The 72,089-nt window shown below is 41.0% G+C and overlaps 1 long non-coding RNA gene across 1 annotated transcript; it reads right to left on the bottom strand.

The window, feature by feature from the left end:
- Nucleotides 1-34,778: 34,778 nt before the first annotated feature.
- Nucleotides 34,779-41,247, bottom strand: LOC131274731 (uncharacterized). The gene is made up of 2 exons (XR_009182007.1): nt 41,038-41,247; nt 34,779-35,167 (listed from the first exon to the last, which is right to left on the bottom strand). It is a non-coding gene; the product is annotated as an uncharacterized lncRNA (long non-coding RNA).
- Between the last annotated feature and the right edge of the window lie 30,842 nt (nt 41,248-72,089).

Genomic DNA, 72,089 nt, shown 5'->3' with positions numbered 1-72,089 from the left:
GAGACATTTTGAGGTCAAAATGACAAGGCTGAGTTAGAAGCACGATCATTCTTCAAAACATGGGGGACGTGAGCCAGGAACTGGGGATTTAGGGAGAAGAGCAATGACTTGGGACAGCCTCTGGAGAAGAGGACAGGAAGCCCACAAGGAATTGGTGAAAGGATTGCTGAAGAAGAGTGAGGGCCTCATCAAGGATGAAATTTATTTATCCAGGACTCAGTGGGCTTAATGTCATGATTTCTCCAGTACGCTTTGGTAGCCTGGGAGGCACACGGGCATGAAGAAATCAGTGGTGGGTCCCTAAGGATTGTCTCTGAAGCCTGTGTTGAGTCAAGGAGTGAGGAGCTCTGGGAACAGAACTTGAGAGTGCTGACATGGTTGGTTGGGAAGGGGGACAAGTGCAGCCCAAAGGCTGCTGATGGATCATAGAAAAAGCAGACAGGACCAGTTAAAGGGAATAAAGACCAGGTAGAGCAGACATGAGATGGAGGAAGGGGAGCAGGAGAAGAAGGTTTTGATTCAGAGCAGGGAGCTTTGAGATTAGTACCTTGAAAATGGGAAGGTCTCAGCTGATAAAGGGTTCCAGGCTGTGGCTATGTTGGTGGGTGATTGAAATGAAAGGCTTGGGGCTCTTGAGGTTGAGGCGCTGTAAGTCTTTGGTGTCATTTTTTCTTGGTGACATCCAAGCAGATAATGGCAGGAAGAGAAGGAACTGATAATTTGCTGAACTGATTGGTAGATGTCAAGGCAAAGGACATGCCTTACTCTTTGGTTACCAGAATTGGAAAAAACATGAGCTATGTTTGTTGAAGTTTGGAAATATTCCAGCCTTGAAACTTGGAATATACTGTTTTTAGGGTTAGAAGAGCTTAACTCATAAACACGAGGTATTCGAGTTGGAATCTATCCCGTTCTCTATGTGGCATGCAGGCTGGCACTGCCAACCTCTCTGTCTTCACCTCCTGTTCTGTTCCAGCAATACTGGCCTTCTGTTTGTTCCTTGCATATGTTAAGCTCGTTCCTGCCACCAAGCCTTTGAATTTTCCATTCCTACTTTCTGGAATAGTCTTCATTTGGGTCCTCCTATGACTCTGTTCATATGGCTCATTCTTCCCCATTATACAGGTCTTTGCTTAAATCCTCAGCTAAAGCCATTTCCCTCCACTCTATCTAAAGTGCTTGTCCTTTGGTCTGGCCACTTTGGATTACATCACCCGGTTTGTTTTTCTTCCTGGACTGTATAACCCTCTTTAGTTTTTAGTATCACTATTTACTTAGATGTTTCTCCACTTGCAAGCCCCATGAGGGTAGGGAACTTGACTGCGTTCTTCTCTTCTCTTCAGTGTCTAGAACAGTGACTGACATACGGTAGGGGTTCAAAAATTATTGTATTTGAATGAAGGTACAAAGAAGATGAAGAAATGGAAGACAAGGGTCCTCACTGAATGACATTAATAGGGGGTAAAAGGATGCAGTTTGTGCTTTGGATGTTTAGAATTTTGAAGAAGGTATGGGGTGATGAGTGGAAGATATCAGTAAGGAGAGAAGTGGAGGGTGGGGTGGGAACTCTTCCCGCAAGTGACAATTTTCTCTTTGAAGATATTGACAAGATCTTGGGTAAAGATGGAGAAGAAGGGATGTGGATAAGGAGGACATTAAGGTCTGCAGCAGAAGGAGTCATCTTGGGTTGTAGGCGTAGGATTCATCACAGAGGCTATTTAGCAAGGAGAATGGCAGAATTAAAGGGAGAAATTCATTGAGGTTTAGTAATTATAGTACAAACAGGGCAAGATAAGTATCTTCTCCATATATTACATCATTGTTAAATCTCAATAATTTAACATATAATTAACATTTAATAATGCCTTGGATTTAATAATACAGTTATTGCATGGGAATTGTCTACCAACCATTATAAATCTATTTGTTTAGGTTTACTAACCAGATAATAAAATGCGTGTGTGTGTAGCTCCAATGAGAAGCTTCAGAGTCTCTAGTATGCACATTAAAATTCTCACTCAATGTAATTAATTGTAAAATCCACTGCAAATCACACCAAATAAAGAACATTTTATGACAAATTAATATGTGCCTCTCTCTTTCTGTTATTTCCTAATCTTTCTCTCCTTTTTCCCTTTAAAATGCCTACCCCAGAGGGGTAGGTCTGTTTTCTTACATACCACTACTTCAGGAATTATAAAATGGGATCTGTTTTAGGAATCTCGTCTTGTCTCTGGGACCTAGGATACTTATCAAAGGAGAGAAAAGTCGTTCACCTTAAGGGAAAGGCTCGTGTTCCTTGCATCTACCTTCTTTCGAAGGCCGAGTGGGGGGGAGGAGTCCTCAAATATCAATACAGCTCCCTCTCCAAAGTATATTTTTTTATCTATCTACCTGCAAACTCTAAAGTATACTTAGGTACCCAAACAAATAGGTCTAAACTCCTGTTCTCTGTTGCCAATTGTTTTATCTACATTAAAAAATCACTTTGCCCCCTTTATAACATAGCAAACATAGCAAACATTTTTCTATACTCACTGCATAAATAAAATGCCCAAGCAGGGAGAAATTTAGAGATTGAAAAAGGATGAAAAGTCCACTTTAACTGGTGATGTGCTGACTAATTACTCTTCAGAAGACTTTGATCTTATTGCAAACGTTAAACTTAAAAACTGGAGAATAAAATCTGCTATCCAGGCCTAAAATGGAATGGCAAGACCTGTGAACCCCATGGCATTCTTAATCCAACGAGATGTAAAGGGCCTTAGTTCTGTGAAGGATAATAAAATTCACGTCAATGCCCAGTTTTTTTGCTTTTTGAAAGCTAGAAGAGTTAGCAATTGCTTAAATTTCAATTTCAGGGGTGGCACAGGGAATAGGTTTTCTAGAAAACACATTCTAAATGTACAAATAAGTGCTATCCTTGGAATTTTGCGTTATTATCAGATATAGCGTTAAGTTTCTAGTAGTGGAAATGGGAGATAGGTAGTCAGTGTGAGGACATTGTTTTGGTGCCTTTCCTAAATTATTGTTAAACCGAGGAAATTTTGGGTGACTCTAGACCTTAGCATTTGCAGTCTGACTATGAGCTCAACCAAGATATTTATTCTTCTGATCTCAGAGTCTAGTGTGATATGTACATATCGTGGACATTCTGTAACTATTAAATAAAGAGATGAATAAATAACAGTAGTCTTATGACGTGCTTTGTTACCCACGAAAGCAAGGTTTAATAAACCAGTTGAGAAATATTCCATGTCACTGACAAATACATAGCAAACAACAAATAAAAAGTACTCACTGATCTCTCCCTCTTAATAAGATGTACAGTATAAAACCCCAAAGTAAACCAATCACAACCACCACCACCACAACAGAAACTACAAAACCCAATAACAAAACAATGACTCTTTCTTTTTTTTCAGGAGGTACTGGGGATTGAATCCAGGACCTCATACATGGGAAGCAGGCGCCCAACCTCTGAGCTTCATCTGCTCTTTAGCAATGACTCTTAATGCTTATGGTAGCCTGTGGTCCAGTCATCTCCCGCTCTCTTGGACGACCACAGCGCATAGTCTTTTCTCTCCCAAATCCCCATCAGTTCCTCCTCTTCACTTTATGCTCGTGACTATATTCTCTCCACTGAAAACAACTGGAGCATCAGAAGAGTACGTCCACAGACTCTCCCCACTCACCCCTTACCAGCATCCTAAGTCTTAGGTCCTACTTTCTTGTCTGTTACTCAGCAGTTCTCAAAGTGTGGTCTGGGTTCCTTGGATTCCTTGGGAATCTGCAGGGCCAAAACTTTTTGCATAATAATACAAAGACTTTTTCACCATTTTTCCACTCTCTTTCTCTCGCAAATGTAGCGTGGACTTCTCCAGAGGCTACACGATGTATGATGCCATCATCACTCTGGTGACTAATACAATGTGTGCTTGTGTCTTCTCGTGCCTTAAAGATTTCCTGCTTATAATTCCTAATCTGGTAAGTGTCAATAAATATAATCACCGTAAGCAAAAGCATGTCAGGGTCCTCAGTAGCTTTTGAGAGTGTGGAGGGATCCCGAGGCCAAGAAGGTGGAGAACTGCGGCTGCGGATAAATTACCCCTGCTCTTGTTCATAGCCAGTCCCTCGTTGGTGCCTATTTCCTTGCCCCTACCATTCCCCCAAAACTGAGTGTGTCACGTGACCTGTGGCCTCCATGTTGCTAAAACCAATACTGAGTTTTTGGCTTTCATCATTCCTGACCTCTGGGCCCTCGGTCCTGTTTGACACACTTCGTACTTTTCCCTCAGGATTCAGAGGATCACACCCACTGGGTTTTCTCTGGCTTCCCTGACCTCTTCTTCTTGGTCTCCTTGAGAGCTTTGAACATTGTATGCCCATGGTTTGTTCCTTAGTCCTTTTCTTTTCTGCTTATGCTTTTCATTTGAGCAGTTTCCTGCCTTCTCATGCTTTGAACTATCATTTAAATGCTGACAACTCCCAAATTTTTACCTCCCACCCAGACCTCCCTTCTTTACTCCGGGTTCCAGAATTCAACTGCCAACTTGATGTCTGCATTTGGATATGTGTGAAGACATCTCGATCTCGACCCCTAGTCAATTCTCTAAACTCCACCAAAACTGCTTCCAATTTTGCTTCCTCTGGAGTCTATTCTCAACACAGTAGCTTAGTGATCCTTTTGGCTTAAGCCAAAAATGTGAATTCATCCTTGACTCTTCTCTTTCTTCACCCCGGAGATACGTCAGGAAATCTTGCTGTTTCACCTTTAAAACATATGCACAACTTACCCACTGCTCACACTCTATAATGAACACTCTGGTGGAAGACACCATGATGTCTTGCCTAGATGATTGTAATAGTCTCCTAATTGTTCTTACTTCCATTTTTGCTCCTTTATAGTCATTGTCAACACAGCAGTCCAGCAGTCCTTTCAAAATACAGGTCAGGGCATGGCACTTCTCTGGTCAACAGGTGCCATTTCACTGAGAGTGAAAAATGAAAAATCCCTACAATGGTCTACCCAGCTGGATGAGATCTGTCCCATCCCTCCTAACCTCCCTCATCTCGTCTCCTCCTACACTGTCTCACACACTCTGCTCACACCACTTGGGCATTCCTGCCGCTCCCCAAACATGCCAGGCGTGCTTCTGCCTCACGGCCTTTGCACTGGCTGTTTCGTCTGTTGGAACAGTGATGCTCTGTCCCCATATACTCATGCAGTAAACTCCAGCTCCTTCATCAAATGGTACCTTCTCAATGAGGTCTACCCTAATTCGCTGCTTAAAATTACAACCCCGTGCCCCTTTACCCCCATTTCCTGGAGGTCTCAACCCCTCTAGCCCCATAGCACTCGTCATCTTCTAAAACACTATGAGTTTATTTATTCATTAGGTTTATCTTATCATTTATTACTCAAACGTATGGTCCTTGAGGACAAATATTTTTGACTCTATCCCATTTGTCTTAGAATAGTGCCTGGTACATAGTAAGCACTCAATAAATGGCTACTGGGAAACGAACTTGGCCCAGTGGTTAGGGCGTCCGTCTACCACATGGTAGGTCCGCGGTTCAAACCCCGGCCTCCTTGACGCTTGTGGGGCTGGCCCAGGAGCAGTGCTGATGCGCACAAGGAGTGCTCTGCCACATATGGGTGTCCCCGCATCGGGAAGCCCCATGTGCAAGGACAGCGCCCCGTAAGGAGAGCCGCCCAGCATGAAAGAAAGTGCAGCCTGCCCAGGAATGGCGCTGCATGCATGGAGAGCTGACACAACAAGATGACGCAACAAAAAGAAACACAGATTCCCATGCCACTGACAACAAGAGAAGCAGACAAAGAAGAACACGCAGCAAAATGGACACAGAGAACAGACAACTGGGGTGTGGGGGAGGGAAGAGAAAAAAAATAAATTAATAAAAAAATAAAAAAATAGTTACTGAATAAGCAAGTGGCAACCAACTTTTTTTTTAGGTTTATTTTTATTTATTTCTCTCCCCTTCTACCTCCTCCACCCCCCCGTTGTCTGTCCATTTGCTGTGTGTTCTTCTGTGTCTGCTTGCATTCTTGTCAGGTAGCACCGGGAATCTGTATCTCTTTTTGTTGCATCATCTTGCTTCGTCAGTTCTCCGTGTGTGCAGTACTACTTCTGGGCAGCCTCTGCTTTTCGTGTGGGGTGGCTCTCCTTCCAGGGCTCACTCCTTGTGCTTGGGGCACCCCTTCTCAGGGGGCACCCCTGTGTGGCACGGCACTCCTTGTGCATGGTAGCACTGTGCATGGGCCAGCTCGCCACATGGGCCAGGAGGCCCTGGGTATCGAACCTTGGACCTCCTATGTGGTAGGCAGATGCTCTATCAGTTGAGCCACATCCGATTCCCATAACCAACTTCTTGGGAACAAATAAAGACGTTTGTTCATGAGACTGTATAAATGTTGAGAATAGGTAATTTCTTCTGGAACTATGCATCAGTGAGAAAAATATCTAACGGGGGAAGTGGACTTGGCCCAATGGATAGGGCGTCCGCCTGCCACATGGGAGGTCTGCGGTTCAAAGCCCTAGCCTGCTTGACCCGTGTGGAGCTGGCCCATGTGCAGTGCTGATGCGCCCAAGGAGTGCCCTGCCACGCAGGGGTGTCCCCTGTGTAGGGGAACCCCATGCTCAAGGAGTGCGCCCCATAAGGAGAGCCACCCAGCATGAAAGAAAGGGCAGCCTGCCCAGGAATGGTGCCGCACACACAGAGACACCACAAGATGATGCAACAAAAAGAAACACAGATTCCTGGTGCCGCTGATAAAGATAGAAGCGATCACAGAAGAATACCCAGCGAATGGACACAGAGAGCAGACAACTGGGGGGAGGGAAGGGGAGAAAAATAAAAAACAAACCAACAAACAAAAAAACAATGACCATGAATAGGCAATTTATATCAGTAATTTTTACTGTGATTTAACATTTCATGGTGAACCATCACCAAATCTTCACTGCTATCTGCTCGTGATAGGTGGAGATTTGGAAACTTACAGATGAACCATTTTAAATGTAATGTTTCTTGTCCACCAGGTAAATTGTTTCCCTGTTGAACTGCCTGATGTGGCTTTATGCCAGAAAACCACTGACTTCCTTATTCACACATATCCATTGGCTTTTTAACCGGTGAAAATTTTACCTCAAGTTTTCTGCAAAGTTCCCTACCTGAGGTTTTTTGCTGGTGAGTTTATGCAAAATAAACAAATATAACTCTTGAACCAAATAGGAATGGAAAACCATAGGAAAAGTTGTTACAGATGTTCGTCATCTGTTTGCCAAGCCATCTCAAGAAAGAAAATTAGTTATTACTTTTAAATAAACTGAACTTGCATGAAACCGTCGAGCTTATTGTCTGCTTTACGATATGCATCCCTTTTCAGGCAAAAGGATTCAACTAATTGTGTTAATGTGGCCAATTCTGGGTTCCTCTCATCACAGATTTGCCACAGGAAAATCTATTTTAAAAACCTTGTTGATGTTATCACCTACCGAGTCTGAATTTCCACCATCTCCGTTGACTCTTTTCACTGTGTGGAGCCTCCAACTCCAGCAGGAACCGAAAAAGGAAAGTATTTTAAGTCAAAACAAACAATTACCATCCTGGTCCCTAGGGAAGAAATGAGTCCAAAAAGGCCTAAGTAGCAATTTTTTAAAAAAATTCCGGTAAAAGAACCAAGCTACACAGCGTGGCACAATGGAAAAGCCTCTGGGGCTCGAAGTTGGCACCTCCGTCCAAACAGCTGTGAGGTACTGGGCAAGTTGCTTCCCTTTCCAGGCCTCGTTTTCCTGGTCTGAGAATTCACCCCTGCAGCTGTGTGATTCTCTTGGTACCTGTCTCCCAGATGTCACCCTCATGCCTCTGGAAACGGTTGTCTCTCGGCACCCCCACCTGTCCCAGGGTTGGAGCCTGAACCTCTAATGACCTGGCTGTACGGTTTCTTCCGACTGCCCCCTCTGTTCCTCTTCCTGGAAGGACAGGGAATTGAATGTTTGTTTTGGGCTATTTCCCAGCTTCCTTAAGCTATTCCCTTCCCTGTTCAGAGAGAAGGGAAAGCCGACTCTGTGAGAATGAATTTTGCCACTGCTGATTGCTTTCTTGGTTAGTGTTAGAAGGTACAGAATCAAAGCTGGACCTTCAACCCTCACCTGCTCCCTGACTCTTCTCTGTTCTCGCTGGCTCTCAGGCTTTGACCACCAGTATGTGAATGTCCGTCCCACTTTCCTCGTTGAACTCCTCCGCCCCTGTATTACTCAGCTGAGGTGGCCTTTAGCAATTCCCACCCTCACCCTGTTACTTCAAGCTGTGTTTCCCTAATGCCTTGTCTTGGTCTCTAATAACTCAGCTTGCCACTCTGAATTATGAGTGAATGTCCACCTGTATCTAATTCATCTTTCTATGACCAATGCTTGGAAAAGCACTTAGCACTTGACTTGTTTTATTCAATACAATTGATTGTTCAGTCTGTGAATACCACCAGTGACATGGACTCTTCTCAGGAACCTCATTCCGCTCACGAGCATAAACCTGGTCTTTATGATGAATGGCAACAAAGCACATACACATACTGCGAGGTCACCCTGAAGTCTTCTCGTCTTGAGGACAAACATCCTCATTTCCTTTTAACTTACTTGGTCAAGGTTTAGTCTCTTGGTAATGCTTAAGTACCTCTTAGTATCTCTAAGCAAATTAGTCTATGATTCCAGAGCAATTTAGCATAGAGATGGAAGGGCAATTACTATATTGCTGGATATTAACAAGTTCCTTTGGAGTTCCTCTGCTCCTGTTGGCTTCTAGAATACTAGTTGTATTGCAAGGATTAAATGAGGTTATGCATGTGTATAGTACAGTACCTGGCACAAAGTAGAGGCACCGTTATTGCTATTCACGATTGTACTGTGTTTCCTCTTCTTCTTGCTCTGTATTTTTTCATGAGAGCTGACACAAGACATCATCACCTTTCAAGTCAGTGAGTAATTGTTGATTGTTATTACTTACTATCTTCCCAGCTTTTGAATCAATGGAGCTTTGGATCAATTAATTCAAGATATCATGCTCCGAGGTAATTTATTTTCTGAAATAATTGTAAATCGTTAACTCCCATTTATGAAAGTTAGAACATAAAGAAGGACCTGTGTAATGAAGTGGCCTTCTTTTCCCCCCAGGAGTGGTGATGAATTGCAAGACAGCAGATGATCTTTGATTCACCCTCTACTTGCTTGCTGGGTTCACTGATTCAGTTTGTGGGTGCAGAACAAAACATTTCTCCATGAAGAGGTAACCGTTCTCAGATTTTAGCCTCATCAGTTCTATGATATCACCTTTGAGCCAACTGGTTTAGTCAGAAACTCTTGTGGACTTGGATTAACTTTTGCCCCATGGGATTTAATTCTGTATTTAATTTTAAAATATTCTATGTTGTTTTTATCCAACAATGGCTATAAGAAAACGTTTAGAAGGTGAAAGAGCCTAGAAGGGGCCCTCAGACGAAAAGTTGATGCCTTAAAGATGATAACTGAGCGAGCTTGTTAGCGATGAAATACAAGGGAGCACCTAAGCCTGGGTCAAAGTAAAGCGAAGCCTCGAGGAAAGAATAGCCACCTCTTTTAAAAGGAAACAATGAAGGCCCAGGATGAAATTTGAGGAGAGACCAAGACTTCGTGGATTAAAGAAAATACACATGAACGACCAAACTAGAAAGGAAGACCAAATGAGCCAATGGCTGACATTATTTGATAGCAGGAGGGAAGTAGAGTGACTCTTGACATTTGTCCTTTTGAAGACCCACGTCAAGGTCACTGTGGACTGCCTTGACTTGCGAGTGAAACACAGAGGATACAGTGGAGGGACCAAAATGGTTTAAAAAGTTGAAGTGAAGGAGCAAAAATTAAGAGAAAGATTGAACTTCAGCTAAGTTGCTTGGAGTGAAAATTCATTTATAAGTTTCAAAAAAAAATCGTCCTTATGGGGAAGCTGTCAGAACTGCCCTCAATTTTCTGCAAGGATTTGTGGCGTTGCTGTAGGTAAGTGTGTAGAAATGTTTACTGAAATGTTCAAAGTGGTAAAAGTTTGAATCTTGCATAATTCAATTAAAATGTGTATTTTAGTGATAACTGAATCAGAAACAAATGCAAAGAAAATATGAGAAAGCGTGTGGGGGAATTAAGAACACCAGACTCACTCTGAATTTGTTAGGAAATAAATGGGATGCTGATGCAGGTATTCTCTTTCTGGCAGGTTTCTTCTGAGTGGCCCACCGGTCATCTAACCCCTTTGCCACTATGAAGAGCCAATGATCTACAGAAGGTCAAACATGGCATTATCTTATCACTTGTTTCAGAAGAAAGAGTTTAAGCTGGGGATGCTTTTGTTCTAATAGTGACTGTTTTGCCAGGAATGAATTTTGATGGCTAACTCCAGGCAGCTCCCACAGTGTGCTTTCTGAGGATTAGAAATTTATCTCTCTAGTTTGTTGTTTTCTCTTGATCGTTCCCATTTTCCTGGTGTTGGGCTCCTTTGTGGCGACTTTAACTTGAAAGCTTTTCTGCTTGTTTCTAGTAACAAAACTGTTACTCTACTGGGAAATGTTGAGCATCTGGGATCTAAAGAATCAGACTGGATAATCAGGGTTTCCTGACATCTAGATCATCCCCCCGCCCCCCGCCCCCCAGCAGTGATGGATTGCATGGTAAAGTAGCGTGAAGAGAGCTCTTGCCTTCATTTGGGCACCTAAAAGACCAGGCAAAAGCTAACCATGGGAACAAAGGTGAATTCTATTGGCCTACTGCAATGGGCAACTTTTGTGATCAAGTCCAATCAAATTGACCTCTATACCTCTTCTTATCCATCTTTAAATTGGAATTGTAATGATATGAGTCTTATGAAGTGTTGTGAATATTTGAAAAGCTTTTGAAGATAAGAGAATTCTTTTAATTAAAATGACGATAGTATCATCTTCAATTACATTTCTTTGATCTCCATGGACCCCTGCATGCTGGCACTTGTAGTTCCTAGCATTTGCATCCCCTCATTCTTATGAGAACCCCTCTGGCTTCTGGAAAATATCAAAACAAGTGGCAATCTGCTCCAGTATGTAATGGCCAACGATCGAACCATTTGGCAGATTTTTAAAAAGTCTCCTTTACTCATCACTTACCTTTTATATATCTTGAGTGCCTAGATGGTGAAGGAACGTGAAAATTTAGACTGCTGTTAAAGAAATTACTTACGTTAGCATAAACAACCATCAGCTCATCAGCCTATCTTCTCATTCTCTCCCTCTGCCCAAGTGTGGCTGGACCAAAGACAATTATGTTCACGGGAATGTGTGAAGCAGTTGTCTCTTAAAGTATAGAACAATGAAAAGAGCATTTTGTATGGAAAACAAAACATTGAAATAAAAAAGATCAATGATTTAATCTGTCTGTGGTTGTTGAGAAAAATGATGGAAAAACCAGATTGGATGCAATAGAATATCCACCAAGTAGACAAAATGTCCAGGATCAACATTCCGCTCCCCCAAACTCTCCATCTTGATTATTTAAGATGGTATTTACAGTTCCCATTGTGGTTCTTATTTAAATGCCAAAAAAAAAAAATTCCATAAAAGGACAACAAGCCATTTACTTAGCAATATTTTACTGCTTATTATGTAGTAAAAGATTCACCTGGGGATTCTGAGGTACGTGAGTGGAGGACACAACCGCACACAGGGGAGGGAACGGCCTTGCCAGTGATGGAGACATGAGAGCACGTAGTACCAAACAGAAGAAAGAATGGGCATTTCCCCCCCCCCCCCCCCCATTTTCTGTGCTTGATCTTGTTGCCTGAACTGAATCTTGTCATAGAAGTCAGATTCTCAAGGGACTTTAGGACCATCTAGATCAGGACTTTTAACCAGGGGTCTGTGAGCTTGAATCGAAAATCAAAAACACACTATTCTTATGGGAACGTGTTGGTGTGGGTGTGATGTATTTATTAAATACTACACGGTATAGTGTGGACTTAATAAGGGGTCTGTGGTTTTCACCTGACTGGCAGAGGGGTTTATGAAATAAAACAGGTCAAGAACCCCCGCTCTAGACTAACGCCTCCATTTTAGAGAGAAGAAAATGGCATGCTCAAGATCAAAAATACTATTGGCCGAGCCTCAGTTAGGGATGCAGGTATGCTCCCTGCCTCTCAGCCCTGCCCCATGTTTGGTGACACCTCACTTCTGCTGTTGTGGCCTCTCCTGGTGTCGCTGTGAGTGAGGCAGGGCGGTTGTGCCCATTGCTCAGATGTGACTGCTGAGGTACACGCTTTTCAGGAGACACCGGAAGTGTGGAGCAGGGGTCTTACTTGGCCACCAGTCTTACCGGTTTTCTTTCTCCGCTGTGTGTCTCGCTCTACTGCTTGGTAGCCAGAGAACACGGCTGAGGTAGTAGTGTTTAATTTCATGGTTTCAGCACCGAAGTAAAGGAAGAGGCGTTTGCAAAGGTGTGTAGCAAGAAAGCACAGTCCCTCAAAGCTCTCTGGAAATATCAGCTATCACGTCGAATGTATACTGGTAGACGGGGTAGTTGTGAGAAAATTCCAAAAATGGATTGTCTCCTGGTTTTTAAATTTACTTTTGCAATGTATCATATAACGCCTTTGAAGTTGATTCTGTAATTTGCCTGAGTGAAAAACTAGCTACAAGTTTTCAGTACCCATGTAGATAATTAAGATATGCGTGTCCTCAGTCTTATTTATTTAAATTACAAATTCCTATAAGACCACCACCAGGAATTTTAAGATTACACATAGGAGTCAGAATGAAAGTAGGAGGGTTCGGGGTGGGACAAGTCATTAGGAAGATGCTCCTCTAGCAAAGAAAAACATAGAATTCTCTACCAAAACGGACCGGTGTTTTGACAGAGAACAGGCTTGCACATCAGCACCCAAAGGAATTAGAGTCATTTTTTTTTCACTCTCGCTTTTCCTTTTGAGTAGCAATATTAAACACAAAACCTGATATGTTTTGGGTTTCGGTGCCGAGTCTTACCTGTAGAATTATCTCCTTTAATCCTCACGGTGACAATGCAAGCTTTGTACGATTACAATTTCCTATTTTACCAAAGATGAAGCAGGCTTAGAACACTTGAGTGGCCCAGAGCACACGGCTAGCAGGCAGTCATGAGTGGGCTTACCCTCAGCCTGCTTAGAGCGTAAGTCAAAGAAGAAATTTTTTCCTAGGGAAGTTGCTTAAACCTTCTAATGGATGACCATCCGGCCCTGTCCGATAGAATTCTCGACGAGGATTCTATATCTGTGCCGCCAGTGTGTGAGCCACCGGCCACCGTGTCTACTGAACACAAGACTGGAAATGTGGTTGGTACAACTGAGGAAGAGAAGTTTTAATTTTATGCCATTTTGATTAATTTAAATGTAAAAAGCCATGTGTGAGCAGACAGTGGGAATTTCATGTTGGTCCTGGATATCTAGATTTTTATCTCTGATTATTTACCTACATGAGCTAATCAGCTCAAAGACAACAAAAGAAAAGAAAAGAAAAGAAAAGAAAAGAAATCCTTACCTCCCACAAGACAACCTGAGCATTTAAAGTTGAGCTCTATGGGGTTGCTGACCTGAAGATTCTGCATTTGGAGCTCTTCAAATTTTCCTTGCAAAGTGGTATGTAAAATTCATTGATATTATATTGTAAATATCCGTGTGTACATAAAAACTCCCAAACCCAATGCCTTAGCCTAGTTCAGATTTTGTGAAGAAGCGTATTATCCCCAGTTTATGATCTGAAGACTTTGACTTAAAATGATTTTAAAATGGTTTGATGTTGCAGCTCAAACTTTTATAATTGCCTTGAGGAAACTAAAATCTCTCTGAAATGAATTACCCATTTCTCATTCATAAGTCCCTTGTTTGAAACAAACATTATTCATATAGCTCAGACTATGTTGGAGCTGGAAAAGATCCTCATGATCATCCATTTGAGTACTTTTATTCAATAAAGGAGGAAACTGAAGCCCGGGGGAACTGAGTCCCTTCCCCAAGGGATTTCAGCTGTGTGGTGGGGCAGCCAGACTCTGTCTCCAGCCCTCTAGTCCAGCCTTTGTCAGGCTTCTTGGGGCAATCTTTGACTCTGGCTCTCGATTGGCCCACATTCAGGGGTTGCCTAAATATCCATGCTATATGATGCTCAAGTGAAGCTTACAGAGAAATCTTCCCATCAGTGATCTTTCCAAATAGCTGAAGCTCATTTCCCCCATCACTGTGCACCATTATTCACCTGAGCTGCGATATGCCGAAGACATAAAGAAGGTAGGAGAGATTTCCTGATACAATCTCTCAGCTGAAACCGTATATTTCTCAAATGCGTGTGTGTAGATTTGAAGATGGCTCTTTGCAGTCTTCAATTCAGGATTGAAAAACAACAAAAATGGAAGTTTTTGGAGAACAGATGTGGCAGCTTGTCACCAACTTTGGTTGTGTCTGAAATCCCATGGGGATATGGAGGAGATTCTTTAGGAACTTGCTTTTAGCTGGGAAAAGTCCTCCCCCACCCACTCCAGTGCAAGCCTTGTAAGAGCTTAAATTAGAGAATGCTATTGCTATTTAGGTGATTTAGGAAACTTGGTGTTATACAGAATTAGAGTCATTTAAGGAGATTTAAAAAATATCACTGGGGAGCGTATAATTTAAGGATTTTAAATTGTTTGAACAAGGGAAGCGGAGTTGGCCCAGTGGTTAGGGCGTCCGTCTACTATATGGGAGGTCCATGGTTCAAACCCCAGGCCTCCTTGACCCGTGTGGAGCTGGCCCATGCACAGTGCTGATGTGCGCAAGGAGTGCCGCACCACGCAGGGGTGTCCCCCGCATAGGGGAACCCCACGCGCAAGGAGTGCACCCCGTAAGGAGAGCCGCCCAGCGCGAAAGAAAGTGCAGCCTACCCAGGAATGGCACTGCCCACACAGAGAGCTGACACAAGATGACGCAACAAAAAGAGACATGGATTCCCAGTGCCGCTGACAACAACAGAAGTGGACAAAGAAGAACACACAGCCAATAGACACAGAGAACAGACAACTGGGGGGGGGGAGGGGAGAAATAAATAACTAAATAAATCTTTAAAAAAGAAAATTGTTTGAACAATGTTAGCTCATCAGTCTGCAAACTTCTCCGTGAGCAAGGAGTTTCTCTAAATTGAATGTGTACTGAGATGAGGATGGCTTTAGGTTGCAAATGTATCAGTGGAGGGTGAATGGAGCAGAAAGTATCTGAAGCAATTGGAGAGTATCATTTATGACTGATGGGGGCAGAAGTGGGTGAGGGCTGGGGGCCGAGTTAGGGCAAAAGGGGGATGTTAGATTGCAGAGTATTTCTTGGATGTTTGATGTTAAGTATGTGTAAAGTAGGGTTAAGTTGAAGGGAGCAAAGGGAGAGAATTAGAACATAAATGTGGCCATCAAGGGACAAGGAGATTCAGGTGTTTTATTCTCCTAAAATTCCAGAGTGAGTTTTTGTATTTTATTTTCTTAACTAAATTCCTTAAGAACCCTTGCCCTGCCTTCCATGCCTTTTTTATCTCCCATAGCACTACCTTTAGGGTTAAGCAACAAGCTTTTGTTGGGCAATTGATTTGTAGACTCTGGAATTTTAAGGCTTTTAGATATTGACTTATGAGGGAAAATGACTTTTGAGACGAGGGAACAAGCTTCAAGGAAGAGAGAAGGAAAAAGGGAGGAAGGGAGATGGTTGATTATCTGGGTGACAGCAAATATTGTCTGGACATAAGAGCTTTCAAACTTCAGGGGCTAAGAGCACTTAAAATTTCAAAATGGAGGACGTCTAGGCACTTTACCCATGAAATAAGACAACTATCAATTCAGAGACAGAACCTGAAGCTGTGGCTCGAGGGATCTGGGCAGATATGGTAGCATCTGATCTGGAGAATGACTCAGGGAGAGATGATAGATCCTGATGGCAGATCCAGCTGGAAGAAGCCTTGAGAAGATCAGAGTAAGCAAATTTAAAGGCAGCCTGGAGGGAAGTGGAATTGGCTCAACTGATAGAGCATCCATCCGCCACATGGGAGGTCCACAGTTCAAACTCTGGGCCTCCTTGACCCGTGTGGAGCTGGCCCATGTGTAGTGCTGATGTGCGCAAGGAGTGCCGTGCCATGCAGGGGTGTCCCCCGCGTAGGGGAGCCCCATGTGCAAGTAGTGCGCCCTGTAAGGAGAGCCATCAGTGTGAAAGAAAGTGCAGCCTGCCCAGGAGTGGTGCTGCACACATGGAGAACTGATGCAGCAAGATGATGCAACAAAAAGAGACACAGATTCCCAGGACTGCTGACAAGAATGCAAGTGGACACAGAAGAACACACAGTGAATGGACACAGAGAGCAGACAGCGGGAGGGGGGGGTGGATTAAAAAAATAAATAAATAAAGGCAGCCTGTGGAAGACGAGGAAGGAGGCTGTGGCCTTCCACCCACTGTGGTAGCATCAGGACTTCCTCATGCCTTGAGGTATTAGAGAAAGGGCTGCCAGGGACACCACCCCACCTCAACCCTTGCCCCCACCCAATTCTTGTCTCTACTTCTGTTTGGGGGCAGAGCTCAGAGCTACGGTCCTTCCCTCCATCTTTCCCCTGAATTCACTTCCTTCTCTTTTGGTGGATTAAAATCGAACTCAGCCTTCCACACTTCCACCATGGCTTTTTCCTGCTCATCCTGCATACAGAAGTTGCCATATTTCTTGGGGTCATTTTTCTCCAGAAAATGAGAAGATGGGTGATTTTTAAAAATCTATCCCCCAAACTAAATTGCATGCATGAGTTATATTTTAAAATAAATGCTTGTCTGCTCAGTGAGTTAAGAGATTGGGTGTTGAACTAAGGCAGCCTGGGTTCGAGTCCTGACTCCCACACTTCCTGGCCTCAGCAAAGGAGTCCAATAACCGCATCCCCCTGCCTGTGGTTGTTGTGACTTAGCACAGTGCTCGCTTCCCCATTATTATTATTGTGTGATGTCAGAGCCTTGGGGAGAGAATGAGAGTAGGGCTTTCTAGTCCCAGCTCTATGCATGGCTAAATCTCTTCATGTCTTTGAATCTAACTTTTCTCTCTAAAATAGGAATGATAAATGCCCATTTGTTCCCCACTGGGCAGGGATGTTAGAATAGCTGACCTCACCTGTTAGGATTCTGCATCTTTGGAAGGTATGATGCATTCAAGTTTGGAATCAAATATCCTTGCTATTTTAGGGTTTAAACTGCTTAGATGTGAACGAGAGTCCCTCTTACAAACATCACGGGGTAAAAATGGAACCCTTGAAGTAACATGACCAAAGGGATTTTCCTGCGAGCGACCGAGCCTCAGGCTCTTGTTCATGAGTCCCTCCACCGGGCTTTGTCTGGAGATGAATTAGGACTTTGGGAATAAATTTAGGGAGAGCAGGAAAGAGTGTTTTCAGCTCACAAAAGTAACATTCCTAAAAATTTAGATTAATGGACAGTAAAACAAGTGAAAGGTTATGTCTGTTTTTTGTTTATTATTACTGAAATAATGAAAATGCCCTAATAACAATCGAAGTGATGAATGCACAACTACCTGAGTATACCAGATACCATTGATTGTGCACTTTGAATGAACCGTATGCTTTATTATTATGTATAAATAAAATTAATTTGCTTTAAAGAAAGTTTAGTAGGGAAGAACAATGCTATCATGAATTGTTACATTTCAGTTACCACCAAATCTGAAGAGCAGATGGAGTTTCTGTTCTTGAGATTCCCACTTGTATCTTCAAGCGCTATGTATTAATGGCACTTGTATCTTCAAGCGCTATGTATTAATGGCACTTTCTGCAACCCAATGGCAAGACGGCCACCGCTGCTCTTGGAGAAAGCATCAGCTTTAATGGACGCCGTGGGATAATGGTGTGCTAAGATACAGATGGAGAAAAATGCTGCAGAGACCCATGGAAGGCTGATTGGTTTCTGCCTCTGAACCTGTTCTCATATCTACTCCATAGCTCCTGCTCTTGACTGCTAAGACCAAGTGGGCTCCTTCCAATCCCACCCCCAAAATAGGTACCTTGAGTGCTTTTTTTTTGCAAAGAATACTACTTTCTTCCTTCATTCCCCAAAGAAATGGAGATAGTTTGAAAAGACTCATTCTTATGACCACCCTCTTACTGGTCTCTGGTGTCTCATCATCACAACAGTCTCCATGAGCTGTACTAGACTTTAGCAGGGGAAATGCCTACATATCATCGTGAAAGCTGGTTTAAAGAATCAGAAATTCAGCGGGCATCCGGGCCATGTCTATTCCCTGCTCGCTTTGACCTGTCCTGGGATCCCAAGTCATTCTTTGCTTAACAACCCAACCTCCCCCTATCTTCCCCGGCCCCCAGCCCCTCCCCAACCATACGTCGGATGGAAATAGTCACCTGAGTAGAGAATTAGGGGTTGCATCATCCTCAGGATTCTTGCCCAAACCTCTTGATCCAATCTTTCCTCTGCAGACTCTTTTTGTTATTTGGAAAATTTGCCCCCAAGGTGCTGTTTCCTCTTTCCTTACTGACTTGGGTTTAGCCACTTTGGCGTTCCTTTTGGTTTCTCTTGCAAGACTACAATCTCTGTGAAATCATATTGTCCCCTCTTGCTGTTTCAGCACTCTTCCTACTGGGTGCTTTTCCTTCTCTGCGCTTGTGGGAATTTTTGATCACTTTGTACCCCAAATGCAAATGAGGGGATGGCTTGCCTCAGGATCTGCCTGGGTTCTCCAGCCTGGCAGAGGGCCTGCCCAACGTAAAGGCACAATTAGTAATTTTTGAGTGGAAGAACATTTCTTCATTTGATCCTTCCTGGACCATGCTTACCTTTTTATGTTTGAGAGAAGCATTTTTGTCCTGCTCTCCCGTCTATCCTAAGACCTGAATCATGGTAGACGCTCAATAAATATTTGTCAAATGAATGAATGAATGAATTCTGGTCCCTGTAACCAAGCTTCCAGACCTCAGAAATGGCCCCTGGAGGTCGACCTTTCTTGGCTCTTGGTCATTGCAGCAGGAATAGTCATATTTACATTTCAGCCTTTCAATCGATTGTAAGACAGGCCACTAAGCTCTCTGCCCACCGGTGGGGTGTAGGCTCGTTCTTCCTAGCGCACAGGGCTGTCATCCCAGGTAAGGCTGACGCTAGTCAGCTAAGTGTCCCCCGCGAGGATGGAGCTCGTTCCCATTGATGGATGGCCCGTCAGAGCCGGCCAGTGCTGATTTGCTGTGATGAATTTGCTCTAGTTGTTGGAAGGCAAGTAATCAGAGCCCTGCTGTGGTATCATGGGATCACCCTTCTCTGTCCCTGAAAAGGGGGTTCAGTGTTCCCATGTACATCCTTTATGTAGCTTGCTGTACTTCTCTCTCTGATTAGTAGCTACTGGCAGGGGGAAAAAGCATCTTCCAGGAATCCCCAGACCAACTGCATTCTGTTGGCTGAATTGCTTTCACTGTTCGGGTAGTGTAGGACACTTCTGAAATCTTTTCTTAAATGCTACATCATTGAACTAGCATTCTTTGCCTCCAACAGGGTGCTAGAGTGGTGGGGTGACTTGTTTCTGACCTATAATTAGTAACGGGGTGTGGGAAATTTGTAATAGCACTTTGGTATCCCTTAGGATGAAAGCTGCTCCGTGTGTGTAAACCATTATTACTTGACAGCTAAATATAAAATTTCCACCAGCTACTGCCTAGCCATTGCTGCTCTAAGAATATTAATTGGGCCTTTTAACCATACAATGCAATTACAAGTCTAATTGAAAATAATTGGTCATCTCAGACGAGGAAAAACACCTTAAACAACTGGTAAGGAAAACATTAGGAAAGTTAAGACTCCACTAAGTTGAAAGTTTACTTTACTTGAAAAAGCCAATCTGTCTCCTCTGTCTTGGTGGGTAAACATTCTGGTGAAGTGTGAGATTCAAACAAACCTATAATTAATCCTGAATACAATGGTTGATAAGGGCAAGACACTTTGTGAGTTAGCTTACACATCCCTACCGGAGCTTTCCATCAAAAATCTTTTCTCTGGCTATGCAAATGCTATTTTGACTTTATTTCCACGGAATAAATCAAATGCGTCAGCTACCCGGCCCCCCTGTTGTGGGGGAGAAGAGGTTTCAGCTTTAGAAAACACTTTTTGTTGGTGTTTGTTGTCGTCATTGTAAGCTCTCTGACTAACAAAGCTCAGTAATTTTTTTAGAAGAAAGAAGGAGAAAAGGGGGAAAAGCATGAGCCGGAGATTGTGGCAAGCTTTACAAATTGGCACAGCCTTATCAACAGCATTTCATGATTTTCTGGAGTCCTTTTAAGGGAGTCTTTCCTTTGTAAGAGAAGGTTTACGCTTTATATTATTTAAAGCCGTGTTTTAGAGTTTATGAAAATTGCTTTTTAGTTTCCCTGACTCTTAATGCATCGATGCAGTTGCTTACTTCTTGGGAATTTATCTCCTTGCTAATGTGACTTGTTGTGGATTTTAGCTTAATGGTTTACTTTTCCCCTTCCTTCTACTTTCCTTTCTTCTAGAGGACCCTTTGGTGGGTCACACAGGGCTACCAATTGTCCCTCTCCATTTAAACAAGAACTAATTTCTATGATGTGGTGTTTCCTGCATTCACCACTGAAAGAAAAAGAATTGCAATTCCTGCAGTCAGGGGCAGATTTCTGTTCCATAATGGACTGTCCGTTTCACCCACCGGAGGCAGAGGGTTAAATATCCTTTGAAATATATATATATATGTATATGAATTATTAATATTTTTATTGGAGAAGTTGTAGGCTTATACAAAAATCATGTAGCAGGTACAGAGTTCTCATATACATGCTCCCTTGCCTATTGTAATCACCTTGCATTAGTGTGGTCCTTTTGCTACAAATGATAATAATATTATTATAATTGCACTATTAACTATAGTCCATAGTTTATATTGGGGTTCACAGTTTGTGTTGTACAGTCCTGTGGGTTTTTTCTTAAATTTCTATTCTAGTAACATATATACATCCTAAAATTTCCCCCTTTAACAACGTTCAAACAGATAGTGCAGTGTTATTAATGATGTTGACACTGTCATGCTACCTTCACCACCATCCATTACCAGATGTTACACAAAGCCCCAATAGCTCAGCTCTTTTTTTTAAACAAGTCAATTTTATTGATACATATTATTAAAGCATACTATTCATTCAAAGTGTATAATCAATGGTATTTGGTATAATAACAAAGTTGTGTGTTCATCATTTCAATCATTATTAGAGCATTTTCATTATTTCAATAATAATAATAAAAAACAGACAAACAAACAAGTATATTCCTCACCTATCGAGATCTCTCTGTTTCCTCTGTTGTACATGGCTGCTGTTTCTGGCTATTCTTAGGCATCTTTATTGAGATATATTCACATACCATATGATCTATCCAAAGGGTGTATAAGCAATGGCTTTTAGTATAATCACAATGGTGTACCTTCATCATCTCAAAAATTTTAGAACAATTTCATTATTCCAATAAGAAAGACTCCACACCCCTTAGTATTCCTTGCTCAGACTATATAACCACTAATCTAATTTCATCTTTATACATTGATTTATGTTTACATTTTACATAAATGGAATCATACAATAAGTAGTACTATGTGTCTGGTCTCCTTCACTTAGTATTATGGGTTTTTTTTGGTCTGATACTAACATTCGTAGTATTAATTTCATTTGTTCAGCTTCAAAGTAAATGGTCTTATATATGCAATTCTGCCCATTTTCATATGTCACATAATAAATTTATATTTCACATAATATATTTAGCTCATAATAGGGCAATCGTACAGTATTTGTCCTTTTGTGTAAGTTCAGCTCTTTTTTAAAAATTAACGAAGTTGTAGGTTTATAGAAAAATCATGCAGAAAGTAGAGCTCCCATCGACCCCTTCGCATAGGCAGTTTTCCCTTTTAATGACATTTTGTGTTAATGTGGTACCTTTGTTACTACTGGAATACAAAGTTCTATTTTGCATACCAATACATGTATATGTGTATATGTATGTGTATATATATATAAATAAAACCAAATGTATATATTGGTTGTAATTGTATTATTAACAATAATAATTTATATTATTAGTTTATATTATATTAATTATATTATTATTAGTTTATATTAGTCCATACTTTATATTAGGCTTCACTATTTGCATTGTGCAGGTCTGCAGCTTATTTTTTTATTCTAGTAGCATCTATACAACTGGAAATTTCACCTTTTAATCCCATTCAATTATGTAATTCTAATTTCTATGACCAGAGCCAGATTTCTGTTCCAGAATGGGAATGTCCGTTTCTCCCACCAGAGGCAGAGGGTGAGAAACCCTTTCTGATGTCCAGGATACTATACAAATCTTAACAGTTCTGCTCTTTCTTATAAAACTTTTAAGGACAACGGCCACATCCCTCACCTGTCATTTTCAGCCCATATCACATTAGAAAGATGTACTATTATTCTAACAACCACATGTCCCACCCTGTTAAAGAATATAATGAAAATGAACACTCTGTTCCTAATTAAAAAAAAAAAATCAAGCCCCAGCCAATGACTTCTAATTTAAAACAAAATCGGATAACACAAAATTCTATAACCAAGGCATTTAGAAACGTTGGAAGTTCTTAGTATGGGATTTTCCTTCTAGAGTCATGGATTATATACTTTTCTCCCTAAAGATGCAATGCGGTTATCGAGAATGCTGAAGTTTAAAACGTTGGTTGGTGAGGCTGACAATGATGTTAAATGGGCTCTAAAGGGAGCATGATGATTGTCTTACTGAAGTCTTTGAAAGAACAGGATATGAATAGAAAATGTGCTGTATTAGGCATCAGGATGTTGGATCTTGGATGGTTTCTGTTAATAAGATCTTGGGTAAATCATTAATCTTGATAAAATATAACTCTCCCTAATCTGTAAAATATCATCCCTGAAGAACTCATGATTTATATACATATATATGTTTTTTATCAAGAGGACATGTTTTAGGGACTAGAGCAACAGTATTGTAGCTACAAAAGAATGAACGAAAGGGGAATTGTCTTAAAATTGATGGAAAAGCAGTAACTCAAAGAGATAATGGAAGCGTGAGCTAAGATCCAAAAGGGAGGTACGTGTGCCATAAATTACAGCAATGCCTTTCATGATAGGAGAGAGGCTGGTGCATTAGAAATGATATTTTAAAAAATGGAAGTATTTGCTAAATATGGCATTAGGATGGATGTGTGTGCCAATGAACAAACTTTTTTTAATTATGAGAGAAATTAGTTACTGTTTTAATTACTTAGAAAGTGATTATATTGAAGCGTTGCCCGACCCCCCTTCCCCCTTGGGTTGCTCGAGCAATTTACTGTGATCAAGAACATATTCACACAGAACCGTTTCTTTAAAAACAAAACTCAGTTTCAGGAAAAGTAAATTCTTGCTCCTCTCTTGCGTGACAAATACCCATTCCCCCTCAAAAAGAGTCTCGCCTGAAACTCATCGCAAATGTTGTGATATGAAATGAATTTCAATATTTGTGTAAAGCTCTGTGGAATACCAGGAAAATGATCAATAAGAAATATGAGTTGTCTCCACTATTGTTTGAATTTCTAACCAGGGATATTTGAGACATCTACTGACTTAATTGAAACCCGAGAGAGCATGCTAGAAAAGCTTGTTGGAGATCATAGAAATACTGAATATGTTCTATGAAGCTTTGTTCCTGTGACTTTCAGACAAGGGCTGAACACTCAGTCCTGTAGATCTATGTGAGCGCCCTATGGACAAGTATTCCAAATGCAGGGTCATTCCACTGCTCTAACTTCCATGGCCATGAATTGGTGTTCGCATCTGGTGGCTTACCTATTTTTCCTCCCCCTCGACTTCTTCCCATAAAACCCTCTTGGGTATGATCTTTCCAAATCACCCTTAAAATTCAGACCCCCCCATTGCTCCAATGTTGCCTTGGGGACTTTATTGTTAGATAATGAGGTTATAAAAAAAGCCAAGGCAATTCCTTCAAAATTCCAAGGCAAATTCCTTTGGATCAAGCAGGAGTGTGTAAGGGCACAGTAAGTAAATCAGAATTCACTCAATTAGCCTGTTAAATATTTTGGGACTGAGACTTGACTCTTCAAGAGGCACCAGCCACAATGGGAAGTATTTTGGCCATTTGATATTCATGAGTCTGGGAAGGTTTAGGGTGAGCTAAGGACCAAATACAAGGGGTTTGGCTTTCTAATGTAAACACCATTATCACTTGGAAATCAATTAGCTCCTTGCATGGAGCGAAAGAGCAGAGCAGGACTTTGTGAATTACTATTGTGAGTTGGGGCTATTTGCTTTAATTAAGAGGAGACAGAGTGGATTATTGTCTCAAACTAAAGAGTTGGGAAGAGTCAGAAAATTACACTTTACCCTAGCAAACAACAAAGGCCAAGCAGGAGACAGGCTTTGTGTCGTCCGGCTGGTCTAAAGCAAATGACCTTTTAATCTGGATACTTTCTGAATGAGGAAGGACCCAACAAACAGAAAAAAATTCAAGAGTAGTAGCCCTTCTAAAGCCTCATGCCCTCTTTAAGAACCTGCCCAGTTTCCATGCAGACCTCTGCGATCAGTGTTTCCTCTTCTTTTGCCATCTACTCTCTCAGAGATTTGGGATTCATGGTATATATTAATCTTAAATTGGACCCTTACTGCAGAAATGTTAGCAGCATTAATGTGAGGTTATAGCACCACAACTTGAATGAAAAATGTAATACATTCCTGGATTAGTTGAAAACACATTTGATCAACTAGCAATCTATAATGGCATCTAACTGGAGTGCACAATTCTTTCTCTTATTGAGACTCTCCTATGCCAAATAGACTCATTGACAATAGATATAATTATCTTTCCCATCTGTATCAGTCAGCCAAACAGATGCTTATGCAAAATACCAGAAATCAGGTGGTTTTATAAAGGGTATTTATTTGGGGTAGGAGCTTACAGATACCAGGCCATAAAGCATAAGTTACTTCCCTTACTATTTCCACATGTTGGAGCAAGAAGGCTGCTGACATCTGACAGGGTTCAGGCTTCCTGGGTTCTCTCTTCCCAGGGCTTCCTCTCTCTGGACTTAGGGTTCCTGCCTTCCCACGGCTTGCTTCTTTCCAGGCTCAGGGTTCCTTTCTTCCCAGGGCTGCAGCTTCAGCACTGAACTCCAACATCAAAATTCCAACATTAAGAACCCCAGCTCTGTCCTTTGCCATGTCTTTTTATCTGTGAGTCCCCACCCACCAAGGGATGGGGATTCAATGCCCTACTGGCACAAGAGGTTTACCTGATTGCTTAATCAAGTAAACCTCTGAATCCAATATAATCTAATATGCCCAGAGGAGAAGATCAGTTTACAAATATAATCCAATATTTCTTTTTGGAATTCATCAATAATATCAAACTACTACACTCCACCCTCTGAATTTTAAAAAGGCATTACAATATTAAAAAAAAAAAGAAACCTTAAGTCAGTTTCAATGCAAGTACTAAATCATATCACAATCAACTTAAAGAAATACAGTTTGTCCTGGGGCAAAGTCCTGTCTGCTATAGACCTCTGAAACTTACAAAACAATTCATCTACTTCCAATACACAAATGGGCAAAGAATAAACATTTTTCATTACAACAAGGAGAAATTGGGAGGGAAAAATGAGTTACAGTTTCTCTACAGTTCAGTAGACTTGTAGGGAATCCTTTGTTTGATTTCACAGTCTGGGAGTCATTCTTAAGAAGATGGTTTCTCCTCCTTGGGGCCATATGGGGACCCACCCTTTCCACTGGCTTGCCCAATGGTCTTTTTCTTGGTTCCACCCTCATCAAGCATCTCAGTGTCGACCAAGCCTCAGACCTCAACCTCTGAGAGCATTGGGGTGATTGCCACACCTTATCCAATCTTTGGGTTAGAGTCTTAACCCCCCTAGTACAGTAATGTGAAGACAACATTCCCCTAACCGGTGGCGTACAGGTTCAACCCTCTCAGAGTAAAGAGTTGACCATCTGGCCTTCCCTAAACTTTGGGGGATAGGTCCACCTCTCTCAGACCTGTGGGGTGCTGACCTTAACTGCCCTAATCCTTGGGGAATGTGCTCCACTCTGTACCTTGGGGCAGCAAAATTCTCCCAGAACATCAGGCGGGAGCATCCACCCTCTTCAACTGCTGGGGCAAATTCACCCTCTCTGTACACATGGGTGGGTTCCCCTCAGCTCAAGGTGATGTCTTAATTTCATATCTTAGCTTCCATGGGTTTCCTCTTAAAGTTGTTTCTCCTTCAATCTCTTTTCCATGTCCCTTTTATTCCAGGCTGACAGTGGTTTTATTCACACAGCTCTCTCAAAAAGTCTGTTGGTTTAGCATGCAGGAAGCAGAAGTCCAAGCCATTAGACAGTAAGATTTTCCACAAGTCTTTCTGACGTAACTGCATCTTCAATTCTGATTTACAAGTTCCAAGTTTAGTTAAGTCCTCCATTGCGGCACTTTTGTCTGGGAGCCTGATTTCCAAAGACTTGATATTTCCAGAATCAGCTTCTGTTTCCTTTGTGCCCAACAGTTCAGTTCTCAGTTTATCTTGCTTGTCTAGCATTTTGCTACAAGCTGCAAGGAGAAGCCAAGCAGTACTCTCTGAGTTTCCTTTGGAAAGTTCTTCAGCTAAATGCCCAGGCTTGCCATTTTTAAATTCTGCCTTACATAAAACACCAGGAGTTAATTTCGATAAGTTCTCTGCAACTTTAAAACATGGAACGCCTTTCTCAATAATATCAAACTGCTACACCATCCATCCATCCATCCATCCATCCATCCATCCATCCATCCATCCATGCATTCATCCATTCAATAAATATTAGGGGCCTGAGTTTCAGAGCGGGGAACTACATAAATGGAGTTATCTACTGTTCCCTGAGAAATAGCAGTGGAGAGGAGAGCAGATATGCTTGACTGAAGTCAAACGCTCAGCAGAATGCATTTTTAGTACATGGGAGGTTGTGTGTATGTGCGTGGTTTAAATTTACAAGTGGATCGATTCAGAGCAACTTCAAGGGAATAGAAGAAACTAAATTATTCTCTCAATGTTACTATGACTCAGACAATCCTTTTTTTTTTTTGGAGTATTGGGGATTTTACTAGTATATATTACCATTTGATATTATTTGAATGAATGAGGGTAGATCTGAAAGACTTCCTATCATTCAGAAAGCATGCTTAGATATTTTTCACTGAGCATAAACAAAAGTCAGTCAATAGTGGCTCATTTACTTTAAAAAGAATTGATTTTCCTTTAAGTATTTTCACATATTGACATATTGATTGGATTTTAATGCCTTCCTTTTTAGCATCTGCTTTTCCTTTTATTATTTTAAACTTTCATCCACAAAACAATGGCCAATATTTACTGAACACTATTTAAATGTTGTATGTATATTAGTTCTTTTAATTCACCCAACAGCTATATGAAGTAATACTATTATGATCCTCATTTGTCTATTACCATTTATCTATCAAGGGTATTGAGGTGCTGAAATTTAGGAACCATACCCGCCGTTAAACAGCTGTTGAATGAAGGAACTGGGTGGTGGTCAAACTCAGGCAGTCTGGCTTCAGAGCACATAGTCTCATCCAGTGCAGTATCTCAGCCTTCACATTATGCCAACGGTAACGGAAACTAACAAAGGAGCCTTCACCCCCGTTCCTGCCGTCCCAGCATCAAAGTGTTTTACGCTACCATGATCCCTTCCAGTCTTTGGTTGGTCTCACTTTAAAAAAAAATTTCAGCATTGATGTATGTACTCCATTAGGTTGTATGTCTTCAGCAACAGATGTTTAGATTTGTTTCCTTAATACGTTTTAAAATTTGTTTCTTACACGTTTAGTTCTTCCAATAGCTTCTGCTCTGCTCCATGCCAATATATGCAGTTTACTATTTATAATTATTTTACTCCCCATCTAGGTTATAGAACTTCAAAAGGAGAAATTAGGTCCCCCAATTTCCTAGTAATTCCCCATTCTTTCAGTAAACATGACAAAATCCTGGTAGAGAAAGTCAACCATTGCTGGATGAGAAGAGTAACAAGGTTGAATCTAAGGTGGAAATGAGCAGGTATTAAAACAATTAATGTTTATTGAGCATGAATTGTAGATCAGACAATGTGCCATTTCCTACCATTCCTACAATTGGAGTTATAGATATTACAGATGAGGAAACTGAGGCATAGAGAAATTAAGTAGTTGTTCATCCAGCTAGTAAATGATATAGCTGGAATTTAAACCTGGATTGGACTGACCCAATCCAGGGCTGTGCTTTCTAACCATTATGCTAGTTCTATTATGCCAAATGTAAGATGCCATCAACTCCAGTTTAGAAGAGCTTGGTGGGTTGGTCTCCTCCTGGGTTCTGAAAATATTTTTTTTCACATCCTACCATTACAACTGAGTTGCCATTTTCCCATCCAGTGTAGATTTAAAAAATCATTTTTTTTCCAAAGATGTGAGCCCATAGATGTTCATAGTGGAATTATTCACAATTGCCAAAAGATGGAAGCAGCACCAGTGTCTATCAATTGATGAATTGATAACAAAAAGTGGTGTATGCATACAATACAATATTATTCAGCCATAAAAAGGAATGAAGTTCTGCTACATGCAACATGGATGAATCTTGAAGACATCATATTGTGTGAAATAAGTTAGTCACAAAGGACAAATAACGCATGATCTCATTGATAAGAAGTAATTAGAATAAGCAAACTCAGAGTCAGAATCTAGAATGTAGATTACTAGGGGATGGTGTAGGAGTAGGGAATAAGGATTTAAGTCTTAAAATATACAGTGTTCCTGTTTGGAACAGTAGAAATACTTTGGTAATGGATGGTGGTGATGGTAGCACAATACTGCAAATGTAATTAATAGCACTGAAATATATATCTTAAATTGGTTAAAAGGGGTAAATACTAGGTTGTATATCTGGTAATAGAATGAGAATTAGGAAAAAAATCCACCGAACTGTACCACACAAAACAGTGAACCCTAAGTTAAACCATGGACTCTAGTTAATAGTACAATTATAAAAATGTGCTTTTATCAGTTGTAACTAAGGTATCACCCCAGTGCAGGGAGGTAAGAATAGGGAGGTATAAGGAACTCCTATATTTTATGCAAGATTTCTCTGCAAACTCACAACTTCTCCGATAAAAAAAAGAGCAAGCAGCAAGGTTTTATAACTCATGTGTATTCACAATTTAAAAAATCATTAGAGCATCACTTGGAGAGTATTTTTCTGCTCTTTGCTATTAACTGGCTGTTGTAACCTCATCTTGATATTCTTGACCAAAATAAAATGGCTCACTTTAAAAATCTCTTATGAATGCAAAGCTGTGTCTATGGTCTTAGGGAGACAGAGAGCTGGTCGTGTACTACAGTCCATATTTCTCATTTCTGAACAATTAAATTTTGGCAAGCTTTGGTACCCTGTCACAAAAAGATGAAACTTATTTGACATTTAACTCATTTTACTAAACAACTGATAGGATTAAAGAGAGATTTTCTGCTTCCCCCACTGCCTTATATCATCCAATTCTTCAACACACATTAAGCAGTGAAAAGCCTAACTCTTTCTAAATGGTGAAGGCAAATCATTCAATATTTATATTTATGATAGTCCTGGAATACAAAATAATCTGAGAGAGAGCACTTTGCTTTCTGTAAAATATTGATTACTGTAAGTTGTTGGGTTAGCAATTGCTGCTGCTTGTTACCTTTCTACGCTTTAAAATTCCTGACATCTATAAAATAAATCCAGTCACTGGCTGTAGGCAAAATCAAGATCCTTGACCAATTCTGAGTTTTGGTAGGTGCTAACAATACTTCCCACGCTGTCCTTGGTGAAGGAGTAGTTTTGTTTTTGTTTGTTTGTTTTTTAAGCTTAATCCATTATATACAAGGGTTACTGCAGTGTCAAATAGCTATCAAATTTTGTTCAGCGCTTGCTTTCAGTGTTTGTACATATCTTGCTGCCCAGTGGTTATGAACAGTTCTCAAAGGGGCCGTACTTTTGGTGACTGTGACCCCTCAGCCTTTGTGAGGGTTATACACATGGCCCTTGGCCATTGCTTTTGAAATTGTTTTATAATGATTCAGTGAAAGACCTCTCTATGACACACTTTTTTTTTTTTTTTTCAGTTTTGGGTATTCCAGTGAAGAATGGGAAATTTATAGCTCTTCTAAAATTTGCTTCAGGCACTCTGTTGTTTCCAAGAAGCAAGAATGAGGTTCCATTTTCCTTTAAGAAAAAACTGAACTAAAAATTATTCTAGTCATATCCAAGAGAAGTCAGCCATCCTTTGCAAAGTTAATCACAGACTTCCTCCAGGATCTCATGGCTCTCAAGAAAGATTTTGCTATGCTGTCGCTGCAACATCAAAATATAGATTTTATTAAAGGCTGGAATTTCTGTTTTGTTTTTATGAATGTGGACTCGAGTCCTTACATGTCTGTACCTCTTTCCCTTGATTTTATTTTGTTAGTAGGAAGGGGTATAAAAGAGGAACAGTATCGGAAATTCAGTTTAAAAGCAGATGCCCCAAATATGTATCATCTGATGTAAAATGTTGATTTTCTTTAATCTGATTATGATCATTTCCAGGATTTTATTCTATGAATATTATCTGAAAGGAAGATAAAAGCAAAACCACGAAGATGTCCATTGAATTTTCACCTGAAAATAATAATAATAATAAATGGAAACATCTAATTATACAACTCCATGGAAAAGATTGTCATATAAGATCCAATTGCACAATGGGATGCTGCATAGCAATTTAAAATAAGGATTTTAAAGATGGTGTAGAACATGGAAAATGCTTAAACAAATACTACTAAGTGGAAAAACAATTCAGCATAATATTTTTAGCCTGAAGCAGGCAATGCCTGGTCTGTTGGCACCTGCCGTTACCTGCCCTGCCCTGGGGACCCCCAGGGGCTACCCTATCGGCTAATTACCAATGAGATTCCAGCTGTGGTGGGCTCGCAGCAAACCAGAGGGGAGGAAGGGAGATGCCAGGGCATTCCGCTTCCCCTCTCTCTCTCTCTGGCTTTGGCGGCCTTAGCACCTCTACAGGGTTCCTGGTCCCAAAGCACACCTGCTTTGATTCCAGCTTCTGCTGGGTGACCGCGGTCACACTTTCTGGGGACCCCTTGTTTTTCCAACCTAAGGGTGGGTGAAATTGCCTTTCCTCCTTCTGTTTAGCTTCTCAGGTTTTTCCATCTTGATGCTACTAATTCCTGTATTGTTTTCACTATATTTTAAATACATATGAGTGGTGTCTCTCTCTCTCTCTCCCTCTTTCCTTTCTTCCTTCCCTTTCTCTCTTTTGTTTGGACCTGCAGTTTAGAGTCTGGTTGGGCCGTTTCAGAAGGTCCCCAAGATGACAAAGCTGCGCATTGGTGGACCATCCTTAGACCAGGAACAAGGGGTGGGTGTGGGTGGTGGGGTGCGAAGAGCACTGTGGGCGCTGGAACCTGGGAGGAATGAGATGTATTCAGTGAAGCATGTTCCCTGTTCCTGGCCTGGAGATCTGGAGCAGAGATTATGTGGGAATGTGGTGAGAGATGAGAGCAAGTGAGGGATCTCAGAGCTTGCGAGATGGGAGATGAGAATTGTGGGTTACACCTGGGCAGTAGCCTCCAAGATGGCCCCCAAGGGCGCCTGCCTGTCCCTTCCTTAGGTAGCTCCTCCCATGTGAAATGGGGCTGACCGTGTACCTAGGAAGAGATGATGGAAAAGTCAGTGGATGAGAGCTGAGGCCACACGTTAGATACTGTCGCCGCTGGCTTGCCCTCTTTTGAGCCCCTCATAATGGGGAAAGCCAGGTGCCTTAGAACATCTGAGCAGCCCTACACAGAGAGCCATGTGGCAAGAAACAGACTCCTGCTAAGGACCAGCTCGGACCTGGCCAGGGAGGGAGCCGTGCTGGAAGCAGCATCTCCAGTCTCAGTCACGTTTTCCAACACCTGCAGCCTTGACCGACAGCTCAACTGCAATTCCTTGCGGGATCCTGAGCCAGAACCCCCCAACCAAGCCTCTCCAGGATTCCTGAACCTCAAAAACTGTACGAGAAGAAATGCCCATGATTGTGTTACACCACTAAGTTTTGGGACGCTTTGCTAAGCAGGAATAGCTAACTAATCTGCATTACACGTATTTGGATTGCAATTACTCATTAATTCAACTGTCGCAACTCAGGTGTCATGTAAAAGCAAGCTTTCTGCTCATTTCCCCATATAACTTAAGACGTCTTCTTTTTCATTTGTACCGTTTGATGTCTGATTGAAATCTACAATTTCGTAGAATAACTCCTTCCCACACCAAAACGTCTTCCTATAAAGCAAGTCATGGGAGTAGCAACAATCCAAGATTATTTGTGCTTTGGTGAACGCGCTGTCTAAAACTTCTGGCATTTAAAATTTTTAACCTTTCCCAAGGTGGAGTTTACATGAAAAATACGTATTTCTGCTCCCCTTCTGCAGCTGGACACTTTCAGTTCAGTCTGAGCATCGTGAAGACTCCACCGAAGCAGCACGGCTTTTAAACCAAAAAGCAGCTCTCAGCTCTCACAAAAACCATCCCAAGGTGTGGGAAAGACTGCTCAGGGCTGACGGGCAAGCGTCTTCTCCCGCGGCATCAATGCAGAGTTCCTTTGATTAACTACTTGCCTATTTTCTTTTCATCCCAATCGCCGCCTCGCCTGCCCACCTCTGCTGTTGTCCCCATAGGAAAATCCATAACCACAACATTTCCCAGCCTTTAATCTGCCTCTGGAGAGTCAGGGAAGCCAGCGAGAGCATTGTTTGCTTGGCAGCCGTGCTGCCCTTGAGTGTGCAGAGGCTTGGGGGGGCATGTCGGTGAACTTCAGGACGCTGGGAAAGCGGGAAGCCACATATGGATTGTGCCCCCCTGCCAAAGGGTCGTGGCTGCCCCTCTCTGGGGAAGCTTGGCTTGGGATTGCTTCTGTTTGCAGTGCTACGTGTAACCTTGGCATGCAATCAGCAGAGAGAATATTCATTATTGCCTGACTGTCTGCCGAAGACAATTTCAATTATTCTGGCATTTCAATGGATGAAGAAGCCCTTTAGGCTGGCCCGGGAGATTAGACTTAAAGGCTGTGTAAATTAGGAAAGTTACAATCAGTATATTATCTGGCAGGCAGCTGTGGAATACACCATAGCAGGCAAAGAGAGACAAATTGCTGTATTCCGTTTGTGGTTTTGATATATCAATTTACAAGTTTAACACACACATTTGTGAAAGAATGATTTTGCGTTTCTTAAATCACTTTTAACTGCCTGCCCTCGAAGTTTCTGAACCTGTAACCTGAAGAGTCTGCTTGCTCGGCTGACGTTTTGTTTTAAAGCTCAATTTCAGCCGGGAAGAAATATTACCAAGGACAGAGCCTGGGAATTAATCTTTCCTAAAGTTATTCAAATAATATAATATATGGCAGTTAATCAGAAAATTCCATTTGCAGAAATGTGAATAATGTCCCATACAAAGGTTTTTTTCTTTAATGGGATGTTTTTCATGTCCTTTTTTTCTAGATTCACTCTGATGTGATAATTATGCCAATGTATTTAATATGTTTATTTTACCACACCTGTCTGATGCGATAGGTATGGAAAAAAATTATTAGAATAACATATCCTAATACTTTACAAACAATTGCATAAATGAGGTCTACTGGTAAAGAAGCATTTCATGATTCTTCCAGTTCTTTCTGAACATTTGGAATTATTTCAGTCTTAGATATTCTTTGGTATCATTTCAGATTCTCAGATATTTAAATAACAGATTTGAACTTTTGTCAAAAAGAGGAGTCATAGGTTTACGAAAGCCTTGTATAAAAGAGAGTTTCCACAAACCACCCTATTATTAACAACTTGCATTAGTGTGCTACAATTATTACAATTCATGAAAGAATGTTTTTGTAATTGTACTAGTAACTGTAGTTCATCATTTACAATCAGGTTCCTGTTGTGTCCTACAATCCAATGTTTGTTTTCTTTTAAAATTTTTGTTCTGGTACCATATATTCCACCTAAAATTTCCCCTTTTAACCATATTAAAAGACATAATGCAGCATTGCTAATTATAATCACAATTAGAACTCATATATCATTTGAACAACAGATTTTCACTTTTTAAAAAATGCCTTTTTAAAAGCGCCCTTTCGACAGTGATTAATACTTGTAGGTATGCCTGAAATAAAGTTAACATTTCCTGGGTGAGTTTAAGCTATTTTTCTTTCTCAGATTTTAAGAAAAATGGTGTAGCTCTTTGTTATATGAGAAAAATTGTTTTTGAGCTAGCCGATTAAAGTGAGAAAAGTTTTAATTCTGTAATTTGCTCAAGTCCTTTATGGAATAAGGCAAGAGACATTTATAAATAAGTATGAAAATAGACATTTTTAAGAAAGCTCTGTAAACAGCACGTGGCTTTGTGGATCCCCTGAATACCCAAGATGACTTTCTATTGCTTGTCTATGAAATTCAAAGCAAGTACATAAAACTTCAGAGGAAGCTCTATTCTTCGGAAATATTTACATTTATTGGGGGAAGCAGATGGACTGGTTTGGATATAGCCTCATTCTCATTTTATTTAAAAAGACTTTTAGAAACTCAAGTTAAAAACGTTATTGGGTATTTATTTGTAGGTCAAGGATTACATTCAAGTAACATGTGTCCAAAGAGCATTTGACCAGAGCCCTTGCTGTTACGGATTGCTCAGTGTTGAATTTTGCCGTCCTTCTTCTATCAAGCTCCCTGGAGACCTTGTCAGAAAGGTGTTTATCAATCAATAACATGGAATTCATTTTTTTCTTTCTTGTTTACAGAACAGGATTACCCTCCAGGGACAGTTCTTGCGTTTACAATACCCAGGAAGCGCCCTTCGTCACAAACACTGAAGTTTGACTGCAGCCTTGCACAGTAGATTGTGCTGACATATTTTCTCATGGGAACTGCAGGGCTAGTTCAGGCAAGCATCCACAGTTCTTAAACAGACAGTTTCAGGCTGGAGAATTTAAGAGACAACAAATAGAGTTTTAAGGCCCTGTAAGATAATAATGAAAGACGTTTATGAAAAAAAAAAATCACAGTTCGTTTGAAAGCTGGGACTCACGCTCTGTATTTTGACAGCAGACGGATGGCTAGTTTGACTAATCTTGGTTTACTTTCTGACTCGGATTTGTCTCACTGGTCCAGTGAGATTGTGAGGGTTTCCTCCAATCTGGTTAATGTTCAGAACCAATGTTTGAGTTTTAGACTAATTATGGGCCAACAACTGACATTTTTTTCCTATAATGTGAAGACTGGTGCCAGCAGTAACTCAGTGAGATTTAACATAAAAGCAAGATAAAACAATTAAAGGGGAAGAATATTTGATTAAGTGGATTGCTGATTTATAGTAGGGTAAATTGAAATTGAAAGGAGAGTGAACTTTTTATGGCAATCATATATTATGTTCATAATCAGAGACTCTGGACCCTTTGTGCTTTTGTGATTTAAAAAGAAATAAGCCAGTTTGAAAAGAATAAGCCTGGTGGCAAGGGTCATTTTTGTCTTCTCTTGAATTATGGTTTCTTTTCATTGCAAAGGTTAAATAAATCATATTTGAGTAAACTCATTGCAAAACATGCAATCAACATTTGAATAGACTGAGTTGTGTAGTAACAAGGCTGCACATGGCAAAACACACACAAACATTTTTGTTTTGGTGATAGAGTTAAGGATACATTTCAATCATCATTTATTTGGTATTTGCAAAAATTGTAGCTGTGGCAACATCCCTTAAGGGGTCTTGGGCCGGGTATCTAGAGGAACAGAACTCTAGGAGATCTGGTATCAGACCTGGGAAAATTATGAAACAGCTCATGTTCCACGTGTCGCTTCTTGTTCCCTGCCTGGATGCATGGCAAGACTCTCCCTAACTTGGAGTGAAAGTGTTTCTGGAGTTCGCCTTAGCAGGTGTTGCCATGTGCTCCTGACATCCCATCCCCAGAATGCCTGGCACTTGCTTCATGTAAACCCAAATTGCTTGTGCAGTGGTGATGTTAGCTGCTTCAGAAAAGAGTCATGGTCTGCCAGCAAACAGAGAGGGCCAGGGGCAGCATAGGTGAGGTGAAAGCAAGAGCAGAGATGGGCGAGTTGGGAATTCATAGAGCTTTTTTTTTCTCCCTTAAACTTTTTATTTTGAAATAATTTCAGACTTACAGAACAATTGCAAAAAATAAAACAAAACTCATACAAGAATTCCAACACCCCCATACACAGATCCACTCATTTAAAAATTTGCCATTCCTATCGAGCTAGTTTGCTATCTACCTTCTAAACATTTGTGAGTAGGTTATATACATCCTGCTCTTTGAGCACATACTTCTGTGTACATTTCCTAAGAACAAGGACATTAACTTATGGAACCACCTTAAGTACAGTTATCAAGTTCAAGAGCTTTAACATTGATATAAAGCTGACAATCTATATTCCAATTTTTTCATATCTTCCAATAATGTCTTTGGACATTTTCTCCCCCATTATTAGAGCCAGCCCAGGATCATGAATTGCATTTTTCATTTCCTCTTTAGTTGCTCTCTTTTTGTGTGTGGAAATATGTACAGCATATTTGTTCCCATGGCCAAGAGTATTTTTATTTAGAGACTAAAACAAACAACTGATCATTTGTTGTCATTGTTGTTGTTTCATTTTGTTTTCCTGTGGGGTGTTATGGAGGGAAGACTGGGGAGATACCCAAAGGAGAGGAGGCCCTCAGATTTGTAAATCGTGTCTTTGAAATTGTTATGTGATACACTCCACTTTCCTATTGGCACCTTGTTTAGAGCTCAAAGGGACAGAGGACATCAGAAGGGAAAATGCTGGAGGCATCAAGAGAACATGCAGCTTACCAAATGGTTTAATCATCGTAGCTTTGATTCTTTGATGGCACATCTGAATTGAAGTCATTAAATTTTATGAAATGATTATGAGTTTATGGCTATTTAAAAATGTGTGTGTGTGTGTGTAGGAAGGCGCCATTAAAGCAACTGATGACTCAGAGAAAGAATTCCAAGCCAGTTCTGGTCCTGACAGGGCGCCCCTCCAGGTGTGTGACTCTAGGCCAGTCTTGCATCTGGGTCCTTGGTTTCCACGGTGTCAAAGGAGGTGATGGTACCAGGAGATGGTATCAGATCCTTTCAGGCTCGGATAGATTTTTGATTCAGTGACTGATATTTAAAGTAGGGGAAAGCTGGCTCCTACTGTCAGCTACAAGGAGGATTTAAATTTTAGCTTCTTCTCCCCAAAGTTAGATGAGTAAAAATGCTTAGTGCCGATGGCAATGAGACTGAGTTTGGGAAGACGGTTTCCACTTTCAAAGAAGCCGTTGCTGAAATTCCTGGAAGCAAGGCATAAACAAACATACAACAGGGACCTTGTTTTTGTTGTTGTTGTCAAAGGAGCGGGCAATGAAATTGACTCCCACTTTGCCAGCGTACTTTTTGTTGCCAAGAGTCTCTACCATGGAGTAAAGGGACACTTGGTGCCATCTGTTCGTCCTTTCAGAGACAGGCTTTCATGTGGTGAATCTGACATTTCTTCCCTTGTTACCTTTGCTCAGGACATCTGCTTCAGAGTTATTCTAAACCAAAGCATTGATTCAGAGATGAAGAATCAAACGGGGACAGAAGTGAGGGGGCTCTGACGGGGTGGGGCCTGGAGGGACAGAGCGCTGGCATAGACTATGTAAATCACTGATAACTTCCAACTTTGCTCACAAAATGTAAAATGGCCTTTTCTGAAACATTTTGCTCTAATACTGTTAAATCATGAACATTTTTAAGCTCGTAAAATCCATACACCTCAGATTGCTGAGGGTCCTATAAAGAAATACGTACTGTATTTATTAGCAAGTGTCAGCTTAATTAACATATCAAACTTATTCACCCATTCAGCACAGGTAGCTAAGTCTCTCACATATGTGGGACTAACCCCAAGTCCCTTGAGGAACTGTGCACCTTGGGAGAGCCTCGTCACCTTTCTCGTAGGTAGAACTGGGATGGGACATTTTTATGGAGGTATAGTGAAGACAAAAAGAAGTGATGAATGAGAAGGGACTTTCTAAATTGTAAACTGTAATATACAAGTGTTATAAAGACATATTTCAGGGAAGTGGACTTGGCTCACCTGATAGAGTGTCTGCCTATGACCTGGGAGGTCCAGGGTTCAAACCCCAGGCCTCCTGACCCGTGTGGTGAGCTGGCTCATGCGCAGTGCTGATGTGTGCAAGGAGTGCCATGCCACACAGGGGGGTCCCCCGCACAGGGGAGCCCCATGCGCAAGGAGTGAACACTGTAAGGAGAGCCACCCCAAGCGAAAAAAGCACAGCCTACTCAGGAGTGGCGCTGCACACACGGAGAGCTAACACAGCAAGATGATGCAACAAAGAAGAGACACAGTTTCCCAGTGCCACTGACAAGAATACAAGTGGACACAGAAGAACACACAGTGAATGGACACAGAGAGCAGACAACAAGCAGGAGTGGGAGAAAGGGGGAGAAATAAGTAAAAAACAAATTAAAAAAAAAAAAAAGACCTATTTCAGACAAGAGAGTTCTCAGAATGGTTGCTCCCATCAGGTTATGGGAAGAGTTGCTCCATCAAGTGAAGTGAGGAAACCAGGAGAGAGGAAGACCTGGGAACCTGGAATTAGGGGACTGCACAGAGGAAAGAGCGGATGGAAGGAAACTCCCAGAGTGATGGCAAGAGAGATCTCAGATGCCAGGTGTGTGGAGTGGCCAAGAGAACAATCACCAGATTGAATAAGGCAGACAGAGGGTCCAAAGAGGGACGTCCTCAAGAAAATGACGCTGATAGATTTTCTGGCATGTGTGCAAATGATGGGAGAAATTTCAGGATTCTCTGGGACAGTTTAGGTATAGAGTAGTCATAGTTTCCCGGAAAGCTAAGCAATCGAAAATCTTTTCGATTGTTAACTCTAGAAAAAAGGAAAACTTGAATAAGAAAGAAAATGCAAGTGTAAGGCATTATATGGCTCAGCATTGAAAAGATTTTGCAAAAGTAAGAATAAGACAAAGAGTGAATTCTGAGTCAACCAGTATTATAAAAAGATGTCATTGGCAGGAGTGGGAGGGGGAGTAGGAGGAATGCTGGAATTGAAAACTTTTCAGAATAAGAGGTGAACAGTGGATGATTATAAAGGGAAATCAAGAAATAGTGCATCATTTATAAACAGGAAGGGAAAAACAGACCTAACAGCAAAAGAGTTTTGAAATTGAAAGTTTGACTCAGGGGAATGGAACTTGGCTATTGGAGGACTGGGGCAGGGAATCTTGTTTATTTTTCTAGGTTTTATAGTAATATGTATCTTACTTTTTGAAATAATGTATGTATACTGTTTTGAACAAATTATAAATTTTTGAAATTAAGAATTTTTAGAAATTTTAATTCTTTTCTTTTTTCCAAATACTCTCCCTTTCCCACTTCCCCAATTCCTTGATAATCTCTATTCTCCTTCTTACCACTGCAAATTTGCTGTTTCTACTCATCTCTTGTAAGTGATATAAGACAGTGTTTGTCCTTAAATGCCTCGGTTATTTCACTGAGCATAATGTTTTCCAAGTTCTTCAAAGGTTGCAGCATGTCTCATAATTTCATTCTTTCTCAGGGCTGAATAATGTTCTATTGTATGGATATACCACATTTTGTTTATCCATTCATCTGTTGAGGGACACTTGAGTTGTTTCTCCCTTTTGCCTATTGTGAATATTGCTGTTATAAAAATTGGTGTGCAAGATCTGTTTGAGACCCTGTTTTTATTTGCTTTGGGTATATACCTGGAAGTGGAATTTCTGGGTAATATGATAATTCTATTATATATTTAGCCTTTTGAGGAACCATCATATTGCTGTCTACAGTGGCTACACCATTTTACACTCCCATCAACAATACACTAGAGTTCCATTTTCTCTGCATCCTCTCCAACATTTATTATTTTCCTTCTCTTCTCTTCTCTTCTCTTCTCTTCTCTTCTCTTCTCTTCTCTTCTCTTCTCTTCTCTTCTCTTCTCTTCTCTTCTCTTCTCTTCTCTTCTCTTCTCTTCTCTTCTCTTCCTTTTCTTTTCTTTTCTTTTCTTTTCTTTTCTTTTCTTTCCTAATAGCTATCCCTGTGAGTATGAAGTGGCATCTCATTTTGGTTTTGATTTGCATTTCCCAAATGGCTAATAATGTTAACGATCTTTAATTTTTTGAAATCTATTGGGTAAAAGGTTAATAACCCAGAAGGATGATTATTCAGTTTTGGCAAATGTGAACATGTAAGAACAGTGGTCCAAGCCTTCTGCATAATGCCTCAGAGAATCCAGAAGTTTGAGAACATTTGCTCTCAGTTTCACTTGCTGAGTTTCATCAGCACATCAGTGGCATACTTAGGATACACCCCTGGAATTTTATTTCCACTTTCCCTCTTTAATTCACATAAAAGCTCTTGATTCTTAAGAGGATGAACTTCATAGAGGGATTTTGGACCTGGAAAACCTAGCCAACTCTTTCTTTTTTTGCCCTAATCATTTTGTATATATGTACAATTGGAGTAAATGGAACATTCTTTAAAATTAAACTCTGTTAGGTTGAGATTGTTTTGTGCATAGACTTACTACAATATCTATCACATAGTAAGTGCTCAATAAAAATACATAGAGTGAATAAATAAATCAAGGACATTGAGGCAGCAAAGAAGTCCAAGAGCCTCCTTATTTGTCCCTACACTCTCCTCCTTCTCTTTTTCTATAGTGGAACCAGAATAAACTTCTCTAAACAAAACTCTGCTTAATGCTTTCAATGGTTTCCCACTGCTCTTTTATAAAGGACTAACCTCTTATTGTGACCTTTGGACCCTGTATGGTCTGGATCTGCCTCTCCAATTTCACCTAATTCCACCTTCCCCTTTTCCTTTGTCCTTTGTTCTCATCATCTCATTCCAAGTCCAGGGCCGTTGCTGTGGTCTCTGTGCTTCCAATCACCTTTCATTCTCCCACACTTTCTTAGCTCTTACTTATCCTTCAGGTATCAGTATAAGCACCAATTCCTCAGGAGAACCCTCGCTGACCTTTCTCAGTCAAAGCCTTCTGTTTACGTTTCCATGGCAACATCTTTCTCCGCTTTGTTTTGTCACAATTGCAATGCTATGTTTATTGTTGTGATAATTGGGTGAATATCTATCTCCCTCAGTAGACTATAAGCTCTCTGAAGCTAGGGAACATGTCTGAAGAAGCATCTCCATCCCGAGCATAGCACCTGACATAAGGTGCTCGCTCAATTCAAATAAGTAAATAAAAAGGACAATAAAAAGCCGATTCTCATTATTTGGGGGTAGTTATGTTCTATAAAGTCCTCTGACACTGAATTAGTGAATAATGGATCATTGCTTCTTTGGAAAATACAGGGTTAGGTTCCTGTGAGCCTCTGGTCACAACATTTTTATCAGCCAATTAATACGCAGCCTTGTTCTATGTGAGTTTCTGTTTAAAGATACCATATTTAATATATAATGTTAGTGCATTAACATTGACCTCACTGTCTACAGCATAACTCAGGCCTGAATGAAGTGGACCTGACATGTATTTTCTCTGAAAGGCACACCAAAGTCTTCTTGCATTTAGAAACACTAGACAGCATTTCAGCACTATGCTTGGGGACCATTTTAAACAGTGAAACCACCAACAAAAAAGCACAAAGAAGCAAAAAAGCGGCACTAACTGTACCTTGAAAAGGATGCTTGTTTATAGAATGAAAGCTGAAACAAGAAGGCAGAGTATTGCCTTCTTTGACCTCAGCTGGAAACCTGTGAGTTGGCTAACTCAAATTTTTCATCACTCTGTACATGTCTGTGAACGATTATGAAAGCACCACGAATATGAATGTTGGAGTTACAAATAAATCTTAGCTAGTAGATGAATTCACAAATATGGAATCTCTGAATAAGGAGGACTGACTTACATTCTTGGAGATAGGGTCAAGGGTGAGGGTGTCTCCAACTGCTGGTAATGGTGGTTTGTGGGCTAATTATGTGTGCAGGATGTTTAGGTGTTTTTAGAGCAAGCTGGTATGCTGCTGCTTTCCTGCTTTGCCCCTCTGACTCATTGCTCACTATAGGCAACTTGGGGGATGTGTGCTCACACACATAAAATATAACGTGTACACCTGCCTGTTCTCCAGGCTCCAGCAGTTCTACTTGTGGCATTGGTGATGATTCAGCTTCCCATCTTTTCAGACATTCTTGAAAAAATCAGTTTTCTGGGAATATGACGATTAGAAATTTGGTGGGGGTGTACAGGGGTGGGGGGCAGGTAGGGAAGAGGTGGCTCAGAGATGTAGCAGCAAACACTTTCAAAAGCTTCTCAAGTGTTCAAGTATTTAAAATGCATATTTTAAGCTCTTGAGATAATTAGACATAAGCATTCAAAGGTGATCTGCCTTGAGAGAATGGGTGCTGGCCTATTGAATTACTGGTTGCTGCTTAAAACCTGCATGCTAGTTTTGAAATGTGGCTATTGTGGGCAAAATACTGACTCATACTTTTGACATCACAAAAAGCCTTTGAATTAAGCAGTTGTGAGGCAGTGACTGACTTCCTTATAAGAAGGATGATCAATTGACGAAAAATCAATCTATTGAATAAGCTTGTCTGTGAATATGGACCTTTCCTATTCCTCTCTATTGGGTAGAAATTTTCTCCCACGAAGTTCAGAGTGAAAGTGTTTTCAATGGCAATGCTTTTACACTGTTTGCAATCAAGACGTATGTTCATGTGACTTTTCTGTAAAAATTATTTCAATTTTTTTCCAAAATTTTTTGTATTTTATTTATTTTTAAAACTATCATTATTATTTCATTTTCTTATTAATTTTACTTGGATATTTTGTTGGTTTCATTTTTGAGGATGTTTTGGATCACAGAAGGGTCACCACTGTGGCAGGGGAGGACCATTGGTGCAGGGTATCAGTGATGGGGGATGCATGGGAGGAGGTTCACCTGGGGCATACTGCTAAAGCTTATGAATGTGTTCAAGTGTTCATAGGACATTTTCACAGTGGGCGGAGACACAATAACGGAAAGAATACTGAATTTGCATCCTGGGGAGCTTTTCCACATTTTCTAATGAGATAGTAAGAATCCCCTGAGTACAGGGTCAGTGCCAAGTGAAGGAGGATGGACCATTGTGATTGGCCCTTGATATTGATGACTGATTTCTTTTGAAATTGAAACTTAGCTTAGCATTATATGTTGCCTAAAAGTTACCTCCTGAGAGCCTCCTTGTTGCACAAATGTGGGCTCTCTCTAAGCCAAACTCAGCATATAAATGCATTGTCTTTCCCCTGGCATAGAACATAACTCCCAGGGATAAGCCTCCCTGGCACTGAGGGATTAATACCAAGTGCTAACTAGCAATGTACGTGGAAAAAGACTCTGACCGGAAGGAGGAAAGGGTAAAGACAAATGAGTTTCATGACTAAGAGATTTTAAAGTGAGTCAGGAAGTCATTCCAGAAGTTATGCTTATGCATGTCTCAGCAGGATCTCATTGACTGCCTCATCACAATACCAGAATTCTCAGCATTGGGGAATAAATGAAGGACTAGAGTAGACTTACTGTTATTCTACTATAGATCTATTGTTATTCTAGCAATGGAAGAACTTTTATCATTGATGTGGATGTAGTGGCCATCAAAGGTTCTTAGGGGAGAGAGAGGGAAAAACAGGTGTAATATTGGGGCATTTTGGGGCATTAGAATTGTCCTGAATGATGTTGCAATGATGGATAGAAAACAGGCCATTATATATTTTGTCATAACTTACAAAATTGTGTGGGACAGAGTGGAAATTGTAATGTAAACTGTAATCCATGCTTAGTGGCAATGTTCCATATGTGTTCATCAGTTGTAACAAATGTATCACACTAATGAGGGATATTGTTAATGTGGGAAAGTGTGGGAGAGGTAGGGAGTGGGCATATGGAAATCCCCTATATACATATATATATATACTTTTTTTTTTTAAGGATAAAAAAGTTTTATTAAAGCAATGTTTCCCAAGTCCCTATATGTTTTATGTAACATTTATGGAATCTAAAGTATTTTTTAAAAGTTTAAAAAAAAAGTGTTAAAAATAAGATGTAAGTTCAAAAGTTAACTAGCTCAAGGTGGTTAATATGGAAACTAAGTAATTCATTGGTATCGAAAATGTGTGAATATTGTTTTCTCAAAGTTATATTTAGAAATCCAGAGATCCATGTGGTTCAGAGGTTTTAATGTAGATGAAAACAAAACAGGAACATGTCATAGTCACCTCCTCCTCCTCTTTCCCCCACTGCAAATCTAATTATGAGAACTTTTCTAAAAAGGACTTTTAAACCATACATTCTTTTCCCATAATGCCATCCCCTGCTGATGTGGGAGGCTTAACCCCAGTACTGCCAAGCTTTCTCTGCACCACTCCCAACTCTTCATCTTGGTCTCTAACAGCCAAAAAGTCACTGGTAAGGAGATGCCCCTCTCTTTAGCACCAGCCCATCTTTCCTTTGGGTAAACTGTAATTTCAAGTCTTTCCTTCTGGCTCTTTCTCTTGATGCTAATATTAATAATAATGTCATCAACAATAATCATAATAAACCTGGCAACTTCAGATAGTGTATTATATATCTGAATTCATTTCTGAATTCTCACAGCAAACTTATGAACTAGGTGCCATTGGTATCCCATTTTGCAGAGGAAAGAAATGAGGCTTCGAAAGCTTTTGCAACTTGGTAGTAAGTGGTGATGATGGGAGTCAAATGCCTCAAAATTTTTGATACCATACAGTGCCTTCCTGACCACCATAATTACTGCCTTTTGTGCAGAAATTTAATTCTAGTCTCGACAGTTAGGGTCGAAATTGTATGTTTGACTCACAGTTGAGCCTCAAGGAGTCAACTCTCCTCATCTAGGGATGAGCACCTTGAGGGCAGGAAGTGTATCAAATTCATCTTTTTTATTATTATTATTTTTTATTTATTTTTCTCCCCTTCCCTGCCAGTTGTCTGCTCTCTGTGTCCATTCACTGTGTGTTCTTCTGTGACTGCTTCTATCCTTATCAGCGGCACCGGGAATCTGTGTTTCTTTTTTTGTTGCATCATCTCGTTGTGAGAGAAAAATAAATTTGCCTCTTGTTAAAGTTACTGCTATTTATTTTAATTCATTTATTATGGACAGCATAACCAAATCTATACATATACAATATGTGTTATTGGTATACATATACAATAAAATATTTTATATGACTTTAGAATCATTGACTTAGAGATAGAAGGTATCTGAGAATTTATTAATAAACTGTCTTACAGATTGGGAAAGAAAGGGGAGTACTTGGGCTTTATTTATTCTTTAAAACTCCAACTAAATTATGTAATGATTTTTATGAATATCTAGAAGACAAAGTACTTCAAGTAAAATGTAGTGAGTATTTTTATTGGCATTAATTTTATTTCCCAAAGAAAGTATCTCTTACAGTAAATGAAGAATTATGCTATGGCCCTGGAGTCTTTTTTGGGAGCTTGAATTAAGACTGGGACTTTAAAAACTGAGAGTAGACAAGGGCATCCTCATTTCCTTGTAATATAATCTATAAATAATACTGTTAACACAATAACAAACAGCTGGTCTCTATATCTAAATAACAGTTGTTAGAGTGACATTAAATTTTTTTTGTTCTATTCAACTGTATGTAACTCTGTTATTTTTGGTCTCCTATTTTTGCTTCTTTACCTTGGCAATTCTTTAAAATTTGTTAGTGGTGGAGATGAGTGCCTAAGATCCTAACGGATCTTAGCTTCTGAGACATAGAAATTCTATTCACCACCATAAAATCTTAAAAATGACATTCTACTTTGAGGCCAGTTTCTAATTTTGGGATCTGGTGGGGGAAATACTTCAGCTGCATCTAAGAAATGACTTTTATTGTGTCTCATTGAGGCAACGAGAGTGGAATTTTAGACAACAGGAGCCACAGTCTTTCGGTGGTTTGGGGCAAGACTAGGAAATCTTGCAGCCTCTTTACCTGCCCATAAGGCAGGGCCACCAGCCCCGAGCCCCTGTGAAAGGACCAAGGGGGCACAGATCACCCTAAGTGTGCAAATGGATTCCTGGGGTCCTGTCGACGGATGCTGCCACTTTTCTTCTCAGGTGGATATGGCAATCTCATCCTTTCCTGCCTGCTTCCTCTGTTGTCTAAGCAGATGATATTCTGCTAGATTGGTGACTGAGTTTCGCAAGTCTGTTTTATGAATTATTTAGAAGCCCATGGACTCTAAGTTGGTGTTCTCACTAGATCAATTAAATCCTTCCTCTGGAAGACCCCTTCCGAGACACTTCATGGAACGTGTGTGCGCGCGTGTGCACTGGTGGATGAGAACTTTAAATCTTGAGGCCTTTTAGAAGAACATTTGCTGGTTATCTTTCAGTACTGTACACGCAGGGCTGGCCGAGTGTAGCTCGTCAGAAAGACTATAACCCTGGAGCTGACATGGAAACTCACTTCCTACCTTGGACTGCCTTCAGTGGTTTGAGTTGAGGTGACCTTAAGAGTCACTCCAAAAGTGCCACCCCCTTCCTGGCTTACCAAAATGGAAAATGATATGGTTTTCTGGAAAGATTTCATTAAGCCCATGTGGCCTACCTGCCAGGTTCAAAATAATTATTTGGATGTTCTGCAGAAGGGGAAGCAAAGCTCGCCTTCCGACTTTGGACTTTTCTGATTTTCCAAAGTAGGGAGGAAACGAAAACAGGCAAACAACCACCACTTTGTTATCGTCTATCTCTTTTTTTTTCTTTATTAGAGAAGTTATAGATTTACTGAACAATCATGCATAAAATACAGGATTCCCATATGCCACCTTGTATTGGTGTGAAACAGTTGCTACAATTGATGGAAGCACATTTTAATAATTGTATTATTAACTGCAGCCTATGGTTTAGCTTAGGGTTCTCAGTTCATACTTTACAGTTCCATGGATTTTTCTTTTTAAATTTTCTTCTGTTACTGTATATACAATATAACATTTCCCCTTTTAATCACATTCAGACATCTGTTTCAGTGCTGGTAATTATGTTCACAATGTTGTGTTACCATCACTCCATTGATTTTCAAAACATATCCATCATTCCACATCAGAACTCTGTATATTTGGACCTTCCCATTCCCTATCCCCATCCTGTCCCCTGGAAACCTATATTCTAGACTTTGACTCTCTGAATTTGCTTATTCTAATAACTGCATATCAATGAGATCATACAATAGCTGTCCTTTTGTGTCTGACTTATTTCATTCAACGCGATGTCTTCAAGGTTCATCCACATTGTGGCATGTATCGGGACTTCATTCCTTTTTATGGCTGAATAATATTCCACTGTGTGTATACACCACATGTTATTTATCCATTCATCAGTTGGTGGACATTTGGGTTGCTCCATCCTTTGGTGACTGTGAGTTATGCCACCGTGGAACTCGGTGTGCAAATACCTGTTTGAGTCCTTGCTTTCAAGCCAGCCCATCATTTTAACACTTGCCATGTTCTTTCAGAGGCCCCACTTGAACAATCCATGTATCAGGAGCATCCATCACCCAACAACTGGGTGGCCATCTCTGACCAGCACCTGCCCAGTAACCATTCTGGGAGGGAGGAGCACAGCATTTCACCAGCTGCATTTAGGAGCCTCCAGGTGCTGGGGTGCTCTTCAACAGCACTGATTTTTGCAGGTGGAATTCTTCCAAGTCAGCCCTAGAGGATTTACAACAGTTAAGGTCCTTCTGCTAAAGGGCTACAGAGTCTGACATCTACGACAGTCTTCCTTCTGCTGGGAGTGGTTCTGCTTTCAGCTTTTCTGGATTTACTTGACTGAGTGATCAGATGGGTTCGGTGGTGCTGCCAGCTGGAGGCGGTGGTGCTTGGAGGTACCCCAGGCTCACCAGGCCCTGCCCTGACGCTGAGGCTGCCTGGGTGCAATCCCATTCATTCTCTCCACAGGCGCTGCAAGGACTTCTCTTTGTCCCCACATCAAAGGGCAGCCTTGTAATATGCCGTGATCCAGTCCTAATGGCCAGACCTGAGAACGCAGCCCAGTGGGTAGGGGCAGGGTGTGCAGCGGGCGAAGCATCGGGAAGCTGGCAGCCAGGCTCCCCGGCACTCTCTGTGTCATTGCTAGGGAGGCCACCTTACATCTCGCAGGGCCTGGGCTGGGAAGAAGGAAAAAACTTGACAATCTGCTTTCCCATGTACAAGCGGAGTACGTGATTCTCAGTCCGGCTGCAGCATTAATCAATGGAAAGCAGCCAAAAGAGCGGGAGCCAAAGCGGAGCTTTGGGCAAGCCAAGCGGTGACGTCATGGGGCAGAGCAGCACCTGCGGGGCACTGGGTGGCTTGGGTGCTGGTATTCAGCCGTGGGGCAAATCCCAGCTAAGTGGCAGTGCAGCATCCGAGGTTTTGGGGCCCTTCTTGGGATATATGTGGATGTATTATGTTTGTTTATTACATCGTGTAACATCACCATTTGTTACTACCACAGGTGAGAAACAGCCTGTTGTACCCATACAAAGGGAATAAGACTGTTCTAATCCCCTGCTGGGACAAAGTGCAAGAGCACACAACATAAAGGCAAAAAATATTATTGGTCCTAGCAAGGCAATGCTTTGTAAGTCATCCCAATCATATTCTTCTTTTAGGGGGTATGTATTCACACTGTACTTTATTCTTAACATGCTTTATATGAAAGTATATGCAGAGAATTAAGGGGCCACTCATGCTTCGGAGATCAAGATGCCTCTGAATTCATAGTGGAATTCAGACATCGTGAACAGACTGTATCTTATCAGTGTTTTCACCAAATATGATACTGAACCTGATAATGGAAGAATACTCATGTTCTTGACTACTTGATTTCATTATTTTAAAACAACTTAATAATAAACGAACTCTTCCTGTCCATTGGGGAGGGTGAGCAGGTATCTTTAAGACAAGTGATGAGAATTTGCATGCCAGTTCCACTCACATGTGTATGTTTCCAAGGAATTGATGTGCTAACTTTGTGCTCTGTGATTATTAGGTACCCACCCCCCCTTTTTTTTAAGCCTTAGCACTGGAACTATAAAACTTGTCCTCAGATTAATATAAATGACAAAAATGCTCCTTCTCTCAATGGGGTCTACAATTATTTCAACAATTATGTCACACAACAGTTTCTTTGAGAATATGATGTAATTGGCTGTTTTTGTATCATGGTATCAATGCCTGAATTATAGACATTTGCTTTTTTAAATTATTTTTTTAAGAGACTCCTCACATTGGCTCTTCTGGATGAAAATCAAGTACTCCCGGTTGATTAAAAAAAAATAAGTAAATATAAAAACAAATAATCAGATTAATCTAGATACTGGCAAATAGCCCCTGAATAAAGTTAATTTTATTATATTTTGTATATAAAGACAGCATATTTTATGTAAAGTGAGCAAAGGGAGGTTTCTGAACCTCTTACCTAGTCAATTACTCAGTCCAATGGCGAGATTGTACAGCTTTTATCTTGAGCGGTGCATAAAGAGCTTAGCAGTTTAATCATAAGGCTGATTCTGTGGGACTGAGGTGGGGAAGTGAGTGGGGTAAGCACTTACATAAAATAATGAAATAGTCTGCAGAGAATAACAAGAGTACAAACATCCTTATAAGATAATTCTTGGAAAAAAGTTTGCTTTCAGGGTTAGACAAACGACAAGGCAATAGCAGCAGGCTTGAAATAACCTGATTTCTTGGAAGCAGAGATCCTACTTTCTGATAGGAACTGACATAGCACTTAATCTTCTGAGGCAGGAAAAATGGAGTTTTGTGCAATTCAGGGGACTTTCAGAACACCTCTTTAAAACTAAAGCCCTCTCTGGGGCTTGAGATGTCTACCCAGGGTTGGTGCCGGGCCCTGTTTTGGCCTCTTCAGGCCAGGATTTGACCACAACTTCTTTCTACATCTACTTCTTAGCATTCCATGTTTATCTACCAACGCTCCAGGCACACAGTGTGGCAATTTAGTGCTAATGCCTTTAATAGTAAAGGTAGCCAATCTTGATACTGTGTTTGCCAATTACTTACTCAAGAAGTGCCTGGTATTTTGGTAGGAAAAGAAATGATTGACTCAAGACCTTGACCATGAACCTGCTTCATAAATTCCATATCACTGTATGAAAATAAAGTCCCTATTGCCTTCTTCAGACAGACACTATTAATTGTAAAACCAATGTAGATAAAGAAAAGTCGTGAACTGTGGTTGTTAACCACTCAAGCCTCAATCACTTTTTGTTTCACGTAGTATATATTTCATTCTCCCTCTATTGGCATTAAAAGTGAGTCTACTTTGCTCACACTTAAGTGGAGATTTGGTGATTAACTACATATTATTAATAATTATTATATTTTGGTAGGACCATTAACCATTAGGCCGCCAAGAGAAATTTTGGGTGACATAATTTTATATTTGAAATTAAAGGAAACGTGGCTAAATATTTTTCACTTTGGGCTACAGCAGGCATAGCCATATAAAATTCTTTGAAGGAAAATGTTTTCATTCTTAGAAGAAGTAGCAATATTATGAGTGCAATCAGTAATCAAGAATGTTTATCTGTAGAGCTCTAAATGAGGAAAAAGAGGCTCTCTTTCTTAGCCATAATTAGGGAGTAGACAGTTTACTTAACTTTGAACTCTTTTTATTGTCACTAGGGAAATGTTTGAATGACTGTTATGGAGTCTTTCAGATTGTGCCAGGTGACTTCTTCAAAGAGCTGTATGAAGAGTGTATGCTTTAAATCATATACCCTTCAGCTACTGGCTTGATCTAGTTGGGACAAAAGGGATGTTTTTTTAAAATTCTACAAATCAATTTTATTGATATGTATGACTAAAGCATAAATCCATCCAAAGTGTACAATCAATGGTAATTGGTATAACCACAAAGTTGTGCATTCATGACTCCAGTCCTTTTTAGAGCATTTTCATTATTCCAGTAATAATAAAATACTAACAAACAAAAACCAACCAACCAAACACAAACAAAACTCATCACCTCTAAATCTCTATGCTTCCCCTGCTGTACATAGCTGCTATTCTATTTCCTTCTCTCTAATATATTGGTATTTATATTTTGTAAAAACAGCGTTATGTGTGTGCAATATCACCCATATTTGTATTATACATGAGATTTTGCTATGTTATACAGTCTCATGTAGCATGGTTTTTGCAATGGCATTAAGAGTTACTCAGTTTGGTCATCTATGAACAACAGATTCAAAAAAATATTGAACTGAATTAGACGTTCCCCAAATATTGACCAGTTCTGCTGGTAATTGCCAGCCCTACCCATTCCCTTACCAAGAACCCATCGTTCTTTCTACTGCTTGTCCTGTTACAAGCAGAGGCTAACGTTGTCTGCTGGCAGCAGAGGAGCAACCACCGACCCCAGTCACAAACTGCCATGAAAACTTAACCCAAGTTCCCAGCACACACATGCTGTTTTGAAAAACATTCTCTCCCAGGTTCTCACTAGCTGACCTGGGTGAGCTTACAAGTGCCAGGGGCAGAAGTGACAAGGTTTGGGGCCAACTCTATTCACCCTCTTGCCCAGTGGAATGAAGGTGAAAACATGAATAATTAACTGAAAGCCTCAAATGAACAGATCAGAAGCAAAGTAACGAGAAGTGCTATGTCTCGGCAAAACGACGACTCATGATCTGAATGGCCAAAGGAAAAGTCATCTCTTCTGGAACTTTTAGGTGTGTTTAGATATAGCTCATCTCACAGCTCTAAAAGCTACTGTTGAAGCTTGAAGTAGTCAGTCCAGTTCTTTCCCCTTCCAGTTGTGGGTGGCAGGAACAGTCTGTGGTTAAGGGTGGTTAGTGTGTTGCGTCTTATGCATTTTTACAGGTTTCTCCTGTTTTCCCTTCTGGTGTCCTTTTGTCTCTGGGGAACCTATTGCCCTGATGATGCCTATTTCAACCTTTGAATTAGTCCAGGTCTGCCTTGACATCTTGAGAATATGAAGGTCCAAGAACAGGCAGGTTTATAAGGGAAACTGCTTTTTGGAGCATGTGGACTTCCCAGAACGCCAAACCACACCAGGTGGGCAGCAGACAGCTTGGGGATGAGTTCTCCATTCAAGTGGTGCTCATTTGGAAAGTGCAGGTCAGGGGATCAACTTCTTGGGGTTTAATTTTCTATTGGATCTCCCCAATTTAAACTCAAGACATCAGTCAGGATGACTCTTTCATACCAAGTAGAACTTCTTTTACTGAGATGGAGTTCTAGGAAAGTTTCCAAAGGTGAATGGAAAATGAGAAATGCAAAACTTAAGGATATTTGAATGTGTTTGTCTTTTCATATACACTTTTTTTCCTTCCAGCTTCTTTATTTGCTTGCATAGGTGGTAGATTCTTATTCTTTTCCCTCTTAAACACACAAGGCAGCATATTATATACATTGTTCTGCAACATGCTTTTAAAAAAACTCACTGTATCTTAGAGGTATTTTCATATTGCTTTAAGAGTAATTCCTCATTCATTTTTGCCTAATGTTCCATTATATGGAGATATCATAACTCATCTAATAGCTCACTATTATTTGGGTCCAATCTTTTGCTGTCACAATAATACAATGAGTGACTTGTATTCATATGTCATCTTGCATGTATGCACTTAGAGATGCAAGACAAATTCTCGTAAATGGAATTGCTGATTCATATATGTTTTAAAAGTATATTAATGGGAGCAGATGTGGCTAAAGTGGTTGAGTGCCTGTTTCCCACATGGGAGGTTCTGGTATTGGTCCCCAGTGACTCCTAAAAACAAAAACAAACAACAAACAAATAAATGAAAAAACCTACTCAGGGAAACTGATGTGGATTAGTGGTTGAGCTCTGGTTTCCCACATGTGAGGTCCCGGATTCAATCCCTGGCCAGGTACCTAAAAAAAAAAATTGTATTATCAAGGCCACACAAAAAATCCTGTAGGGGGTTTTTATTGTTATTGTTTGGAATCCACAGATTGATCAGTTTGGGGGAGAAATGACATTGCTACAATATTGAATCTTCCAATTTTTAAACATGTCATATATATATACACATTTGGGTGTTTTCTCTATTTTTTCCAAGAATAGTTTTGCATATATTTATTCATTTATTTCTAAATATTTGCTGTTTTTGTGCTATTGTAAATGGTGTTTTAAAAATTTTAATTTCCTAATTGTTTTTGCCGGTATAAAAGATATAATAGATTTTTGCATATTGACTTTGTATCTGACATTTTTTGTAAATTCACTTAAAAATTCTAATAGTTTCTCTGCAGATTATTTTTTTTCTAGATTCCAAATCATATTGTCTGTAAATAATGACAATTTTTTTCTTTCTAGTCAGCATGTATTTGTTTATTTTCCTTGCCTTATTGCATTGGCTAGAATGTACAGAAAACGATTTTATAGAAATTATATTGGTGGGTACTTCAGTATTTCTCTAGTGTCAGAGGGAAAGCTTTTTTCTTTCTGTAGAAATGCTTTATTAGATTAAGAAAATTTCCCTATGCGCCCAGTTTGCTGAAACATTTTAATTATGAATGCATCTTAACCTTCTCTCCTGTTTTTTCTTTAAATGTGGAGAATTAAGATAGTGGATTTTCTGAATGTTACATCAACCTTATTTTCCTTGTATAACCGTAATAGGTGGTGATGTGTTGTTGTTTTTTTTGTTGTACTCAGAATAAGTTTAGATTCTCTTTCTAACATTCTGTTTAAGATTTTTATATCTAGGCTGTGAGTAGATTGGCCTTCAATTTTTCCTTCCTTGTGATGTCCTTGCTGGACTTTGATACGAATGTATTTTATGCTCACAAAATGAATTGGGGAATTCCTCTTCTTTTTTTTTCATGAAGAGTTTAAGTAGATTGGCCTTGTTTCTTCCTTCCCATTGGTGCTATCTTGATCTGGCATTTTCTTTTGTGGAGGGATTGTAAATTAAGGGTTATATTTCTTGAATAGGACCATTTACATTTTCTGCTTCTTATTGTCCATTTTGACAAGCTGGACTTTTCTAGGAATTTGACTATTTTACCTAAAATCTCAAGTTTATTGGCATAAAGTTGTTCATAATATCTTACCTTTTCAATGTTTACAGAATCTGTAGTGATGTCTCTTTTAAAATTTATGATGCATATTTGTGCCTTCTCTCCTTTTTCTTGATCAGTTTTGCTCGATTTTGTCAAGCTTATTGGCCTTTCCAAAAAATTAACTTTTAGTTTTGTTGAGCTTATCAATATGTTTGTTTTCATGTCATTATTCACTGCTATCTTTATTATTTTATGTTTTTTGAATTTTGTTTGCTTTTCTCTTTCTAACTTTCTGAGATAGTTGCTTGGCGTATTAATTTTCAGCCTTTTTTTCCTTTCTAATATTCTTATTTAAATTTATAAATATTTTCTATCAGCACAGCTTTGGATTCATCCCAATATATTTCTATTGTGATTTCATTTTGAACCACGAATAATTTGGAAGTATTCATTTCTAAATATACGGGAATTTTCTGTTTATTATTATTTTTTAGTCATTGATTTCTAACCTAATTACATTATTTTCTTAGTTTGACAGGGCGGCTGTAACAAATATCACAGACTGTTGATTTAAACAAGACAAATTTAGTGTCTCAGAGTTTTGGAGGCCAGAAGTCCAAAGCCAAGGGGCTGTCAAGGCCATGCTTTCTCTGAAGGCTGTAGGGTTCTGGAGGTGGCTTGCCAGCCCTCTGCTTCTGTCATGTGGCCGTCTCTCTCCTTTCTTCTACCACTACTCTGTCCACATTTCCTCTGCTCATAAAGACTCCAGTTATGTTGGATTAACGTCCACCCTGATTCAATTTGGCCTCCTCTTAATAGGATCTCTGAAGACTCTATTTACGATTGAGTTCACACCCACAGGCCTGGGGGATTAGGACTTGAGCATCTTTTTGTGGAGAATATGATCCTATCCAGAAAAATCATGGTCAGAAGATATACTCTGCATAATTCCAATCTTTTAAAATACATTAAGACTTCCTTTACATTTCAACAGAGGGTCCATTTTGTAAAAGTTCTGTCTCTATGTGCTTGGAAAGAAGGTGCATTTTTAAGTTATGGGGTAGAGTCCATCGGATCAAGTTTGCAAATTATATTGTTAAAAGCTTCTGCATTTTTATTGCTTTCTTTGTCTCCTTATTCTATCAGTTACTCAGAGAGGGAATTGTCTATTTCTCCTTGTAGTTCTGTCAATTTTTGTCTTGTTTTCAAGTAACATTGGAAACTCATTTGCAGGGTGCAGTAATCCCATCACCACCACTGAGAACAATAAACAAAACTCAAATAAGCTGTGTGTACCCTGTCATTGTAAGGGTTTCTTTAAATAACTAAAACTATTGGGAAGTGGACTTGGCCCAGTGGATAGGGTGTCCGTCTACCACATAGGAGGTCTGCAGTTCAAACCCCGGGCCTCCTTGACCCATGTGGGGCTGGCCCATGCGCAGTGCTGATGTGCACAAGGAGTGCCGTGCCATGCAGAGGTGTCCCCACGTAGGGGAGCCCCATGCGCAAGGAGTGCCCCTTGTAAGGAGAGCTGCCCAGCATGAAAGAAAGCGCAGCCTGCCCAAGAATGGCACCACACACACGGAGAGCTGACACAATGAGATGACGCAACAAAAAAAGAAGCGCAGATTCCCGGTGCCACTGATAAGGACAGAAGCAGTCACAGAAGAACACAGAGAGCAGACAACTGGGGGAGAGGGGGGAGGAGGGAGGGAGGAGAGAGGGGGGAGGGGATTACAATTGAATTGATGGATTGCCTTTTTTAAAAATCATTGTATTATAATCAAACATCACTCTGACAGTTGCAAAAATGTATTTTTTTAGGATAGAAAGAATAATCTTCAAGGTGCTACATATATGTTCTCCTTGGCCTAAATTAGACTTTGCTCATGGTCTACGTATGGGTTCCAATGAACATGCAATTGCTAAATATTTAATGACCATTCATGAAGAGCTCAGCACTTCTCTGGAAACTGGGAGAAATGAAGTCTGACAACCCAATTCTCAAGCAGCTTCTAATGTGGTTGTGTAGCTAAGATAGGAAGTCACACATATGTAGGAAGTAAATGAATGATCTAGAGCTATGCTGTCCACCATGGAACCTGTTAGCCACATGGACTTTTGAGTAGATGACGTGGAGCTAATCAGAACTGAGATGGGCTATAGATATAAAGTACACATGCGAGTTTGAGGATTAGGTACCTAAAAAAAGAATATAAACTAGCTGGTAACATTTTATATTGATTACAAAATTTTGCCACCTGATCAGAGCCAGATTACAAAACAGTGGCTCAAAAGATTAATCCTTCTGGTATTGAGTTGTAGACTCAAATCCTTCTGGTGTTGAGTTGTAGTTGTTTCCCTGAAATACACCTGCTCTCTCTCAACTCTACACCTTTGCACATAGTGTTCTTGGAAAGTCTTTCCCCTCCTTATTTGCCTGGTTAAGGGCTTTCTTCTCCTTTAAATCAAATTCTGGAGTCACTTCTGGAAAAACTTCTGTAACACTTCTCCCCCTCTCGGTGGGGTAACCCCTCCACAGCTCCTGGGTGACTTCTTGCTCCATACTCTAAAAATCGGTTGAGTTTTTTGATCCACCATTGAAGTATAGGCTCAATGGCATGTCTTTATATCTTGTGCACTTAGCATGTGTCCAATATATTGAAGAAGGTACTCAACAAATATTTGCTGAATTAAGGGACAGTTTGTGGCTTACAATCTGTCTTAAACCAGCTCAGAAAATTTACATCGTCTGCTCAAAGTAGTAGAGTCAAGTGATTAAAAGTTTTGGCTGGGTTTATTACTTACTAGCTGTGTAGCTTCCTTAGTTTCCCCCATCTTTAAAAGAGATTATTGATAATACCTACCTCATCAATTGTTATTGGATTAAATAAAACCATTCAGACAAAACACTTAGCTCAGTGCCTAGCTCATGGGAAATGTTAAAAAATAGAAAATTTAAAAATTATGTTTAATTTTTAAATTTTTAATTTTTTTAAGGAGGTATTGGGTATTGAACCCAGGACCTTGTACATGGGAAGCAGGCGCTCAAACACTGAGTTACACCTGCTCCCCAGTAACTATTATTTTTGATGAAGAAAAAGTCCACCTTCCCATCTTGTCATTTTCTACTTTCACATCTGAAAGTTTGTGTTTTTGGTAAGAAGAGTTGTCCAGAACACAGAGGGATTGTAGTAGATGTAATAAAAAGCGTATCTACTAAAAAGTTCTCCTCAAATATACAAAAGCTGCTCATCCTTGTTCAAGGCCCACGTTAAACATCTCCATGCAGTTTTCTCATCCCTTGATTCTCAGCTCTCTCTCCTTTGGATTTCTATAGCACTTTAGGATAACACTATTATTTGGTTTTTAGCATATCCTACCTGTGGCTCATATAAACATCACTTCATAGGGGTGTGTTTTACATAGGAAGTATCTATGTAAGTATGTATTCCTTAGAAGTCATGCTTTTATATTTTCATCTTAATGCATTGATCAATTTATATTTCTTTAATTGACACAAATTATGAAAGCTATTTATATATAAATACATAAGTGGAAACTTGCAAACAATGTCCTCTATCATTCTCTTGTGTCAATACCCAATTAATGCAGAATGATAATTCTGGATTAAAATAGGACCTTTATTTTTAAATTTAAAAATGTCATAGAAAACAGTCTGCAGTTGGCTAAATTAGAGTTGATTCTGCTGTATACAAAGTGCCTTCCTGAGCTCACATTTGAAGATGATCCCACCGGGTGTGGGCATTTTTTGCAGGTGAGACTGAAAGGCCCTGTGTGTTTCCCAGCTGTTGTTTGCACTCTGTACCCAAGTGAGGACTCGCCTTTGGTTTGTGGTTATAACCAAAGAGCATAGAGACTGTCTGTGGTGCTTTACCTTAAGGACAGCATGAGGCATGAGCTCTAGGTAGCCACTTCATCTTCAATTGCTGCTTGCTAACTTGGCCAATCATTTTCTTCTATTGTTTCCTAGTATTTGACAGCTCAGTCGTGTGGTTTGGACTTTTGTCCACCAATCAGTCAGGTGGTGTTCTTGGGTTCTCCTTCAAAAGATATTTTGACTCAATAACAACGAATGTCTGTCACGTGCCAGGTAATTTTATAAAATATGTTTCATTGCTTCTCCATTTTACAGATAAGAAAACGGAGGCTCAGAAACTCTACGTGATTTATCTGAAGTCATTTAAACTGGAAGATGAGGAGTCCGGATTTGAACCCAAGCTCTCTGACCCCCAAATTGTGCCATCCTCCCACTGGGCAACTCCGCCAAAACAGTAAAAACATCACGTAATATAGTCTTACGTATACGTTTACTTGATGGCCTCTCATCAGGGACCTACTTCGATGGCTTTACTTTCTTTTCCCTGATCTCTGTCAGATTGACTGTAGCTTCACTTCAGGCTCCCATCACCTGTTACCAGGGTCAGAGCCATCGCTGCACACGCACAGTGGGATAATTTGCGAATTTAACTATCTGGTTGTTTTGCATTGAATGGGGCGCGATGGCTCTCCACTGACTAGTGGAAGAAGGCCCAGTTAATAACGGGAGGCAGGGCCTTCGCCATCTCTCCGGCATTATCTTGCCTGTGGCCCCTTTTGTACCCGCACTACCTCTAGACCCAAATGCACCACCCAAGTTCGTGTTTCTGGGTCTTCACCCACCCGTGAACTCCATTTGCCGATCCCTGCCCCACCCTCATGATTCATCTCAAGAGCCACCACCTCGAAATCTTTTTCTGAGTTCCCTATGAGAATCAACCAGAACCTCTTCCATGCCCTTACTCCATTCTGCTTAGAATTCTATGACAGCGCCCGTGATATTTCAGGGCACTTGATTTACTGTAAGTATCTCTCTGCGTTTCTTAGGCTGCAAACTTCTTGGGAGCAGAAGCGATGTCTGTGTGGTGGGTACCGAGCGGAGACTCTGTACATCAGCTTTTAGTAATTGTTTGCCAAAATATTTATCTTTCTCAAAAGGCTTTACAAAGAGAGAGAACACTTTTTCCTACTCTGGAGAAAAGGCTTTTTTTTTTGGTGAGACACAACAAAGCACAAGCAAAGGAAGAATCATTTTTTACTTTTTCCAAATTTTTAGTATTTTTGAATTTAGTACCTTAAATTTGCCGGAGGCTAAAAGAGGAGAAGGTGAAAGAGATAGAGGTTGGATGAAGGTTAACCAGAAGGGGATGGTCAGAGGGTTGAAGTTCAAGAGCGGGGCAGAGGAAGTTAAGGACAGGAGAAAAGCTGATCTGATTTGGCAGTCATGATTAGTTTAGCTCAGGAATCAGGTAATGAAAGAGCAGTTACTTTAATTTTGGTCATTTCTACTATAGCAGAAAAGAAGCAAAGCAAGCAGTGGTGATCTTGGTGTGGGAAAACCTCAGGGAGTGAACGGGTTAGAGCAAGGGGTGCCTGTTAAAGAAAGGAGGGGCAAGGGAGGGCTACATAATTAGTGAAGTCATCTTAAAATAAATTCTGAGATGTTTTAGAATATCGAGTTTATCGAGGGATTTTTTCTTTCTTTCTTTCTGGGTCGGTATTTTAAAAGTGAGACTGAAAATAAGTCTTTTAAAGCTTCCAATTACCTCTTTTCCTGATCTAATCAATGTTTTAGTTAATTTCGGAATTATTTGCTTGGTAGAAAAGCCAGCAACATTTCCTCTGCTTTCTAGACTTTCATCTGCTGCATTTGGCATTCATGAAATATTCTACAAATTCACTACAATTAACTTAATTAATTGTATTTTATGACTTTGGGTCAGAATGCCAGAATTTCTGTGCCAAATTCATTGTACTCATTGGAACCTCGAGAGTATATTTCAGATATTGGCTTTCAGACCTTCCTTTTGAATACATTGCTATTTACTTACTATGTGCCAAAGCCACCATGTCAATGTAATTGAAAACAAGCAAGAAGGAGACTGGATGGCTCAGATGAATGGAAATGCGATACAGACCCTTCCACCCACAGCCCACTGGCTGGAATCCAGGTGAGGCTGACGGGGACTAAAAGTAATTACCATCTGATGGCTGGACAATGGTCTGTGTGAAATGAGCTGGTTATCTCAAGTCTAGGTCCTCATGGACAGGTGTTCATATTGCAGTTTCCACCTTCAGCGATGGCAGCCCAGGAACCCAGCGAGTCAGAGAGAACCAAACTACCCTCTTCTCATTTGTGAGAGACGCTCATTTGCCATACAAGGAAACTTCTCGCTGCTGCCTTAAAGTTTTCGGTAGACAGGCAGAGAATGCAAATGGGAATGTCTAATCAAGTTTTTTTTTTTTTCCTATGAGTATACAAATTATATGTGAAACAAGGACAACTGTTAGGCAAATTTCATTTGTCTGTTTAATTAAAATCGATGTAAGATTACCAAAGAAAAGAGGAAGGTTTGGAAAAAATGAGAAAATATGACCCTTAACGCTATACTAATTTGCCCTGAACCCTTAAAATTCCAGTCTTGCCTTATAAACCATTGAAGAATAATAAGGAGAATACTCTCCCCACGTGTTATAAAATCATAGGAAACAACCAAATTCAGTATCAATATTATTATCCGTTCTGCCCACGCTGAATATAGTTTCCCCCATTCATTTAGCAAAAGATTTTCCAAACTTTATAAATATTGTTATGTCTCTGAAATGCATTACCTCACAGGTCTCTTCTGAAAGGTATCCAAATTCTACATTAAGGCACTTGTGGGAAAAGTAGAAAAAATAAATGGTTTACTTTAAATGGGATTTGGAAAGGCTATGATTACAGTCTGAAATGTATTGCCCTGACATGGTAAAACTGAACTTCCTAATGGATTCTTAAAATTTTGAGTAAGCATTAAATCCATTTATTGAACGTCTTTCTGTATGTCTAAAAGTTATAATAAATACGTATATACATATATTTTTTTACCTGATGGACTTTCTGCAATGAAGGATGTCACGCGTTAGTTGCACAGACTGTGTTTAAAGAATGTTGAGAGAGCATAGCTGAAGCTGAATTCTGAACCTGAGTGTTGGGAGAGAGTCAAAATATTTTCTGAGTGAACAATTAAGTGTGTGATTAGAGGGAGCTTTGCTTAGCGACATAAAGAAGAATTGCTAAAATACGCGAAGCAAAATGTCCTTCAACAGACCTGCAAATGGATGTGGTCTCTACCCACAGTGTTTTTATGTCATCTGGTAACCAGAGCTGAACTGTATCCAGGAACGCATTAGATCTTGCATTTCACTGGTGCCAAGCAGACAAATACACAGAAGGACACACAATGGCAAAATTCAAACATGAATAGAGAGCTGGATTTCCATTGTTTGCTCACAATAACTCTTGGGTGGAAGGAAGGAAATCGGCTGTATTGCCTAATAACTAGAAATGCCCCAGAGAAAGAAACACAGACAGATTTTCATTTTGGTGGTGTACTAACTGGTGTGGCCAGCAATTCCTGGTGATAAGTTTGTCAAGGGCTATTTTTGCGGGTCCTGCTCAAATTCAAAAGCCATAAACCATCCATGTCGTCAGTGAGTCTGTCTAGCTGTGAGGGATCCAGGGTATGATTTACAATCTCTGCCAAGGAGACATCTAGATGGAAAGGTTTGCTTATTAGCTGCATATGAAAGAGAGCCAAGGATGGAAGAACCACGACAAGCGATTGTTTCTCTGCTTGATTAGTTAAATAGAAAAATACTTGTGAGCTTGTAAAAGTTATGTTTGTGCTCTTGGCACAAATTCGAGTAGGGATAAATTTACGTTTTGGCAATTGGTCAATGCGAGCAATAAACCCAGAGCCTTAAGATAAAGGACAGGAGAAGTCATGTAACCTAAAAGCACGCAGATAAAGATTAACTGATATTGTGAAAGTAAAACACTGCCTCAGAAGCTTTTGTCTCCCTGGACTTGACAACAAACTGAAACAAAACCACGTATGAGGGTTTTTTTTTCAGTAGTTACTGCAATTTGTTACTTCCCAATGTTATAGCCAGTTGCATTTGTACCTATGTAGGAAAGCTAACAGGTGTCCAAAGAATATTTCTCATCCTAATTTTTTGTGTTCACTTTTAGTCTTCCCACTCGCCCTCAGCTCACCCAACAGCTATGTCTAACAGAGTGGCTAAGCTGGTTTCAGTATCTATATAGAAGCTTAGGTAAATGGAAAGGAGATCTCAGGAGTGAGTTAACAAGTAGAGTATAAACAGTGAAATTGATGCTACTTTTACCCATAAGTACCCAATGAAAATATGAGTTGTATGTTAGGACTGTCTTTTTTTTTTTAAGATTTATTTTTTTCCCTCTCTTCATTGTTAGCACTCGCTGTCTGCTCTCTGTGTCTGTTTGTTGTGTGTTCTCTGTGTCTGCTCATCTTCCCCTAGAAGGCACCGGGAACTGAACCCGGAACCTCTCATGGCAAAGGGAGGTGCCCAATTGCCTGAGCCACATCTGCTCCCTGCTTGTTGTGTCCCTTGTTGTGTCTCCTAGTTGTGTCTTCTCATTGCATCATCTTGTTGTATCAGTTTGCTGCAACAGCCTGTCACGTCAGCTCGCTGTCTTGCACATCTTTAGGAGGCACCAGAAACTGAACTCGGGACCTCCCATCTGGGAAGTGGGAACCCAACTGCTTGAGCCACATCTGCTCCCATCTAAGCACATTGTTTTTGAGGGAAGACTGTTGAATAATGAGCTAGGCAATTTTATAAACATATTGACATGCAATATTCACAGACATAAAACATGTACGGAAACTTCCTAGAATCCTTGTTTAGCTTTTGCCTGTTAACCTCTTAAGAAGTAGGAAAAGTTAGGGAAACTATCATTGGAAGTCTACCATGCAGCATTTCTTTCTGGCAATGACTTAGGAATTCTTTTCTTACCACTGACATAGGCTTTATTTTGCTAACTGTGTGATATTTCATTTACCACAACTTCAGAAGTGAGAAAGATACCCTGCATACTATTTTGTAATGAATTGTCTGAAAAAATCATTTATGTAAGTTGTAGACTTTCTAGCCTAATTAAATCTTAAGCAACTGGATTCTTCTTTCAAGTTCAAGGGCTCCATGGGAACCATTTCTGTCAATATTTTGCCCTATGTAGGTTATGCAAAGTACTGATGTAAGGAGGAGAGTTGACAGCTGACATACAGGATGTTGATTTACGGTGTCAAAAGGAACACCATTAATTTGATGGTAGAACCCAGGAATATCAATTGAATCAATGGTATCACCTATTGTATTAGTCAAGGTTATCCAGGGAAGGGGAAAATCTCTATAACGAGATTTATCTTAGGAATTGTCTCATGTGACCATGGCGACTGGCAGGTCACAGGTTGGGAACTCTGACGAACGTTTAGATGAATTCCCTAGGAGAAGCTGGCTGGTGACATAGAGACAGAAATTCTTTTCGACTTCTGAAATCATTACTTCTTCCTTTAAGGCCTCCAACTGATTGGCTTTTTTCATTGCTGATGCAATCAATTGATGCAATCAATTGACTAATGATTTAAATCGATGAAATACCCTCACAGTAACAATCACGCTTCTCTTGCTTGACCAAACAACTGGACACAAACTTTGTGCTTAGATGGATTATAAGACAGTATTATACAATTCAGCTGGATAATGTGCTTGCCAAATGCACACAAGAACTTGACCATCTGACCTACTAAAATAAATCTATTTGATTTGCTCACGTTCTTCCATCATTTCTATCCTCATAAAAGAATCCTGCATTGTTTTTTTTTTCCTACTGCCTTGAGGTTAATATTTCGAAAGGGGAAAAATAGGTGACCCAGTGCCCTGATCACCCTCAGGCAAGAGTCAAATTGAGCTTTTCTAAGGAAAGACATGGTGTTATTTTCAAAATGAGTCTTTCATTTAAATCAGCTCTCTTTCACATACACCCTCAAAAATATCTTTCAACCCCCCCCCCCATATTTCCAGTATGCACTTGATTTGATCCCAAACATTTATGGAAAGTATGAGACCAAGCCTAGAATGGGAGAGAATAGGAAATCATTGCTTCCCCATGTCCCACAAGACAGGTTCTAAAATGTAAGCATGAACTGCAATCCCTGTTTACAAACCTTAGGTGCTTCATTCTCTGAAACAGCTCTAAAAGTTTTGCAGAGTTGAGGAGGATGCATCCGTTTTGACCATATTTTATGATTTTTTGCAAGAACCATTAAATTGATTTAAAATAAATAAAATGGATCGAAGGAATTCATATACTATTTGAAGTGTGCTTGAAGACATTTCAAACATCTCGAAAACTCAGATTAGAAAAACCTCTAACGGTACGTATGTCTTGCATCCAAGGCCATAGAAATACTGCTAGGTATAGCTCTTCCACGAAATTTTGACACCTTTTTGATGTGATCAAGAAAGGAAGCATAGACATGCCTGCTAAAACACACTGACCTTTTCACAACCTCAAAAAAAAAAAAAAAGTAGTGGTCTATTTCTATTTGGAAACATAGCTTATAAAGGTATAATTTCCATGTGCTTAAAAAATATGCTACTGTCTTTTCGGTTTCACCAGTGAACCAGCTTCTCCCTGATCCACTTCTTTTTTTATTTTTTGTCTTTTTTTTTTTTTTAATGTTACATTAAAAAAAATGAGGTTTCATCTCCCTTCATTTTCCTCTTGACCCCGCCCCCACCCAACTCCATCACTGTTCTTAGACTAGGAGAAGCACGCTGGCTCACCACCCCACCATGCGCGCATCTGCTGTATGGCGGTGAAGAATCCGAGTGGTTTTTGTGTGTGTTGGGGGGGGGGGGTTGCAGCAGATGGATGGTTCTAAGGCCACTCCGGGAAGGAGTGGGGCGCACAGAGAGCAAGGTGTCGGCAAGGCGATTTTTATGGCTGTTTCAGATGCCAGCACCGTGGGGGGCTGGGATGGGTCCTCACTGCGGAGAAGTGAGGAGGGGTCCCCAGGAGAGCGCCAAGCCCGCCTTCCCATCGGCCCGCCTTCCTGGCTGTCGCAGTCGTGCTCGGCCTTGCCCCTCGAGGCTCCGCGATTCACCTGCGTCCACCTTCCCCCGCCTTCTCCGACCGCCTAGTTGTTTCATTTTCCCTTCCCCAACACCCCTTCCCTTTAGAGGAAACCCATGGAGATAAGAATCTAGCCTAGTGTTCATAAGCTCTTTCTCGATTGGTGCCAATCTTGAAAAACGAGACTCAGAAACTGCTAGATGAGAAGCCAACGTCCTAGTGAGGAGACAGGAGGCGGGGGCAGGGCAGAGACGCCCAGATGAAACAAAGCCTGCTCAGGTGTCTCCCATCTTTCCATGCTCAGTGGGGAGCCCGGGGTGCAGCCCTGGAAGGGGGCGGTATTGTGATTAGGAAAAACACCGTGGACCATCCCTTCTCCATGAAAGCAGCTTTGTTCTGAGGTGTAATTTAAAAAGCCATCAAACACATGAATTTCCAATGGAATTTTCCCACCTTCAAAGGTGTGTGGATAGAGACCGGGAATGGTAGTTCACCAACAGGCTGGTGTGCGTAGCGCCACACTACAATTACAGTGTTAAATAAAAATATAACGAAGGCCAGAAAAAAATAATAAAAATGTAATCGCTCACTTCATCAGAAGACTACATAAAAGTAGACGCAACAGGATATGATTAATGGCAATATCAGCAAAAGAGGTCCCTTGGATGCTGGGTCTTATAAAAAACACAGTCATCCTGTAAAAGTTACAAACTGTGTAATTGTAATGATTTGTTATAAAGAGGAATAGAGCTCTGCCCCTACCGTCTCATCTCCAGCCACAACAAATTTGTTTACCAGCCAAAATTCCCCACTCCATCTGTACAAACTTCTAGCTTCTCCAAACGCAGTTTCTTACTGCGCCCTTACAATTCTACTTGGTTCCAGTTAAGTCGGCAGTGAAGGCAGCTGTGACCATGAAACTCAGAGAATAAAGTTTTAAAATCCAATTAGGTACCACTGTAGGGGATGTTGGCTAATCTTCTCATGATGAATTTGCTTCACGAGTTTCTCATCATGAATCTGCATCATTTTCTAGGAGGGTCTTAGAGAAAAAGGGAAGCACGAGTACCAGGCTTACTGTGTTTGGGATGAGAAACTGTACTTCTTTTGATACGTTAATAAAAACTCAAAGGTATATCAGCAACAATAACTTAGAGAAGCAAAGCAAAAAGATAAGGTCAAAATATGTTTAAAGATTTGATTTTGATTGGACCGTCTATGATAAATCCATTTCCTGGCAGTTTGGATTTGAATTTTTAAGGTGTTTTCCTCTTTATTTTGAGCTGCTCTACAACAGTGCTAGCTTTGCAGTTGCAGCTGGTACTTGGAATGACTTTGGCTTCCCATTTGTGTATTAAGCAATTAAGCATCTCTGTTTAAGGCTGGGGTATCCTAACAGTCCTCACTTTAAAAAAACAAAAACAAAACCCAAAAAATGAAAACAAAAGACAATTAAAAACATGCCTTCTTTTCCAGAACTGAAGAGATGCATATTGCAATGTGACTTTGTGGGTATGAATAGCAAATGACTTCAGGAAAAATAAGGAGCTCAAGTACAAGATTTTAAAGGTCCCTGAAGCACCATTCCAAACAACAGGGAGGAAAATGATGCACAAATTTGCACCAAATGTGTGTCAAGATGGCAGATTGTGCTCTTACATTTGGCCCTCTACTTGGGTGGACATTTTTGTGCTGGAAGAATTGATAGAATGTCTACAAGACACATTGCCTTCTTGTGGGTAAGCACATTCACAAGCTGCCCATGATTGTACAATACAATGGCTTCTTTACTGACAGATATCTTTCTAGGTTGTATTAAGCAATAATTTGTACTGTTATTGCTTCCTTGGAGCAATTACTTCCTGTGGCAACTATATTGTACTGAAAGGCATTTTGAGTAGTTTTGTATTTTAGTTTCATCTAAGGAGTGCAAGAGTTAGCATAATTTGGGAATAACATGGAAAAAGATGGAGAATGGAATTCAAAATACAAAAGGACAGGAAGTCATACATCATCACGCAAAGTGACACAATGCCTTGAGGTGGCCTTAGCAGGGCCTTCTACAAAGGCTGTAGCCAAAAATACTACGGGGGCTTGAACTCAGAAACTAACTATAAACTTGTCTTGAATGGTCCCCAGATACCTTGGCCTCTGTTTATGTAAGTCTTTGTTTCCCTCTGACAGTACCAGGAACCTAACATTTTCCTACTTGAGTGTATTTCTGTATTCATTGTCCCTGCGATGCCAGGTTAAGTTGACAGGTTGACAATTTGGCTGCCTGAATGAAAGATTCTTTATTGACGATCTTCCTTATCCTTTCCTCTGCTTATTAAGTTGAATTCAATTCTATTTTTTCTGGTCAACCCAGTTCAAGGCAACTCCCTCTAGGAAGTATCAGAGAACCTAACTTGGTCTAGGCAACTGTACTGAATTTTGTGGTGAGCCAGGAATAGTCTCTTAGGACGATTGTTACAGTGGGAGGGCCGGAGACAGAATTCATTGGTACCAATCCCAGTCCTTCCACCAGCTTGCTGTGTGACTTTTGGGTAAGTCATAACCTTTCTGTTTTTAGTTACCTGAAAAGTGTAGATAAAGCTGCAGTGCTTTTCATCCATCTACCTCAGAGGAGTTTTGTGAAGGTTAGTTAATTAATTGTCAAGACGGCTGCATGTGGGATGTGTTAAGGGGATGTCAAATAGTGGGATGAAACAGGCAAGGGAAGAAAGAGGAGTGATTGTGGAATAATTGCTAATTTTTCAACATCTTCAAATTCCTGGGGCAGTTGTCAGGTAAAGTTCCCAAATTTGATCACTGGAAAAACTATTTAGACGTCAGGATGGTTATTTCTAGCTTCATTTCCTTCTATGGGATTCTTTGTTAGGGTTATGTTTGTTCAATCATCGTCTTTGAACCCAGGTAGTATAGAGCGCACTTTGCCTGTAAATTTGAACTTTATTTTACCAAATCTTTAAGGATATAGTCAATCAATAATCAGGGCAAAAGAAAAGAAGAATTTGTGGTTTTTGGTGTCTGATCGTCTCCAGCCACGCTAGTGAAGGCTGGCAGAACTGCAGAAGCTGGAACAACGACGAAAAAGCTGCCACTTCTATATTAATATGCTCCAGGAACATTACTTAGAGTATCTCATTTATCCAAAAAGCAACCCAATGAGGGTGAATGAGAGTTTCTGTTCCTTGACTCTTCTCTTGCTGGATTTCACGGGCAATCAACTTACACATCTCCCAGAGAGAAACCACAGCTAGTGGCTTGTCAGGTCATGGACCTGCAAGCCATGAACTGGCTCTTAAGGGACTTGACCTTGGGAACAATTCTGCCCACATTAGTGCCAGGCTTTGAGCAGCTACACTCACTGATAATGGGCACGTGAAACCTATGCCCTAGGATTAAGCTCAACATTAAACAGGTAGAAAGTCAGCTGACCTGATGACTCCATAATCTCTTTATTAGACGACAGCAAGGGTTGGCCTGTACATTTTAGTTCTGAGCCTGTGTATTTACATCACACTGGAGACACCTTTGTTTGGGGGGTGGTAGAGGGAGAGTTTAGAATGTTAGAGCCTGCCAGAGAATTGCTTTCCCCTTCTTAGGCTGGCATGGTGGAGCTAGGAAAGAACAGATAAGGAAGAAGAATTTGTACGCGTATCTATTGGTGCAGCCATGTCTTCATTTCTTATTGTTTCGCACATACTTGGATAAATTGGAGGAAAGTATGGGCTGGAAATCTGTCTTCATTCTAACGTGTAAGAAAACTAGCCCAGGACCTCATAAAGTTCATAGTAGTTAAATTGCCCTACGACCCTGAGAACTAGAGTGGGGAGATCATTGTATTCTATTACCCGGGAGACACACAGTGGGTCAAGGGCTCTGCTAGAACCGGAAACCGACTTCTCTGACTCTTGACCATTTACCAAGCGGGAAGGTGATCTTCTTTACCCAATGGTAGGAAGAGTGAAGGCAATTTACAGAAAATGCCATTAGTGGGGTAGGCCGTTTGCCATATGAAACTGGTTTGCTGACTATTAATGAAGAGTTATTTAAATAATACGAGTTAGTTAAAAAAAAATGCAAGCGAGTGTATTTTTTTGGGACACGAGTGGAGTAAAAATACCAATGGGCGATGTTTCCCTCGGCAGATAGCAAGGATCTCTTCAAAGCATTTAGGAGTCAACAGTGCGGTCAGAAGGCACCTGCAACTAAAAAGCTCAGACGAAAATAACAACAAGGCGCGCGCACACACACCCTGCGAGGAGCCTTCGTCTCTGTCACAGCCATGCTGTGGAAAGTGTGTCTGTGGGGCGGTGGCCTGTGGGAGTCGGAGCCGTCTGCAGAGCGAGGTACCAGGCAAGTGGAGGTGACTCCCACAGAAAGCCACACGCGCGCAGCTATTTATAGCTCCCCGTGGTGAAAAAGTAAAACCAAAGAGCAGCTTCTACCTGCTGTTCCCAACTGAAGTTAACAATAAAAACGGATAAGACCTCCTTTTGGTTGTCTTTGTAGTTGTAACTGACAACACACAAAAGTGATGACTTAGCCGCTCCCCCTGCCCCCGCTTCTCAACCCCCTCAAACAGGTGAGGAAGTCAAACGTTTCCTCTTTTCCTCCGGAAGCGCATTTCTCCAATCTCCACCCAGGGGGAATGCAGTGGACCTTTTTCTTTTTTTAAGGGAATCGATTGCACTCCCTTCTTCGGGAGGCTTTACGATGTAAATAAGAGACTGGCTCTTTCCAATGCATTCGGATGAATTAATACCCAAGCACTGGGGAAAGCATTTATAGTGCAGATCCCCGCCCCCTACCCGCTAGTTTGGGTGCCAGGCCCATGCTCACCCACCACCCGCACAGGAGCTGAAAGAATCACAGAGAAAACCCAACCTGTCCCAGGGCAGAGTCGGGCCTTCTTTAAGGCCCTGTAAATTCTCCCCAGCCTTCCGGGCGCCAGCTAGCCCGCCTCCCCGGGCGCCCCGGTGAGACACGCAGGTTCCCCGCGCTCTCTGGACGAGTGCAGCGATAGCTCAGCAAGGACCGTCAGACACTGTGGAGCAGGGCCGCTCACTGCCTTCTGAGAAGGAAGACCTCTCGGGAGCCAGGGCTCCGGGTGGCGGGGGCGGCGGGAGGGGGCAGCGCCCGGGCCCGGCCTGCGGGGCCCTCCCCCGCGCTGGCGGCGCTCCAGGCCAGGGCGCAGCCCCGGGCAGGAAGCTGCGGCCGAGCCGAGTCGCTCGAACGCTACTGGAGCTAATAGATTGTGGTCGTGGGGACAGCAGCAGCGGCTCGGTCGCGATGGGAACACTCAGAAGCCTCGGCAAAACACGCTCAGAAACCTGCTGAGCTGTGCACTCGGGGCCGGTGCCCGCCGCGGCGCGCCTGGAGTTTGCGGGAACCGCAGCCCGGGCGGGCGGTCCGGCTCCATCCGCGCGGGGGCGCCCGGGGAGGGGGCGTGCGGGGAGGGGGCGTGCGAGGGCGAGGCCGGGTGCGGAGCGCCGCCAGGGCGGTTCTCCAGCCCGCGGGGCCTCCCCGGGTTGAGCAGGCTTGCTTTCTCCCCCAGGGCACCCCGCCCCAGGGCCTTGGGACACGCTGTTTGCACGTGGCGCGAAGGGGTTGGCTTGGAACCTTCCAGCCCTTGAAGGCTTCGAAATGTACCGTCAGGGTGGGCACGGCCTCTTCCGGGGAAGAAAGCCTGCTGGGCCGCTGTGGAAGGGGCAACGGCTGTGCCTCTGCGTTCCTGGTTCTTCTCTTGGGTTCTTCAGCAGGTGGATGTTGGAATTATTCCCCGAACACTCGTGCACCGAGAAAGACCCTGGCCGGGGAGCTGAGGCGTGCTTGGTGTCAGTGAGGCTGAGCTGGGGGGGGGACACAGGTGACCAGCTCTGACTTGGAGCCCCCAGAACCAGGGACCCCTGCCCCTTCCCTGGGTGCAGGGAGTCTCCCCAGGCTCGCAAAAGCCAAAGGAGGAGCTTGGAGGAGTCCTGGTAAGGTCTGAGCTCTTCCCCTTAGGGAGTTGGTGACTATCATAGAGGGGTTCTTTCAATAGCACTTTATTTTGAAAGTTGGTAGTTGAATTAAAAACCAGCCCATAACTCAGTGGGGGGACAAAACCATAGTGTAGCATAGACACCGCTTTAGTGCAGTTTCTTCTGGGCTTTGTTCTATGCCCTCCTACCAGGACCCTCCCCCCACCACACCTTGGGGTCGTTTCTTTTTGGGACCTCTTCTCCTACCCCCCACTAACATTTCAGCATTTTCCATAAAGGGGGTCTCAATCCACCCATTTTGTTTGCCTTATGAACGGAACGGCTTGGAAACACTTCTTCCTGCCAGCATCGTGTCTCCTTCCAGAGGAATCAGGTGATTTGTTGAATCAGCGACCCAAATGTCTCCTGTGCTTGTCTAACCAGGGTAGGCAAAAAATAAGAGGCCTGATTTTCTGAGTAAAGAGATTGTGAGCTCAGGAAAGCAGCGGGAGGCTCCCTCCCTGTCCTCACGCAGGGGCCAGAAAAATCACTGGGAACTGTGGCCCTGCTGTTCCACGAGGCGGTATCTGCTTCCGCTGTCATCACCTCTGGGGAACTTGGATAAGGAGGGGTGGAAAAAAAAAAAGATTAAAGTGAAGAGTTTTTATTTCTCTTTTTTTCAGGGGTTGGTGGACAGCAAAATTTGAAGGTGTATTAATTTACATTTTACATAGAGATTTCTAAATATAGCATAGTCCAGTGAATCTTTAGAACCTGAAAGGGCCTTAGAGACCCTCT

The sequence above is a fragment of the Dasypus novemcinctus genome, chromosome 20 (genome assembly GCF_030445035.2).
Source record: "Dasypus novemcinctus isolate mDasNov1 chromosome 20, mDasNov1.1.hap2, whole genome shotgun sequence".
In the NCBI taxonomy this organism is placed as follows: domain Eukaryota; kingdom Metazoa; phylum Chordata; class Mammalia; order Cingulata; family Dasypodidae; genus Dasypus; species Dasypus novemcinctus.
The sequence above is the reverse complement of the archived record's forward strand: the minus strand, read 5'-3'. Positions and strand labels throughout refer to the sequence as shown.